The sequence below is a fragment of the Parus major genome, chromosome Z (genome assembly GCF_001522545.3).
Source record: "Parus major isolate Abel chromosome Z, Parus_major1.1, whole genome shotgun sequence".
Classification (NCBI taxonomy): domain Eukaryota; kingdom Metazoa; phylum Chordata; class Aves; order Passeriformes; family Paridae; genus Parus; species Parus major.
In genome coordinates, this window is record NC_031799.1 from 25,434,979 (window position 1) to 25,507,067 (window position 72,089).

Genomic DNA, 72,089 nt, shown 5'->3' on the forward strand with positions numbered 1-72,089 from the left:
CTGAATACTAAATCCTCTGGCTCAGGAAGTATTAAGAGCGTGGATTTATTAGTCTTCACACTTTGTATATTTTTCGTGCCAGCAGCTAGCCAAAAAACCAGGAGGGCCTGCAGTTTGTTTTAGCTGGTAGAGATAAATGACAGTTTTATTGCAAGCTACATTTGAAAGTTTGTTTCCACAAGCACGGGGTGACTGGGACAGGAAGGGACCTTTGTTGTTTTGCAGCCTGTAGTTGAGACTCCTGACCCCTCCAGAGACCGCACCCCCCACCTAGAAGGGAGCCCTACAACTCCTCAGCAACCCCAGCTGCCTCTCGGTCTTCTTGTGTTGTTCCCCTGTACCCCCTCCCATCCCTCTCTCCCAGGCAGCAAAGCCCCCTGGCCCCCACTCTGCATTGCTCACATTCCCGAGCTCTGTGTGCGCACAGTGGGATCAGGGAGGTGGCTAAGCTGGTCCTCTGCTCTGCTGAGGAAGCCACTGGTGTGAAAGCAGCCTGCCTGCTCCTCTCTTCCCTTTTTATCCATCAGAGCCCCCCTGCCCACATAGCTCACATTCCTGAGCCGGATTTCATTTGAGAGGATGATTTGCTTTGCAGGCTGTTCCTGCTTGGTAAAAAAAGTCTCCTTGTGGCTTCCATCTTCATGGAAGAGTAGCGGTTTATGTCCCCTGGTTTAACATGCTTGGTGGCTGTTCTGGGTGGTTCACGGGCTCTGTGGTGACTGCAAGTGGGTGAGATGGCAGGTGGATGCAGCAGTGAGGAGATTGTGTAGTCAGGAGCCAGAGGTTTGAGTGTGCATGGGCTGAAGGAGAGTGTTGGGGTCCTAGAGTAGACACCACTGGAGCTGGTGTCTGACTAATGTGTAGGGAGGAAGTTTCTTTGCAATTTCAGTTAAAAGACTGTTCCTCCCCACCTCTCCCTTCAAGCAACTTGCTAATTTGCATCAGAAAAGTGAGCCAGGGTTGTCTCCTTACTGTGTTTCAAAAAATAACAATTGTCTCCAACTCTGAGTGAAAATGAGACGATTTATGGGTTGCTTTATGCATACAACTGTTAATTCAACTACCTAATACTCTTTTACCACAATGTCCAGCTAGTCTTTCATCAGTGCTGAGAGTGTCTCATTGCAAGGAGGAGGACTGTCTGGTCTGTGATACTGGTGTTGCCCTGTGGAAGAACCAGCTGGATATGTAAGGCACTTTCCCACACAAATCCTGTCTTCACAAACAGTGGGCTGTTTCCCCTGTCTTACTACTGCTAAGCCAGAGATTCTTTGAGCAAATGAAAAATAGCGATAATGTATTTACACACAGCTAGGAGCACTAACAATTTTCCGTCGGCCAACAGCAATTTTGTATCTATATTAAAGTTTAGAAAAATTTGCCTGTTGGAGGTGGGGCATCATCACTTTGATTTGATGCAGAAGCCACAAGGCTGCCCTGACATTCCTGTATAAAGTTACTGTAAATAGATGTGTGACCAATGTATATGTACCATAGGTCAAAAACAGTAGTTATTCCGTATGTGCTTTTTCTCCCTCCTTTCTGGACCTTTGTCTAAAACCCAGAGTATTGCAGAGACTGCAGGAGAGGCCAGAGCAAGGGATAGAGTCTGTATTCTGTACTGCCTCAAGATTCATGTCTGTGCTGCTCGGTTGCAAAATCATCCTGTTTAATGCTCTTGCTCTGAATGGAAAAGCTTCTTGTGGCTGGCTGAACTCTGGAAAAGCATTAGGCCCAAGGAGGAAGGTTTACCTTCCTTTGTCAAGTAAAATCTTCCCTTGGACCGATGCTTGAACAGTTAGGTTGGGCTGTGTTTGGCCTGTCAGAATCCAGCTATCTTTTTGCCAAAACTGAGGAAAGCTCCAGATAGAACTTAACATGTGTTATCTCTCAATGAATTACATAAAAGCACTTGCTAAACCATGTCTAGACTGCAAAGACCTGGATTTGGCTGAATCTAATTAAAGCAGTGGTGGCTTTCAGGTACGGATTTAACTGCAGTATGTTATCCTGGCTTTTGCTAGAAAGAGGCTGACCATGGCTGAGGTGGTTTTGGCTTGAATACAGAGGTAAATTCAAGTCAGATAACTGAAATGGTACTTCTGGCTGTTTCGCCTGCCACACAGAGAACATCACGTGCCCAGAGCAGAATAGCCAAGCAGCTCATGGTGATACAGGTTTCAGCACAGTCTTCTCAGAAAAATTGAAATCAACTTCCTGCTGGTTTTGAAGAATTAGGTGAATAATTCTGAGAGTTACCAGAAAGTTTCTGACTGCATTGCAGAGATACGAAGAGGCTGAAAATATCTCTGCTAGAAATACTGGTTTTGATACCGGAGGTTAAACGTGTTCAATGCACAGCTCTAACTAGTCTGCGCTGGCCAGCCATCCTCATGACTAAGCTTGTGAGTTCATTGCCCATCTGTGCCCATTGCCTCATCTTAACTCAGGTTGATTACCAGCTGCTTATTGATTAAGAGGGATTAGGGGAGTCCTGGATGTCTTACACAGCTGGTTTCATCCATCTCTGAGTAAGTCAGAGTGGAAGTTGTGGTGTTGCCCATGGGTCTCTCTCTCTGGAGATGTTCAGGGTCGGTTTTGCTGGAGTACAAAGAAGCATAATGTAACTCCTGGCTTCTGGTAGTTTTACCTCGTGGCCTTGAACGTTTGCCCAGACATGTCTGTGAAGCATCTTGGCTGTTCTCATGCTTTTGCTATTCCTCTGTCTCAGCTCTCCGGACTCCTTTTATTTCCTGTAACTTTTCTTTCTAGTGCACACTTTGTTCAGTGCCCATCAAGTCATGCCTGCTCCTCCTCTTTCACCCTGCCCCTGAATGCTTGCTCTGTTCAATCAAAGTCTCTAAGACAATACAGAAAAGGGGAGGTCACCAAGAAGAAAATGGAAGAAATAAAAGGGAGAAGTGAAAGAGCTGTCTCTGACAGAATTCAGGCTCCTCTGTCTAATCTGACAAGTATAACTTTTTCTTGAGAAACTGTCCTTTGCTTCACATTTTCAGCCTGTCATCAAATTTCTGCTAGTTTTAAACTCTGTCTCATGGGGCTGTTGCAGGAATAGGGGTAATGAGCCAGTAGTGCACTTCCTTTTCTTGTCATTAGAAGTGGTGGGGAGGGAAAAAAAGGACACAGCTGCCTCTCACTGTAACACAGCAGTGGTGGGTGACTGCCATGACTTTTTAGGCTGTTTCAGTCTTACAAAATGTTCTAGTTTGGAAATGAAAAAAAGAAGATATACTGGGCTATTCTTGGTACCAAGTTCAAGGCTCAGCTTTGCAAAGAAAGTTTGTGTAGCTAATAAAAGGTATACATACTACTTCTTGGCAGAGAGAACTTTTTCTGGCAAGGAATGTTGGCATGACCTTGTCTTGTCCCTTAGTGTCTGAGAACTCATATTTTTCATGTCTTCTCAGCAGAATACAACCTGGGATAAACCACATAGTGGATAGAGGTCACAGCACAAATTATTAAAGCGCCACACTTGCTTAAGTGAGTACTCTTGTTTGCAGCTGGGTAGTGGGGGCTATGTATCAGCCCCCTCACTGGGGGCTCCTCTGGCCATGGGCTGTGACCAGCTGTGCCTGTGACACAAAGCATGTGCTTGCTCCTGTAAGCTCTTCTTGCTTGCTGCAGGAATCTGGTCTTTTCTTAGCTGTGAACACTCTTCTAGGCTGATATATGTTTGATTTTTTTAATATGTTTTTTTTAACATCTCTTGATTTCCTTTCACTGTTAACGTGTTAATTTACAGCTGGCTGTTACAGGACTGCATACATTCTGGAACAGGAATAGCCCCAGTCTGCATTGGAACTATTCCTGTATAAATTATATTTTCTGCTGTGGAAAGAAGGCTGTTGTGCTGCATGATGCATTTGCAATTCATCTTGGATGGCCCAGCCAGGACTCAAGTTGGATGGTGCTGATGGATGAGGTGATTAGTGCTGATCTTGAAGATGGAGTTACAGGCAAAGAGGTTCCCAGCTTCATGGCTTCTTACCATGAAAAAAGAGGAAATATTTGTCTTCCTATGCTAACATGCTGAGCTTCTCTCTGATCTAGGAATTCTCCATTAGATCCATCCATTTCCTGAATTCCTTCTTGAAAACTTCATTTTGGGAAATTTTTTCATTTTTATTTTTTTCTAATTTTTTTCAGAATGAAGGAAAACCCTCCTTACTTTAGTCTTGCTGTCTACTGGAAGCAGCAGAAGTTGCATCAGAGCCTGGACGGGTTTTCTTGTAGATGACTTTGTATTCTCTAAGGCAGTGGCATTTATCAGCCCTTGTTCACGATGGAAGTTGCAGGTCACTGGGATATTTTAACTCCTGACCTAATAGCATGTGAGCCCGGTTTGCTCAATTCCCTGTTTGGTCAGCAGCTGGGGAGCTGCTGGGAGCTTGGCTGGGCTCGGTGCCGGTCCCACCCAGAGCTGGCTGGCTGCTGGCATTAGCCTGGTCTGCCGGCCAGTGTGACCGGCGGGCAGGGACAGGAGGCTGCCAAGTGGAAATGCTGTCAGTGCTGTCGGCCCACGGGCAGGGCTGGGTGGCACAGTCTGCCCAGCTTATGGGAGGAGAAGGCAGATGTGAGTGAAAACCAAGCCGGCTGAGCCTGCGGTGGAAGCTGCTGGAGCTCGTACCTGTTTCCTTGTGTTCGCTGAAGTGTAATTGTAAACAGCTGTTTCCCACTCTCTTTGTAGGGCTTTCCTTGGTGTTCCTTTTAACCCAGATTTTTCCTTCAGCTTGCCAGTTACTTATAACTCCTAATTCCGGTTTAATGACTTTTTTGTGTCTGAGGATTGTACTTTATTTGCATCACAACAGAGCCCTGTGAAAGGCTTGCAGTAATGTCAGCCCTGGATCTAGTGTTAGGCAGTTCAGAGTGCCAGGAATGAGTTTTATCAAGTTGGTCCCTTTGTGCTGCAAGTTTGAAGATATTGATCTCGTTGGAAGTAGGCAGGTGGCAGGTCAAGCAGCACATCTGAGAGTTGCCTGCCCAGAAAACTTACTTTAATGAGAAAGAATAGAAAAGTAACAAGTCTGTCACAAGGACAGATTTCAGGAGTTCTGTTTTATGAGATCTCTGGTAAAAGTAAGTTAATAAGCACCAAGATACCAAGAGCATCTCAAGGGTCAGGCGGTCTCTTTTATTTTGTGTATTATGTCCTATTGATTAAATGAGGTTGTAGAACAAATTTCTCAAAACCTGGTAATAAAACACACCGGTTAAAATGAGGCTGAAGTTTGGAAGAAATGATTTTGTTTTGTGGACTGTTTCTTTCAACACCTTGGATTAATAATGTTTGGGTTTTGTTGTTTTTTTGTTTTTTTTTTTTCAATTAAGAGTTCATCATACCAGAACTATGTAGCAAAATATGCTTCTAATCTGCATCCCCCCAAGCTGCATTTCTTTTTAATTGCAAACTGTTCTATTTGCCAGTAGAAGCACAGGAAAATATTAATAACTGAGAGACTATCTGATAAAGAATGTTGAAAGAAATCTGCTAGTATCAGGACTTTTTTTTATGGTTACAAGAAACTGTGAACGCTTCATTTTAGTAAGAAAAAGAAGATGACTGCAAAACCTCAGCTCTGCCTTCACTTTTCCCAGCTGCTGTCTCAGATCTTTGTTAAGCTCTTTTTTTTGTCTTTCCTCTCACTCAGCTCAGGCCCAAAGGTTTTGAGTGGGTCATTGCATTTGGAAATTTTTCTAAACAACCTTTGGAGAACAAAATGAAAATAAAAAAAAAAAAAACCAAAACAAAAAACCTCCTCTAACACACAACACCCCCAGCTGTAGTACATCCAACAAGTTTTGCAATATGTCAGTACTGCCAAAGTGTCCTGCAGCCTCTTGCTTTCCTTTTGGTGAGTCTTGATGGATCCCTATTCTGTTAGCTTGCTTCAGATAGAGGTAGCATGAGAAGGAATCGCCATTCCAGAAGGAACTTGCATGCTGTGAATGCAAATAGTCCGTTTGCTCCCCTCCCACCACCTAAATCTTTCCTCCCAGGCTTTGTGGGATTTAGTGCCAGCTCACAACACAAGTGTGACAGCTGGTTGGTGTCCAAAGTCCTTTTTGTTGTTTCAGCTTTAATCAGGAAATGATTTGTCAGAGGATCAAAGCGCTCTTGGGTGAATTTACTTTTTTTTGCCAAACTGTGGGTTTGATGCATCTGTAAATATTGTCTGATATTTATTGGGACGGAGTGGTCCTGGCACAGGAATGATTTTTGGCTATTACCCAAATAGAACTGTGGTTGACACTGCTGATTTTACAGAGCAGCCTGCATGGACTGTTAGAGATCACATTTGGAAGTTAGATCAGGTATGCCGGAAAGTTGCAGGCACATGGCAGAAGATCTCTTAGCTCATCTCCTGACACAATTCTGAAAGCAGCAAGCAAGCTTCCGGTATTGACAGTGACTTCTGTCTTTGCCTCCTCTGTTTCTGAAAGGCAGTTGTATGTCATTTGGCACTGCATTGGCCTTTGGAGGCTTTGTGACACTGTGGAGATGAGACTTCACTGCTCTCAGGGCTTCTCAGGGTTTATGGGTGCTCATCGTGCCATGCAAAAATGCAGTGATGTAAGACCCCCTGGGCAGGAACTGTTCACAGCTTGTGTGTCTGTGTTTGCAAGTGTTTTATTGGAAATGCCATGCGGTGGGAGAAGAGTGAGATAAGGGGTGAGATCCTGTGCCTGGGATCCCTTTGTTCCCTGGAACACAGGTAGGGTGCTGCTCCTGGGACAGGTCCGTTCGGGTGGGAGAAGCATGAGCATCAGGCACAGGTGGAGGTGGTCTTCAGCTGGGGAATGTGTTCTGTGAGGAAATGAAGCTGAGTACGGCTGTGTTGATGCCTGAGAAGGTGGGAGGGGGGAAGTCAGGGTGCAAGGCAGTGAGGTAGTGGCTGGGTAGCATCACTTTTCAGAAGCTGTTAAACAAAGCTTCTTTTGCGTGGGGGTGCTGAGTCCTTTGTCCAGGAAAGCACACAACTCTACATGACTATTTGAGACAGCAGTCCCATTATGAAGGATGGACACGTCCTCTTCAATATTTAGGAACAGGTTGGGGTTTTTTTCTATAAAAATTGTATCTGGGTGAAACATACCCAAAACTGAAGTACATGGTTGTTCCCTGCTCTCTGATTTGAAGTGCCATGTTTCTCAGTCACCCTGAAGTAATTCCCCACCTGTTATATGCACACATACCCTCTCTGGGCAGAAAGGCCAGGCCCTGCACTCCAGAAACAAATGGATGATGCATTGCATAGTGGCTCAGCTGCCAGTGTCTCTCGTGTATCTGGAGATACCTGAACTGACACCCCTTCTTGACTCTGAATGGAAGGAAAGGAAGGTATGGAAATCTGGGGTGGCAAACCCTGTTCTGCTGCTGCAGTGCCTTTAGGGATGTGAAAGGCTTGTGCTGCAGCACTGTGTAGCTTGAAGGAAGTGGGGGTTGTGCTCTGGATGAGGGAGAGAAGAAAATTGGTGGTACATGGTGAACTCTGGGCTATTGGTTTTCTGTTTGTCTGGTACACCTGAGGGCAAAATGGGAAGAAATGCATGGTGTCAGAATACCTGATGGATGTGAGAAGAGTTGGACTGAGGCACACAGAAAAGACATAAAGTGAGATGTTAATCAGTAACAAGCTGAGTCATCTTGCAGCAGCTTGCAATGCCAAGTAGAGATGTACACAGCTTGAAAGGGAGGAATGTGCACAAGTGTGTTTATCCCAAGTACAGGACTCGCCCTCATTCTCACACACAAAAATGGGGTATTTTATTGCTTTTGAGAAGAAGTAACATTGTAATTGGAAATGTGTCCCTATGCTTTTGTTCTTTATAATGCTCTTCAGATGGAATAGCCTTGGTGTGAAATGCCTGGTACTCAGCCAGAGAGCAGCTGCTAACCCATCCTGCTTTCTGAACATCAGCATTCGTCATCCTGCTGCATCTTCAGGGTCTTTTAAATTACCTCTTGCTGATTTCGTGTTAAAAGAAAGACTTCAAGCCAGTCACTTTGTCGGAGAGGAGCTTGAAGAGAGGACTCATTAACCTAGAATGGTGTATCTTACAATGAAGGTCTCTGCTTTAAAGGGAAAAAAAACAAAACAAATAGTATTCCTATTGTTTGCCCAGCACAAAGTCTGGTTTGTTTCGAGGTACTCTCTGGTTCTTGACATTTTAATTTTCTTACTGTTGGCTCTGAATTGCGCACATGAGACTGAGCTACAGGCGTCTTCAGGTTCAAACGAAGTAGAACATTCTTGCTTCTCAGATTTCAATGAAATTTGTGTGCTGTAGGACCAGAAACTATAATTTTATTTTTTTTTTCCCCAGGGGAAAATAGATGGTTGAAAATTGCTGTGTGGGTGGGTAAAAAGAAAAGGATGGGGACAAAGGGATGAAAAATCTCTGTGAGAAAACACAGCTGGCTAGGCTGCACATCTCCAATGCATTGAGCTCTGTGTATCTAGAGGGTGATAACACACACACTAAAAAAGGATGGTTTCCATTGCCTGTGTTTGTCCAGTTGTACACATGCAGTTGTCTGGTCTTGGTGCTCCTGCTTCACTCTGGGTAAAGCAAGGATGAAGAGAAGTAGTTCTGGGAGTTACTAATGTAACTGGAAAAGGGCAGTAAGATTAGAGCTACTTTGGGTGTGGCACAAATTTATAGCTTGCCCTTCCTCATTAAAAAAAACCAAAACCAACCTAAAACCACAAAATATTAATTTAGATAACTCCATGGTTTTTGTCCTAGCTAAAATGAGGGACATCTCAATCAAATGGGAGGAAAAGGAGAAACGTATGTTGGATTATTGAGTCTTTGTTCAGGCAGGTGGATGTTTTCTTTACAGTTTTAATGATTGTGGTGTCCCTTACAGATGACTGCAGAGAATACTTGACATCCATATGTGTCTGCCTAATGACAGCCCGGAGTTTTGACTTTTGCTACTGGAACTTCTGTTGTTTGCACTGTGATAATGCTAACAGAGCAGTCTTCACAGAATGCCTAGGATTCATAGTGTGAAAAGTGTGCTGAACTCTTTTCTGTAGTGTTTTACCATTGTTTCTTCTGTGTGACTTATCTCTTGTTTTAGTGCTATATTCAAGCAGTTTTTTTTAGCCTTTGATTCAAGATAACTGACACTTAAAGAGTCTTACTTCCTTGATTTTAAAGTGTGTTACCTACCCATGTCTTAAACTGGCATGTCACTGGCAACTGCATCGTGGTCCTGCCCTTACAGCGAGGCATCTCTACCCTGTTGCAACTTGTTCAGAAATTGTTTATTTCAGGGAAAGTCCTTCATATCAAGAGATATGAGATCTCATTATACGTTTGGAAGCATCTATGCCTTTGGCATGCTGACCTCCCACCAGACTCGGCGTGCAGGGTAAGGTGGTGCCCTGGAAATTAGGCAGGAGCATGGTGCTTTACTGACACATTCCTCTTGCTGCTGATAGAGAAAATCTTGAATTATTGCATCTTTTTTAATTGCATTTTTCAAAACAAATGAAGTCCGTTCTTAAAATGCAATCAATTGCTTATTCCTAGATGAGCAGGTGCCTTGCAGCTAGAAGCTTTGTGATGCCTGGGTGAGGAGGAATTAATTAGCAGCCTTCTTGCTACGTGGTGGTGTCCTCTTTCGCTGCTCTCAGATTGCAAAGGGTAAGAATGAGAAAAAAAAACTGATTACCTCTTTTCATGATTTGATGCTGGTCCCCCCCAGACAGCTTATGCCAAGCATCCTGGCCAGAGTTCAGTTAAAGTTTCCAGCAGACAGGGCCTTTGCAGAGCTGGGTGTTGCCGTTCCCACCTCACACAGTGGGTTTTTTTTCTTTGCCTGTCTGCTGTCCCTTGGCTGGTGCGGTCCTTGGGTCACTGCTGGGAGGTGCTGGGGACAAGGGGCAGGACTGCTGCGGTATGAAGGGCGAGAATCAGCGTTGCCACTGCGGGCTGCAGCTTTCCTTGTGCCCATCAGGTTTCACCAGGGAGTTACTGTGGCTCAAGGGTTTAAAATTTTGGCTTTCTCCAAACCCTCCCTCTCTGTGTGGAACTTCACTGTTACAATAAGACGTCGCCTTTCCCTTGGCTTCATTTTGTTCACTAAACATTGCTCTAAGAAAGCAAGTCTTTAATTACTGTTTTGGTAAGCATGGATGTTTGTTGAGAATAAAACATTATAGTTGTGGTAGAAGCTGTTTCGTGGCAGTGTACCTTTGAGTGTATCTACATATTCCCCCCTTTCCAAACTCCCTGAAACTTGTTAGTACTATTGTTGCAGGAGGTTTTTTTGTTTATACTACAGCAATATTAGCACTGTAGTGGGTACAGGCTTGACCCCTGGAGTTTCTGTGGAGGTCACAATGGAGGAGCTGGAATTCCTGCCTTAATTACATTGCAGCAGAATATCCATGCTGGTTTTCCCAAAAGATTAACAGAATGATACTGCACTGCTTTGAAATGTGATCTCAGAGCATCTAGCTCTCAGGACAGCTTCTTTCATGTTTAACACATGCATGGATTTTGTGTATTTTTAAATGACTAATTACTATGCCTTGGAGTAAAATGTGAATGGTAGTTTATCACACTGGTTGTTTGCTATTGCTTTTGTCTTTCTTACCAGAAGCTTTCAGTGCTCTCCTGTGGAGCAGTAGTGAAGAGAAGAAAGCCTTTGTTTCCCTGGTAATATTTTGAGGTAGCTAAACTGCACCTATTATGCAGTTACTGTAATGTATGGTGAGGTACAGCTCTACAGATCTGAAAAATAAACACACAGAAAATTGTTCAGTGTTTAGGCTTGATAGACTGCAGAGATGCCTGCAGAATTGCAGTGAAACTGAGGGCACAGGTGTTGGTGTCCCAGGACTTTGGGGAAAGCATACTAGAAAGGAACTAGCATCTGTGCCTTTCCCTCCTTGTATACAGCGTGGCTCCCAGAGTAAGTGCCTTCTTGGCTCCAGTCCAGCTATGCTGTGAAATGTGGTATCGAAGTATCTGCTCTATTATGACCAACTGGTTTATTGGTCGTGGGCCCTGGAATGGTCTACAGGGCAGGGATGTTTTGTAGGTGCCCCTGTTCCATACAGTGTCTGTGGTTTTCTCTGTGCTCTTGGCCTGGGGTGGTGCCAGTGTACCTCAGGATGATTTGTCTTTGTCTTAACTTCTGTGTGCTAAGAGCACTGCCAAACCAGACTGCACCTCTGGGGAAAAATGTGAACATAATCTGTTTTCACTGCTGTTTCCCCCCAAAGCAGTTTAGTCTCCAGTCATTCGAGAAATAGTCTCTCTTTTAATAATGATACAAGGCTGTTTTTTTCCTTCTTTCTCTCAGAACTTAAGTACTGAGAAGGAAGACTGAAACACTTGTTTATGCACCTGAATTACCCCTCCTCCTTTTTACCCCAAATCCTCACGTGCATACCAACAGGCTATACATGACAACATTTTTTTGGATGGAAGCCCACAATAATACTGTTTTCTCTCTGTCACTGCTGATGAAAGTGTCAAGAAGACACTCGCTGCAGGGCAGAGCAGGGAGGTGTTCATGTTTCTAGTTCGTACTCCAGATGTTTATGCAATGTGCCTAAGCTTGCTGTGGAATACAAAATATTTGTGAAAGGCCCCCAGGTCTATCCATAGATAAGCTAATTGTCCAGGTTTTCTGAACAAAGCAGGAGAGAGCTTAACTGGCAAGCTCTAATTAGCTCTGTTCTCTAGCAGCTCTTTCCCAGGAGAATGACATGGGGAAGGTTGTTATCAAATGACTAAACTGGAATTTTAAAACTATCATGTTGACTTTTCCCTTTATTTGTGTTTACTGGAATAGCAAATACTGAAACGGACTGGAGAAATTCCTGCTCTGGCAATTAAATGATTGCAACCAACATTTGATACAAACTCAGAAGAGAGGAGACTTTTCTTTTTCCTCTCTTTACCACAAGCTACTTTTGTATGACTTAAAGCATTTTCATTGCATATCTCAGACCTTTTGAATAGATATTTTAGGTGAGGCTTAAGATGGTCTTTCTGTCATCTCTTTTTTAGTTTATATGGAAGAGGGAGACAATCTTCAAAATAAAGCTGTCCACATTTTTCACACATGTGTAAGAAAGTACACAGGTTTACACTCTGCATAAACCATTGTTTACAAAAACATATTTAGAACTTATCAAAAAAATCTCCAGCATGTTCTGGTTATATGGTCAAAATAACTTAACACTGACCAATTTTCATACACTGAGATTTCAAATACTTGTGGAAAATACTGCCCTGAAGTTTTATTTTATATGAGGATACTGTGTTAACTTTTGTTCCCTGACACACATGGTTTCCTGGCATAAAGGGAAAACACATTGTTGATACTACAAAATTTGACTTAAAATATCAAGAGGTGCTTCGCTGTGTGCATGGCTACAATTTCCAAAGTTTTGGAAGTATATTGTGATGAACTAGAGATGCAGGGAGCTGGACTACTTGAAAAACAAAACAGAAGAATGATTCCAGAATTACTGATGTATCTTTGCTGGAACAGTGTTCCAGATGCATGCGTTGTCCCTAATGCCTGTGGAATTAGCTGAAATGAATACCTGTATTCCACATGTATTTGTGTCAAGCACCAAGAGTGAAATGGCCTGAATCAAGAACGCTGGAAGTTCGATTGTAGCAAGGGGTTAGTGAGGTCAGTTGCCCAGAACAGCAATATGTAAATGTTGGTATCAAAAGAAGTTTGGGGGAAATTGGGTTCAGAACAGCTATAGATATTGCTGCATCTCACTCGGTCAGGAATGCAGCTAGGTCTTGATTTTGAGGAATATGAGAACTTAGCTAGAGCAGACTTTTATTTGACATGTGTGTGCAGTTCTTCTGTCTTGTAAGCAGCATTTTCTCCCTCTTCAGAAAAAACTGCGTTTTGTATTATTAGCCTTAAAAAGCACCAAAAGCCTCAAAAGTACTGAAAATACTGTGTATTTCACAGCTCCAGCTGTGAATAATGGCTTGTAGTATCTAATTTTTCTTGTGGTTCTGCCACCCAAAACTTGAAAGGTGAATGCTGCTTTATCCTTGAGGGGAAGGCAATGTTAAATGCAGAGGACACTCAGTGTGTTTGGTGTGAAGGGGGAACTGACATAAGCACAGGCAGCTGTGGTGTGAGCCACAGATGTCTTTGGAGTCAGGAGCAAGCATGGTCTCTTTTCTTCATGCTTCATCTGCCTGTTTACCTTCCAGTGGGTTTTTATCCCAACCAGCCCTGTGGATGGTCTAAATCTGCCAAAGGTCCCTGGGTTTGCTGAGGAGCAGGCAGGCACCACACAGCTGTGTGGGGCAGCATTCTGCAGGAATGGGTGGATGGTAAATGATGTGGTTGGTGCTACATCAGGCATCTTCAGAAGTGCCGTATGAATGGATGCAATGGGTTTGTGGGATTGACGGAAAACAAAATTACAATATTGTCAGCCGTGGGGCAGAAAGCTCAAAATTCATGGTTTAGCCTGCTGAAGTCTTGGCTTTGAGTTGGCAGCACTGACATTTTATCTTGGTAACATGTGCACAGTTAAATCCAGAGAAAATTTCTCTCAAAGAAATTTTGTTCTCCTGAGACCTCATGAAAAATCTTTGTAATTGATGGCTGGGATATGATCTTAGCCTGGAGTGTCAGTGTGACTTTTCCACTCATATTGGTTTACGGATGAAAGAATGTGTGGCGAATACCCAGAGTAATTATGCATGTTTCTAATGTTTCAGCTTGAATAATACCGCCCACCTTCCCAGAGAGGTCAAGTTACTGTTTCAGGCACTGCAGTTAAATAATGTACCGTGTGCCAGGGAGAAACGGTGGACTAACAGCCCTGTAAGTTTTTAATACTGTTTTTTTTTTTTTTTGTTTTGTTTTTTTTTCTCTTTCAGGAAATACTGAAATCAGATCAGGTTTGTGTCACTGGGTTGGTTTTGGATTTACAATCTAATGGGACTATTTAAAATATATCTAAATGGGAGTGTACTTGTGGCTTTAAGTGGTGATTTGTTTTTGAATAGCAGTACTTAATGTCGAAGGAGTATTAAAGTGTATGTGTGTGTGCCTGGTGGTGTCTCTTTATGGTACACAAACTGTTTGCAAACTGCTGTAACAACCCAGACAGCTGCACACAAGTCAAGTTCTGCTTGGCAGAAGCAGTGGTGGGATGACAATTAAATTGGTGATTTTTCATCCATGGTGACCTGGAGTACCTGCAAGCACGCTGAGATGATAAAGCAGTGTTGCAAAGCTTGTGCTGACCTTTTCATCTGCATTTCCATTCTGTGCTCTCCCTCCCCTGCCTTTTGCTGGCTGCCCTTGCAAGTGAGAGCCTACAACTTTTCAGGCAGAATTGGTTGAGGTTCACATTGCTTAGTGACCTTCATGTTTTATGCCCTGTGTGGGTAGACAGAACTTTTGCATGTACGTGACATTTTTTAGTGCTTCAAGGGAAACATACAGTGACAATCACACTGGGCACCCCTGTGTTTTCCCCCCAGTCTATTTTGAAAGATTGTTGTTTGACTACAGCCTTAATGTCTGTGAGCTGGATCATGAAAATCTAGTGTTTAAGGTTTTGGAGAGGAGTGGTAGTGTTCTGTAAGTGGGGAGAAGAGAGAGAGTGTATTAATATTGTAAGGAGAGTCTCACTACTAATTTTTGGCAGAAAGGACAGGAATATTGGTGGGCGAGAGGCTGGACATGACAGGCTGGACATAACCCAGCCATGGGCACTCCCAGCCCAGAGAGCCAAACGTGTCCTGGGCTGCATCCAGAGCAGCGTGGGCAGCAGGGCCAGGGAGGGGATTCTGCCCCTCTGCTCTGCTCTGGTGAGACCCCACTGCAGTGCTGCTCTGGGGTCCCAGCACAGGAAGGACATGGAAAATGTTGGAGTGAGTCCAGAGGAGGGACATGAAGCTGATTAGAGGGATGAAGCACCTTTTCTATCAGGAAAGGCTGAGACAATTGGATTTTTTTCAGCCTAGAAAGGAGAAGTTTTAGGGGTGATCTAATTTTGGCCTTCCAGTACTTGAAGGGAACCTATAGGAAAGATAAAGAGAGACTTTTTACAAGAGCATGTAGTGATAGGAATAGAGGCATGGATTCAAACTGAAAGAGAGTAGGTTTAGATTAGGTATTTCAAAGGGATTCTTTACTGTAAAGGTGGTGGAACAGATGCCCAGAAAAGCTGTGGATGCCCCATCCCTGGAAATGTTCAAGGCCAGGCTGGATGGAGATTGGAACAAGCTGGTCTAGTGGAAAGTGTCCCTGCTCATGGCAGGGGGTTTGGGACTAGATCTTTAATGTCCCTTCCAAGACAAACCATTTTATGACTCCAAAAATACTGCCATTTGTGTGTGCTGCCTTTAGTAGAGTTCCTGATCGACTCCGTTGCTGAATATGCAAGCCATAGATTAGTTTCAGAAGAGAACAACATCCTGACCAGTATTGCCTGTGCCCTGCTCATCTTCCCCTTATCTTCCTTACGTTAGGACAAACTGCTTTGTTTCTTATGGACACTGACAAATGTCTTACTGTGATTGGGTTTGAAGTTTAATTGGGAAAAGCTGTTGTGTTGAGAGCTGGTGGTGGAACTCTGAGGAATAATCTGTCCTTTTCCATGGAGGCCATATATTTGGTGATTTAATTTTCCTGGTCACTGAATTCTTGGAAATGCTTTTTTTGTCTACCATCTCTCATCTAAAATGTTTGGTTTATTATTTTGTCTAGAACATGGTGCTCTTGAAGGCATAGGAACATACAGTAGTTTTTCTGGATTAGGTTGCTTCACAGGAGGTAAATTCAAAAGGACCTTATTTTTAGCTCTTCAAGTAATTGTTCAAAACACCTGATGAGACAGCTGTCATATCTGCTTGTTTTTCTTTTTGCACAAGGGAAACAGTATTGCTGTGAGTGGTCCTCAGCAATATGTGACTTTTGAGGACCCTTCTTGCAGTTTGCTGCAGTGAGGACCATGCCACCCAGTAGCACTGTGCAGCTTGGGGCTCATAAATTCATTGTGTTTACAGAGCTGTAGGCTGAAAATATGATGGAGACTTTTTTCTCATCTTGGTTCAGTGCCATAATTTCCACAGAGCTATTACTAGGAGTGTGTGGAGGGTGTTGAGGATCATTCCCAAACAGAGCTGGATTTTGAACGCTAGTCTACCACAGCCCTTCCAAAATTCCCATCCTTTAGGAGTATAAACTTCAGGATATCACTAGGAAGATGGTTTTATGATCCACTTGAAAATCCCTAAAGACAGCTAGGTAACGTGCATATGGAAAGCCCAAGCTGCAAAGAAGTGGCCTGGTCCAGGGTTTGACTTGGTGCCAGAGGAAGATGGGAGCTCTGTTGCTGATTTTCATTCTGACTTGAAGTCTCAGGATGTTGCCTGTCCCTAAGTAAGGGGAGCTTCAGCCTTCAGATATGGAGCTGGATGTGTGAGGGACAGGAATTCCCTAAGACACAGGTTTGTGGCATGCTTCTAGAGCAGAGCAGCTGCCTATTGTTAGCTGTAGCTGTGTTACACCCATGAAGATATGTAGTGATGACTGACATCTGGGGAATGTTTTCATATTCTGTTAAGATGGGGAAAGAGCACAAAGAGGAGTTTTTACAGATATTTGCTTTTGTCACTTGAACTCTAGCAACTAAACATTTTTGGGGATCATATAGGTTATTAGTGTTTCAGATCAGCTGTTCCTAGAGATAATGTCTGTCAATTCTGTATCTTTAACTGAATTTTAAAGGCTAAGTTTTTAAGTGAAATATCTTCTGCTGTTTAAAAGTTTCCAGGCCCCTTTCCTTCCCTTCCTCTGCTTGTCCAGCTGAGATGGGACCAGAGGAGAAAGCAAGTGGCTCTCCTCAGGAGCATCGTGTGTGTCGTGGTTTTTGTGTCTCAGCCACAGGTGAGAGGCTGCCTCAGCTGGGAACAAGGCAAACAGGGTAATGTTTTTATGATCCCTCTGCAGTTCATTTTCATTGCAAGACAAAAAAAATACCTTCATGCCCTTTCCTAATCTATGCTTGCCTTAAGGAAGCAAGCACAGATTCATCGTGTCTGTTGTTGCTTATCAGCAGTATTTTATGATACGGTGATGTAAACAAGCAAAGGATATTACTGGATAAGATATGTAGTACAGGATATAATTGGTGTGTGGAGGAAAGTTAAAAGGAGAAGATAGGAAGCTTGAGGGTCTTTACAGTTTTCCTTCTTTCTTTTAACCACTTTTTTAGGTAACTTCACACTAGTGCTTCTGTTGTGATGCCCTCTTCTCCCTCCATTCCATACCTAGCATCAAGTATCCTATTTAAATTGGCCTTTTAAAATGCATCCTGCTTTGGAGCCATAGAAAGGACACTGTTTTTAAAGCTGGCCTAAGATTTTATAGCTTAGTTTTGCAGTCAGAGAACAAAGAATTGTATCTGCCTACATATGGGCATGTGTGGAAAAAATAGTCCTCATAAACAAAACCTGGGTGTATTAATGACTTTTTCTTCTCAGTCATACACTGGGTATGAAGACCTATATAGGTGAAGTCCAAGAGTAGCAGTCTCCCTGCAGATGGGAGAAAAGAAAGTTCTGGATCAATTTTAGCAGTCAGTGAGGCTTCATCTCTGGCAGCAGCCTTGGTTACTGGAGCGGATGTTTGTTCTGTTTCTTTTTAGAACTTTGCCCATTTCTGGTTAAGCCTCAGATCTCTGCCTGCCAGCTGAAGATGTCCACTGCAGCGGTGGTTGTGTCATTGTATTGTTTGTCCGACCAAGCAAAGGTCACCTCTGACAAAGCCCAGTGTCAGCTCCACAGTTTCTGTAGGGAAGGTTCTGGAGGAGGAAGTGGAACATGTATCTGACCTCTGAGTGTCCACTGAATACTGAGTTAACTTCACCTGACCTGGCAGCTAAGGCTATTAAGATTCAGTGCACGTTTGTATGGCTTGCTGGGTTTTGTCACCGTCTTGACTGGTTTTTGTTGTTTGGAGACTGAAGTGTTCACCTGTATTGTCACTTTTACTGTGTACAATTCACAGTCAGTTTTTTACCCACAGTGTGGGTTAAAAAAAAGTATTTTGAAGGAGAGAGCCTTTTGTTAGGCAGTGTTAAACTCATGTGCACCATATATTTTGACATTTGTGAATATTTTTGAAATGGGTTGGGTAGCAAATGTGCCTTTAATGGCACCTTTCTATTTTTCATGAGCTGAAGTATTTGTAAGTGTGAAAACTGCTACTTTAAGATCTATTTATCAAATGCAATTTAATTTCTCTTAAGTGAATTATTATCCTTTTTATGGGGTTTTATTCATCTGTGCTGCATCTGGTAGACTTATTTGAGTATTTGTCCCCTCTGCTGAGACCGTGAAAATCTCAAGGACTCCTGATACGGTTTAATCGATGTGCTCTCCCTGTCTCAAGGCAAAGCCCTCTGTTAGACAGTTGTCCCTGTGCTCTTTCTACAAGAAACAGCCTACGTGTTCAAGCCAGTCACCAGCTGCTGTGGTACAAGCCCAAGGTGAAGCTGCCCTTCCTTGTGCTGTGACCTCTGTGTGAAACTGACAGACACGTGAGAAGCCAGCCTTGCCAGCCAGCTTCCAGCTGAGCTGCTGTATCCCATTTACCTGCAACATGAGCTATCTCAAGTAAATCCTGAGTTCATGGGACTGTGTTTTGCAGAAGGTCTGTCTGTGGAGAGAGGCTCATTTTTAAGTATGTATTTGTGGGGAGGAGAAGGAGAGAACTGGATAGGGGCTCTTCAGAATCTGAAATTGTTCTGCATGGCAGTAAAACATTTCCCTGACTTTGTCTGGTTTGTGCCACAGGGAATGTCCCTCCTGTGTCTTTTCATTCTTTATCGTGAACAAGTGTGAGGCTGTGTTCTGCTGCAGGATGTGTGGTATATCAGGTGTTCCGTTCCCTATTGTTCTCTGGTTGCTCAGAAGCCAGTTCCTGTTGGGACTGGGTGATTTAAGCTACTGCTGAGTACATTATTCCTTACCATTTGTGTTTTAACAAGTCAAAAGAAGATCAAAGTCCATTTGCAGTATGTGAAGAGCATGTCTTGGTACCAAGAGGTGGCATCAGGTACAGTAGATAAAGTTTTCTGGCTTTAGCCCAGAACTTGTTTTATCTCCGGAAAGTTGAAAGCAAAGTTGCTTTGGCAACAATTTAACTGCCACCCTACTAACAATCCCACAGTTGCCTTCTACTTGGAGCTTGCTAAATGGAGAAGTTTACACTAGTGCTAGGGCGCTTCTCCTTGGTCTGTTTCAAATGTGTCTGTTAAAGTGTGGTACAAATTGCCACAGCTGACATCACCAGTGACAATAACCATTATCCTTACACATAGCTCCTCTTCGATGCTTTTCTTCTGGAGCCCAGCAGACCTCTCACATTCCTCCTCCTAGCAGCTGAGGATGCTCAGTAATTGCTTGTTGATTATTTTATTGTTTGGCAAGAATTGGTGCAGTGTTTGTGTGCTGTAGATGGTAGATTTCAATAAAACACAGAGGTTCTGAGAGGAAACACCCCTCTGTGGAGGGCTCATCTTTGGTGTATGGCTCTTCCATGTGAAAGAGACTGCTTGGGGTGGGAGGCGGGTATCTAAATGGCAATTGATCAACATTGGGAGATTGCCGAGGCAGAGCAGTCATGTTACTGTGGTGCCCTGCCCGGATTAATTAGTGTCTCTGAAGGGGTAATTAGCATGGTTCTTTGTGCCATCCAGACATTGCAGTAGTTATTTCCTTTAGTAATTACGGGAACTTATGTCAGTGAAATGCACCAAGGCTGAATAGTGCTTTTGACTACTTAAAGGCTTTCTGCCCCAAAATGTAGAACATATTCACGAGGAAATAGTGCCTTCACCACTGGAAATGTTACATCAAAACCCCTGTGCTGCACAGGACATCTCCTTGCTGCTGACTTAGCAGTGCTTGTTGGACACAATGTCTGAGGCACAGCTCAATAAGCTATCCAGGCATGTCCTTGCAGTTGAGGGGGCTGGTGTTTTTTCAGGCCAGCATAAATTCCTCTTCAGATAAGTGAATCAGGCTGCTGTCTGCTGGAGGGAAGTGTGTGTGTTGGAGGAGTGTGTGGGCAGAGGTGTTGAACAGTGTTAGAGTGGAAAAGGAGAGAAGATGGAATACATGTGTTACCCATCTGTAGGGAACTTGCCAGGCTAGTGAAGTGTGCTGTGAAACATGTGGACCTTTTGTTAAAAATTGTTGACACCATGTCTTTGGGGCTTTAAGGAGTGAGTATCTGTTACATAGCAAGTTTAGCTTAAATGGAAGATGTTATGAAGGTTAAAAGTTTATGTAAAAAGTACAACTTTATCAGTAAATACACTCCCGTTTTATATTCAATATCTCAGCTTAACTGTTTGACTATGTTTGTTTTCATTTCTGCTTTTCTCTCCTTGTGCTTAATACTCAGATATGCTAATCACTGAGTAAATTTTCTGGCTGGAAATGAAATGAGGTTGCCCTTTGTGAGGCAGTTTAGAACAACAATTATTTTTTTATGTGAGGTACATACATCCATTTTGTACAGATTAAAATTTTGCTTAGTGTTCCGTATTTTTTTTTTTAAATACCCATTGTAACAATGTTTTCTAATGTTTGGTGTTATTAATACCTGTTAGGTGTGGTTTGTTCTCCCCTTAAGGGAAAAAAGGGGTATACGGTGTACTGTTTTTCATTTTAGTCTTGCTTGCATGTGTAGGAGTCAGATGATTGTGTACACATGCATGATGTGATTTGTTTGGGGTAAAAAGTGAAACTGAAGCATTCTTTCCCTCTGGTGTGGAAAACAGTAAGATATGTGGTAAGTCTTAGCTTCCAAAGGAACTCTGACTTTTGTAATCTTTGATTAAAAGGAGTAATTCCTCCAACATTGTTACTAGTTCATCTTGGGGCTCAAGCCCTGTTCTGGTTGTACCCTTTGGTGTTGAACATTGTTTTCAGGCTGATTTGGAATAGCTGTGGGTATAAACGCTCTTCACTGAGTACCTGGTAGGGAGCTTATGTTAGGTATGGGACAATGAGCAGGATGTGAAATCTGATGGAAAAAAGATAATCCATGAGAAGCACCTGAATGATCTTGACTCCATTGATATAGGGACACATGGCAGGACGGGTTTGAAAGTCAGATTTTTGTGTCCTTGAACAGTGGCCCGGGGTGTATAACTATTGACTGCACATCTGGAAGGTGCTGTACTGCTTTATACAGAAGTGTAGTGGAGGAAGTTATAGAGAAAAGCAATGACTGTGGTACTTCTTATAATCTGTGAATATAGAGCTCCAAGGATATGATTGGTTTCCCATAATCTCAAGTTTCCTTCTGCGATTACAGTCTTCATTATTATGTAAATGGAGACGTTTGTAATCTGTTTAGCTAAAAGTAAATGTATTGAGAAAGTGTTAGAAAGAGGAGGGGGGAAGAAATTTACTGCCATTTCCTTGGAGTAACTTAAGAACACTGAATACTAATTTAAAGCTCATCTAAGCTTGGGGCTTCTGGATTTCTGATTTTTTAACAAATGTAGGTGCCCAACTTAGTTTCCCCTTCCACTCCTCCGAAAGACAGGGTCCCATGTAGTTTCCCTTCAAATGCTACTTTTTAGTTTAGTTTATAAAGATAATTAACCCTTATGAGGCTTTTTTAAGGATTTGTGAACAGTGTAGGATTAGAACAATATATTTGTCTATGTATGCACATTGGCCTGTGACATGCTTTCAGTGCTATGTTTTTTTTTATCACTTTATAATAAAAACTCTAATTTTTACCTGGTATGCTTTGTTTGCACTTCATTAGAGGCCCCTGTCTCTATAGTTTTACAAACTGGGACAGAGGTCACTTTGTATGCTTGCTCCAATGCTTTAGGGAAGTACTTGACAACTTGGATGATAAGAAGTGTCTTTTACCTGAAAATAATCTTTAAAACTCTCTTGAGTAACCATGCTAGATATAGGTAAGTTTTTCTGCTTGCCCATCATGCCATAGCTGTCAAATGTCAGAGTGGTGTTGTGCAGCTGTTACACATCAGCACCGCCTCAGGGCACACCTGGCTTGGACTGTACCTGTGAGTGGCTGTGAGGCAGGATATCTCAGTGCTAGGAACCCTGTCCTTTGTGTGTGTGTGGATGTGCCTCCAGTTCAGGGAAGTTTGCTCATTTGGGGCATTAAACACACCACATGGGTTGTAGCTGAAAAACAAGTATCTAAACCTTAGTGGTGGGGACATCTTTGTTGAATTTCTGCAGAGGAAGAGAACTGCCTATAGGAATAGGCATGAACACTGCTGCAGCTGGAATGTCTTTATTCCGTGTGGGTCGAGTGCTTGCAAGATGAGAATTCTGAGAAAAACCTATCCAGGGAAGTGAGCCAAGTCCATCTGTAAATATTTCTCCTTTTCCTGTACTTCATAAGCTACTTCCATGTCTCTTCCACATACATCAAGATCATAGCTTATAATGTGCTAATTCTTAGCTCACATGGGCTTCTGATGCATTTCCCAGTTTAATCTAATCTGGGTTACAAACTTTTACTGCTATGTTTCTGTAGCTGGTGTGGCTGGTGTATCCTGACATGCCTGGAGCTTTGTTTCTGTGCATTCACATGGACTGTTGTTTGAACAAAGATTTAAATTGGGAAGGCAGGATGACACAGCTATTGCAAGATTCATGCTTTCTCCCCACGGTGCTGTAGCCAAAATGTGCTTGAGCATTTCTCCTTGGAAACAAAAAATTATTTAGCCTTTCAATTTTGTGGTAATTTCTTTATTGTTCAGCAGCCTGGCTCTACCAGGCATCAGCAGTTTTAAGCGCAAGATATATTGCACAACATATGCAATGTCTAATTGGTGCTTTTAATTTCTCTTCTTGTAGGATGGCTCTCAGGTTCCTGAATGTGGTGTCAAATGCTGACACACTGAATTAGCTGAATCTGCTGCATTCTTTCAGGTATTTAAAAAGGCCTAAAGGAAATTAGAGACTGGCACTTCCGTTACAGTCTTTTAAGGTAAGATATTATTTCTTGTGCCAGGGCAGAGGGAAGAAGACAGATGTGGTTCCACGAGCTGTCCTACCCCCCCTCTTGGTCTCTAATCCACCTATTGTGGTTTAATCCAATACAGTCTCTTGATTTCTCACCAATGGGAGGAGGGAAAGAATCCGAAGAGTAAAAGTGAAAAACTTGTGCACTGAGACAAAGGCAGGTTAATATGGAAAGTAAAAGCCATGCATGGAAGCAAGGCAAAACAAGGAATTAATTCACCACATCCCATGAGCAGACAGGTGTTCAGCCATCTCAGGAAAGCCAGGCCCCAACACGCATAATGGTGACTTGGGAAGACAAACATCATCACTCCAAATGTTCCCTCTTCCTTCTTCCCTCTTCATATGCTAAGCATGATGCCATATGGTCTGCAATATCCCTTTGGTCAGCTGGGGTCATCTGTCTTGGCTGTGTTCCCTCCCAATTCCTTGTGCACCCCTACCCTCCTTGCTGTTGGAGTGGTATGAAGGGCAAAAAAGGCCTTGTCACTATGCATGAATTCAGCGGTAACTTAAATGTCCATGTGTTCTCAATCCTGTTACTAGCACAAATATAAAGCATAGCTTTTTATCAGCTATTGAGAACTCTAAAATGAACTCTAGTCAAAATCAGCACAAAATTACATGAACCTAAAGTCTTGTATTGGGCTGAGCTATCAGTATTTGTTGGTTATAAGCAAATACACTGACTTCAGTAAGACAAAATCCATGTAATTTGAAGAAACATTCATGAAGAAACAATTCATTTTCTTCTCCTTAATCGCTAATTCTGCACTGTGCTTGTACATCTTTCCATTCACATGCCTTAGTTCTTCTATGTATTGGAATTATTTAGTAGTAGTGGTCTTCAGTCCCTACAGAATGCCATGCTGAGATCAGTTCTCCATCAGGAAAAATAAGGCTATGAAGCTTAACATGACTGTAGCTAGAAAAATGACTGTTCTGCTTTGACTAGAGCTGCTGCTGGGATATTTCATTAATTACCCATGTTTTCTACATTTTCATTTTACCTGTGTTTTCAAATTCTTTTGGATTCATGGCTGCATTGTCAGCTGCACTGTAGTGCTGCTGCATTTTCTTTCTCAGTCACAGACCACTCTCTAACAGAGAGTCAGCCATCACCATGTTTGTGCTGTGCCCTGTGAGCAGCCTGGCCTCTGACTGCTGCAGAGTTGTTACAGTGACCAGTGTAAGCACCCCAGCAGGACAGGGCTATATAGATTTATTTTTCTCTTTTCTGTGCAAAGATCATTTTAAGAGCAGTATTAAAGTGATGGGCCTGAATGAAATCTGTAAAAAAGGAAACCCAGATAAGTAAAGGCTGTTTGCTATTGACTCCTGAATTGCCTCAGGTTTGACAGCCACTGTTTGAAGTGGAAGCTGAATCCTGTTTTTATTTACACTTAAGTGTGTCTGTCACCACCTGCCCACCTTATTACATGCACTGCAAGGTGTTGCAGAGTTGGATGAGAAGTAAGACACACCTAAAATTGAACTCCTCTTTTGAAGAGGAAGGATTTACTCTCTTGACACAATTGTGATTACCTAGGATGGCTAATTGCTTTTCTTGTGCTGTTTTGCAGCATTAATCAGAGCACGAACATGCAGTGGGGACAGATTGTTGTTTGGCTTTTGAGTGTGGAGTAAATCTGGTGCTTACAGATGTGGACTTGAATTGCTGCCAGCTTATAAGGCAGATAAAGGACTCCTGAATGTAGTGATTCCAAAGACATGGAGACATCAGCTGGTTTTCCTCAAATTTTGAAACTCAGTAAAAGTGGAAAAGCAGATCTCCTGCCATTTTTCATTAGTCCATTTAGGTGGGTAGGAGTGTGTGTGTAGCTGGAAACACTCAAACTCCACTGAGTCCCTCTTGCTCTGTTGTGTAAGAGCGGTTCAGAAAGGGGGCAGAGGGTTCTGCAGTAGATAATGATTGGGAAGCCTGTGTGCACTTCCTCTGCACATTTTGGATTGGCCCTGGGCTCTTGCTCACAGAGCAGTGTCTGTTCCTCCTTGCAGGATGCTGTCCTTCACCTGGGTGTACCTGGGCTCTTTCTTTTCACCAGGGAAAGCATTTGTATGTGGTATTTATCTTTTCTGGTGGCACAGGAGTGTTTTGATACAGACGGAAAACTGCTTAGAACAGGCAAAATAAGGAAACTTACTGTTGCTATGGCTAGGCTGGTTGCAGTTCCTGTGTGGCTGTGTGCTGCACCCATGTCCTGGCTGTAGAAGTGCCAAGCATGGGTTTCTAAGTGAGAGAAATGTGTGTGTATATGCCCAGAGGGGCTCTCAGGTTGCCTTTGCAGATCTCCAGACCTGCCAGTGTGCTGCAGCAGGCGCCAGTAAAGTAGAGCAGCCACAGCCTGCGGGTCCAGCGGGGTGCAGTGGGTGGCCCTGCGAGGCACAGGGTGGGAGGTGAGGGGAGGGTGCTGTAAGGAAAGACATGCAGAGAGAGAGAGGAAGAGTATGACTGCAGAAAGGCTGGAAAATCCAGAGCAAACTTGTATCTGCTCTCAGGGAGCTGACAATAGGGACGATGGCTGTCTGCCTCGGAAAGCACAGGAGCACCAGGTACAGTCACTGAGAAGTGGGCAGTGTCAGCTCTTGTCGCAAGGCTGTGGATATGGAGAGGAGCAGGATGAAGATATTTCCTTCTCAGGTGCTCAGGATGTAAGTACCCTCCAAGTTACAGGCAGACATACATTTATATGTACCTTTGCTTGTCACTACACGGAGTGGCATGAGCTGTCCTGTTGGGCACTGGTGCTGGGCAATTACAGAGGGCAGGGGAGTGCAGGTATTACTGGCAAGAGCCATCAGCATAGGGATGTGCTCCCAATTAAATCTCAGTACACAAGGTAGGGTTGCTAATTTAGCAAGTCTTGGGACAAGTGGGCTTAATTTCTCTCTGCATAACACAGTATTTGAAAACTGGGTGTGGTTTGATGGCACGTAACACAACATTTCATTGTGCTCAAGGCATTTTGCATTTGTACAGTTACTGATATCTTGAAATACTAATGTGAACACCTCAGTGCTTTTTTCCTCTGTTAAAAAGCCAGCTTGATATTGGTGTGATACACTCCATAGAGAGGGCCCAAGAGTATTTTGTCTGAACTTCATTGAATGTGATCTCTGTGCAGACTATTAAAGCACTGCACTTCTAATTGGATCACAGACTTTGGCAATGTGAGATGAGCAACAGACTTATTAAAAATAATTTCCATTTATAAAACCATGATTGCTTCATAGGGTTTGCCTGGGTTTTCTCAAAGCTGTAGCCTTGTTTTAGCTTCGATTTTAGTAAAAAGAAAGGGTTGATACTGCAATATCAACAAACTCAAAACAGCATTTTCACTTTTCACAGCAGAAACTCAGCCTATTTAAGAGGGAAAAAACTCAGATAACCAACTTCATGAAGAAAGTCTTGCACTTCTGACATATCAAAATACAGACTGGTTGAAATACAGATGCTCAACAATCACCTTGCTTAGGTGATCCTTAAGCTGTAGTTGTTTTACACTTCTGTTTATCTTGAAATCTGGCCTTACTGAGTTGTCTGTGCTTGCTGGAGCAGTTAAATTGGAGTTTTACACACTGATTAGCTGGCTTCACAGGGCCCTGATATACTTTCATGTGCAAGGAAGATCTGATTTTTGAGAAAATACGTGTATTGTCAGTGCAGTTAAGCTTTGCTCAGTTCTGAACCACTGGAAAGATTGATTTTTCTTCTCTCAACACCTGCACAATTAAATACAGTCACTTTTTTTATTTGACCAGGCATTTCCACTTGACTAACTTAAAACAGTTGTGGCTTAAGCTCTGGTTCTTTCATCTTTCCTCCCCTAATTTGTGGTTGTGCTTAAATATGCCACAAGGCCATCAAGCTGCCCAACCATGCTGAGTTACAGCTTCCACCTTCCCACATTGTACAGAAGGATTTTTTTCTGTGCCATCTCATTATGCCAGTTGCCAGAGACACCTGGAGGGTCCCACCCGGAGTGGTGCTCTGGGTATGAGAAGGTTGTCACAATGTCACCTCGTGCTTGCCAGTTTCTAGAGGGAGGCCAGCTGTGCAGCCTGACTCCTGCAGCAGGAGAAGCCTGCAGTGTGACCCAAACCCACCTCCTGGTGGTGCTGACATCCATCTTGTGGCTGGTTGCACCTGACTCCATGTCTGAAGCCAAGCTGAGGAGGGCCCAGGTGGACGTCCCACCTGCATATTGGTGACTGCTGGAGTCCAGGTAAAACTGTTGGATGTGCAGACCATGTGTCTGCAGCCTGTGCTGCTGGTGGCCAGCACATGTGCTCCAGGCTCCCTGGTGCTTTCCTGCATTTCAGGCATTCAGGTGGTGGGAGCACTATGGTTGGAAGTCGTGCTACTGACCCAGAGCAGCTAACTTGTGCCATACCATATTTTGGTGAATTTGGTCTGTGGAAGGGACCCCACCCCTCACTTTTTTACTGGCACAGTAAATGCTGCTGAGCTATTTCAATACAGTAACTAGTTCTTAATATTGCTGAAAGGCTTGTGTGCTTTTCTGATTTATATGACTTGTGAAGAATTAAAAAAAAAATAAGTCTATTAATCTTTGGAACAACCTAAATGTAAAAAAAAGAAAAAATCCCGCCAAAGCGGTTTGGGTTTTAGTTCTTTTGGTGTTAGAACCTGACACCAATTCAGCAACTGTCAGGATGTTCTGAGAATGACAATCAGTTTTTAGTATAGAAAGCACATTCTCTTGTTTCATGTTTTAATCTTAAATTCAGGGGTTTGAGTTGTTACTTACGTTTTGCTGTTTCCCCTCTTGCTGTTTCTCTGCATGTAAGGCACAAGGGTAACTCATCTTTCTTTCTGCTAAATGTACTTCTGCTTTTTCAAAGGGGATGCTTTGTCCACTAGGAGCCGTGTCTCAGCATGCTAATAAAACCCACTTTATGCCTTTAAAATGTTTATTCAAAGTGGCCTGGCTGACTCACTTTAGCTGTGTGGGTGGACTGTCCTTGAATTTTGTCAACTGAATTTAGTACTGCACAATACCTAGTGATGGAAAACAGCTATAAATTGTCTGTGCGCAGCCATGCATTATTGATAAAGGGTAGAATAAGCTCTACAATTTCTTTATTTGATGTTGTTAGTGCAACAACTGGCCGATTTGTTAAGACTTTTTCTCCTCCTATTGGCAGTAAAATATCTCTTCATTTTGAATTCTGAGGTTTTTTGAAATTTGATTTGTATGGGGTTGAAAACTTACTTTGTCTCCAGTGTTACTAAATGTAATGGAAATGTTTTCACAGATTAGAAACAAACTTAAGTTAAGGGGACCTAAGCAAATAGTAACTTTGACTCCATGCTGAAGACAGGACTTTCCTAATTATCTCAAATATTTAGAAATAGAAAATAGAGCATGAAGTCTCACAGTACATTTAGAAGAAAAAAATGCTTTAATATACTTCATTTGGCACAGGCTTAGAGAAAATGCTTTACAGTGAGTTCAGTGTGCTTTGTAATTTCAGTGTTCCTTCAAAGTTTATGAAAAAAATCTCAAGCCTTAAATCTGTTGTGCCTTTTTTCCTGTTGACACTTATGATGAGTAGAGACTCTACTGAATATAATTTGCATATAAAACTGTGCTGTAAACTAAGCAGTTCTTTCCCTGTAGTTGAATGAAGGTACAATGAACTGCTGAAAACTGGAAATTAATAAATACGTAAGTAAAAAAAAAATAACTTGCCAGAAAAACTACCAGGGGCTTAGTCTTCCCAACAGATGTCCGGCACTGAAACTTCTTTTTAAGCTATAATTTTTGGAATAGTAGCTTGCCAGAGGTTGTTATTGTGATACAGCTAAGGGAATGTACACTTTGTGCCAAGGAAATACTGTATTAGAATCATGAAATTTTATTTTCATCTTTTGTTTGTAGATACATATCCTTTGATAGAAGCATTCCAGGCCTCTAGATTTTTTTTTTGTCTTTGTAAAGGTGTCAGGATAGGGAATCCACAAATTATACTGATGTTTGTAATGGTTTCTTTTATTCCATGAGGAATTGGTGTACATTCGTTGAACTTTTCATATATTTGCAGTCTTTCAAGGTTAGAAATCATTAAGTAATGAAGTAATTAAACAGGTTATGTTGTTGCAATCAGGAAGGTGGGAAAACACATGAGTGAAAGGACTAACATGACTGACAGAGGCTTGCTAGAGATTTACATCAAGAATGATGCATTCTTCAAAACTTTTTTATTTTCTGATGGAAACTGGGGAGTAAATCAAATGCAGTGGCTATGAGTGATTAAAATGCAAAACTTATGAATTCTTACTGACTTTGTAAATCTGACTCCCTTACTGTTAATATAAAATAATTTATCTTAAAGCAGTCTTAAGGCTGTGAATATTTAAATGAAAGCTACAGCTCTTGAAGAAGGTTATTTTGATATTCAGCATCATTAATTTTGTGGCATGTAGGCTGTCATGGAAGAGGCACAGGAGATTTTTTTCCCATAGGTCATCTGATGGATCTGTGGTAATTCACTTGATAAGTCAAAACAGCAAATTTTGCTATAGTTTAAATACTTACACAATTCAGATGTTACGCAGTCATCTAAAATTTTTCTGCTGATTGCAGAGGATACTTTTGGTCTGATCCTACAAAAAATGCAAACAGTGGGCATTTTCTTGCCTGTGATTTTGGTTTTGGAGCAACTGTGCAGCTGTATTTTTTTAGAGAAGGGCAGACTTCAGCCATGTTACTACAGTTTTGTTTAGACAGTTTGGGAGTATGATTGTGTGTGTAATTTCTTCTGGAAACAAGTATACTTTGGTAGTGAAATACAATTTTGAAAATCCTTTGTTCCTGTTGTTTGTTTAAAAGAGCATCTTTCACTGTCATTTTTAGAAGCTAATGTAGTGAAGAACTGTAAGATAAGGAAATACTCCAGAGTACAGTGGGGTTGGATTCTCCTCCACTCTCTCTTCAGGCAGTGCATGGATGGTGTTATTCAGATCTCTTCATTTACACCCCTGGAAGTCAATCAGAAGTAGTGGACTACGTGAAGTAGTCTGACAAACACAAAAGACCTTTAATGCAATTTAACATTTATTTGTAACAAACTAACAAAATACGCCTTGATCCGGAAAGATTGAGTGACTTTTGGAAAGTTTCCTAGATAAGAATTATACTGTGCAAGTGACAGCTGTTGCTTGCTAACATTCAAAATTCTTGCCCTTTGGGAGGGGCGTTGTGGAGGAAGGTGGGATGGATGAGGGGGTAAAGAGACCAGCTTCACATGAGTGATCTCTGCAGGCCACGCTCAAAGTACAGGGATAGCTACAGATGTTGCAAGAACGGCATGATGTGAAAGGACCTGAAAGTAGTTGATTTAAAAACAAGTAAATAGAATATAAAAAGCTTAGTTTCTAAGGGAAACCAGAGTCAGTATAAATGAAAAAGTGGTAGGGGAAAAGTGAGGCAGGTCACCTCTGAGGAAAAGTTATCTGAAAATTTCGTGTTACTTTTAAGGTGGTATTTCCCATTCCTTTTCAAATGCATTGAAAGAGGATGTTAATTTTTTTTTTCTTTCTAGCATAGGAATTAATATGGTGGGAAATCCTTAAGTTATTTTTGAAAGGCACATTGTAAAATATTTGCTTTGTAAAAGCATAGGGCAGGAGAGTAAAGGACATGTTGCTGCATCCATCCCCATCCAGGAGTAACACCAAGTGCTTTGTCTCTGACAAAAGCTGCAGCATGCCCTACTCTAAGGGAAAGAAAATGTCTTTCCCCTCTCCTGATATTAAAAAGAAATGTGTTAAGCTTGTTTGGGTGGGACAAACTTCAGATGCCTCTTCCAGGTTTTATTAGTAGTATAAAACCTGTGTTGGTTCTAACACAGGTGCCTTGTGCTTCCATGACCTCAACCAGCCAGGCTGCAGGACACATTTGTTCAGTGAATCACAGAGACATCATCGTGCAGAAAATCTCTTTTCTCCTTTTTGTTGTTACACTGTATTGTCCTCCACTAATTTGAAAGAGATGGGGAGTACAGAGAATTACCCCCTGATTCTGTTAAATTACTGTGTCAACAGTGCAGTTATCTGCTCTGAGAGGCTCCGAACTGGCAGAAACTGGTCCGTAATGAATTTGCCGAGAACTTTCAGCTGTGAAAATAATGAATTCTCTGCAAAACATGCTTTAAGTAGAGCTGTGTCCTTGCCTAATGTCTGTAACCCCGATAACTAATCATGTTTTGTCCTTCTGTAAGACTGTTAATAGATCTTTCCACAGTGAACTTGATGAGACCCTCTTTGCAAAATGCAGAGCACCTTTTAACCCTTCTTCTCCCAACAACCATTTTGTCTGGTAATGCTCATACAGTTTCCATGCAGTGTGGTGGTCAAGGCAGGTCACTGTGTGTACAGAACACAGAGCCACAGGTTGCTCTTGTTTTCCTCCTGCTCCCCTTTTCCTTCTCCCTTTTGTGCTGCTCTTAATGAGGTGCTAGGGGATGCCAGCACGGATTTTCCCAGTATATATCAAAGCAAACACGTCTAAGATGGATGTAGTATGAATAACACATTGTTAGATATGCAGAATAATTGCTAGGTGGGGAAAAACTGAGTTATGTTGTATGGGAAAATGATTGCACGTCTGGCTAATTACAAAATAATTGAATGAGCAGCTATGTGTTGCCTCCCTGCAAGCTTTAAGTATCTGAAACATGATCTGTTTTTTTAGTGTTGAAATTTGCTATGAAATAGAAAATTGAATGAATAAGATTTGGATCCAGTCTGATCCTCAACTGTTCTTCATGGTTCCTCACCCTTCCCTGTTCTGGTTTAACCTGGGATAGTCTATATAAATGCAGTTTTGTTTCTGTTGTTTTATTTATTTTGTGCTAGAAAAATTGCATTCCTGAGAGATTTCTGTAGGGTGCCTATAGTAAAGGCAGTGCCGGCACGTTTCAAGATACAGAATAGGCTGAAGAATTCAGTTTTAAAGGTACACTATGAATGACCAGGCTTAATATGTCTTACACCCAAGGAATTTCCCCTCCAACAGTTTTGAGGAACATACAACTTTAAGGAGCCGGTGGTTTACTTTGGAGTGAAGTCACAAGTCATTTCAGGTTTTATTCCAGCTTTTTCTGTGTTCTTTACCTTGAATATTTTGGTGTCTTCTGTTGCCTTGCTTCCACAGTAGCCTCAGTAGAGTTGCAACAGCAATTATAAATTATCTTCCATGATAAAGGCTGCAAGGTAAAGATGCACAATGTTGCTTCCCAAAGATCAGAATGATATTTCATAACAATGTCATCAACATGCAAGACAGATCTGGGCACAGGAGTTATTTTAGCTGAATGTAGTTGACAGTCCCTGGGGTATGAAAGGAAAATTTGTCCTTGGGTTTTTTAAAGACTAATAGTTACCATGTTGAAATATTCGTCAAAAGCCTTGAAGTTAATTCTCTGATAAGTAAACCTGATAAGTAATGTTGCATTGTTGATTTGTCTGAACCAATTTTTAAACTTCAGCATACCTTAAAAAGGTTGGTGAAAAATATGTTTTCCATTCCATTGCTGGAATGTGTCCATGATTCCCAAAGGGTAAAAGAGTTTCTGTGCCAAATTCAACACAGTAGCAAGAGATCTTATTTTAAGTCTGTCCTCAGTGAAGGATGGATTATGGTTTATTCTGGACAAATGAGAAACTGTAGGAAAGAGGAAGGTATTTTTTGCGAGGTTACCCCTCATTTGTCGGAAATGCTGCTGCCCTAAACTTGTCTCTATGTCATATCACTTCAGGTTAATGGCTCCCTTCATTTTCCTTCAAATTCCAGCTCCCTCTGCTTCAATAATAATAATAATAAAAAATAAAGACATATTTCAGGAAGATTGACATTAAATGTTTTAAAACATTAAATGTTTTAAAGAGATACGGAGAATCTGGGTGACTGCCATTCAAAGGCAGTAATTGATGGCATTTCAATTCAGGGAGGAGTTTGGCTTGGTTAATGCAACTTTACAGCAGAAGTATACATCTCACTATTTTATGTATCTCTATTTATTTAACTTTTGGCTGTGCATTTTACTTGTAACATTCCTTTTAGTTGTGACTGAGAGCAGACCAAGCAGGTAATCACAGGTTTAAATGCACAGCAGTGTGCCTATGTTGAGAATTGTTAGCTGGACTTCTCTTAATTGAAAATGCATAGAAGTAAGAATCAGTAATGTATTTAAAATGGAAATCTCCTGTTGCACAACACAAAGCATTTTTTCTTTATGTTAAAAAGAAGGGGGCTACTAGGGCATTGTGTCCTTTGCTAGGTGTCTGAAACAATTTGTGGTCTATCAGTGGTCCATGAGTAATTGTTCAAACTGTATTGTAAAGAGGTTTTCTTTTAGACACCTAAGAAAAAAAAAAACCTCAGAAGTTCAAGAAATTTTGAAGGCAAAGGTGCCTTATAAGCACAGGAGAACTTAGGGATATACACTGGCAATGAACTGGTCTGAAGAAGTTGAGAGAAAATGATTCACTCTGCAGCCATGACCACCTCTTCTGTGTTGGGTTTGCTCCTCAGAAGAGGAGTCATTTACTTTAGCTCCTGCTAGGTCAGCATTAGTGGTGCTAACCTGCCTTTAAGGTGTTTTTTTATGTAAATTATGTAAATATTTCTGCATGTGCTTTAGAGATGGGCAGTTGTTTGGTTTTTTTTTAAATTTCAAGATTGTTAATGCATTGAGCAACAAAAGCTCTAATCCCAGATTTTGAAAGCAATTATTTCAGCTGTAAAGAGCTTTAAATGACTTTCATGCTTCCTCTTGTGTAGGTGATTAAGAGTTGCCTAACACAGTACTAGAGAATCTTCTGTTCTTGGGTAGGGCACTTCTGAAAAGACTGAGAGTGATGGACTGATGATTCACCTAAGTCAGATATGAGCTGACCACAGCAGTTGTCACCCAGAGAACTCTACTCTGAACCTTGGTCCCCAAATATCCTTCTTACAGAAGAAATTAATAACACAGGCAGGAGCACATAATGGGACAATATGAGGGTCTGGAAGAAGGGGATAGAAGGATGTGCAGGAGATAATAGGACTTAAGAGAGGACCACAAGCCCAAATACAGTTCTCCTTGTGAAATCTTTTGATGCAGTGTAAAGCTTGTAATGGTGTATGGATCATAGTGGAAAACCAGTCTTCTGGGCAACTTGAGAATATTTTCATTGCTTGAAATAGAAGACTGAAGACAGTATATCTCAGAATTAGTCTGTAAGGAGGATAAGAAGAAAGAGGATCTGAAAGTTAATATTCTTCATATTCTTAATACAGATTAACAGATTTAACCTTTATTTAGATCCAAGACTTATTTCATGTGTGCAGAAAATCACTGTGAAAAAGGCAGTGCCCATGAAGGAGTCTGCAGCTTTATTTGAATAAAGGGAGAGAGTCCAAAGGGGCATACCCCTATGGGGATTTCTCTCTCAGGGTTTTGGAGGGCGCAGCCTCCTTTTATCCTAAAATCCTGGTCTCACGTTTCCCTCTTCATTTCCCCATTGTCTGATGTACTGGGAAGGTACAGCCTTCCCAAACAGCATACCCCATATGTCCCCTTGAACCTGACATTTTACCCCAAGGTTCAGAAGTTCAGAGTGTCTGGGTCCTGGAATACAGTTTGTGTGGACCCATTAGTCTGTTACCCTGAGGTTCAGCAGCCAGATTCTCTGGGTTCTGTAACAGACTTGCAGCTTGGTACAGGCTGGTAGAGACATTTCAAAGATATTACCACCCATTCCTTCTGAAGACCCTCACCCACAGAATTGTTTGTAAAGACCTTAGCACACGTCTTTCTTGCTTATCTCCCGCTCTGCTATTTTTTTAACTGCTGAGAAATGTTGAAAAAACAAAGTCAGAAGTAGTTCCCAGAGGTAAAGTATCATTTTGTGTCTCAGAAGTGACTTCTAGCCTTCCTCCTAATTTCTGATAAAGATTCAGTTGACGGGGTTTTTCCCTGATATTTACTTGGTGGAACTATTTTCAGACAAACCTGGGGTAATAGATTGATATTCTACTCAGGTAGATGGAGTACATTGTAAGCTTTTGGGTTTTTTTAAGAAAAAGTATATCAAAACAGAGGTGATGGTGCCCTTTGTATGAATTTTTAGCAATCACCAAGACTCCTCCTCAAACAGGAACAACTGTCTCTCATCAGGTCAGGGAAGAATAGGGGGGAAAAAAAGAAAAAGAAAAAAGGTGTTTAAAGTTATGAAAGCTGTTCAGTTTGTCACTATAAATTCCAAATGTAAGTTGTGAGAATTTCTGTTTAGTAATGATGCGGTTAAAACTAATTTATAGTTTGAAATGTGTTGATATTCAGTTAATCTGTAGAGCCTACAGCTGTTTTTGTTTGTAAACCTCAATAAATACTATGGTGGCACTAGAGGAATGAATAACTGGAAAAGCAAAACAAGCTTCAGTAAGAGCACAAGAACTTTGAAGAAGATTTTACTTGCTGTTTTGCTGCATATGGGCTCTCCCTCATCACGAGAGAGAAAGTAAAAGAAAGTTCTTGTGTTCTGTAATTTTTTTCTTCTGTTGTCCCTGTATATTCTGTAATCTGTCTTCCTTGTGTTTTCTCCAGTGAGTGCTTTATAGGAGGATAGGAGAATTCTGATTCAGTAAGTGTATTTTATCATTAATATTGCTGCAGAATGTTATTTTGCCAGTGTTCCCATTGAGAAGCAGTGGCGTAAACTGGATTAAATAAGTCAAGGGAACTGTCACTTAAAGAGCTGTATTGATGTTCTCTCCCTCTTAGTACACTGTACCACAGAACACGTGCAGGAAAGGAGGAGATGCAGACTTCAAGCAATCTTCTAGCATTTAGTAGATTTTTTTTTCCCCAAAACTGTTAATGTGTGGAGGTGTCCCTCTGCATCATCATGCTGAGGTTTACTGAGCTCCCTCAGCCCTGTGTGCTGCAGAGACAGGGCAGCACTGACCTTGGAGAACAGCCTTGGCTGTGTGTTTTCAGTGAGTAGGGGGATGAGTGACCTCAGGTGGCAGTCCCTCAGCAGATGCCTGCTGGTCACATCACAAGTGATCACGGTTCTTGCAAGGCCGTGTGTGTTCTTGAGCTTATCAATGAGACCTAGCAGTTTTACATCCTACCCTAGTGACAACCTTATAGTTACTGAGGTTATAAAACATGCACCTTTCTTTAACACTGGACTTAAAAACCAGAGTGGCCTTGCTTCACCCTGCAAGTATTTAGCATGTGTTTTAGAGTAATATTTTTGGGCTGAGTAGGTATCAATCTTACTGAGTGCAGGAAGTACATTTTTGTACTGTACTGTGGTTTTGGGAGGCACAGATTGGGCTGGACAGATCTCACAGGAAGACAGGAATACTGGGAAAAGATTTTTCTTAACGGAAAATGGAAAAAGAAGTGATGTATGTGAATTCTGCAGACTGTCCTTTAGCTGGAGAAGTTTCCTAGTTTGAGTCAAGGTAGGACAGTTCTGCCCTGGAATACAGGGAGAGCAAGATAAATGCAGTTTGGAAAGTAAGCAATTCTATTTCAGCATGCTGCTCAGTAAACTAACCTGACAAAAGAGAGATTTCTTTACCATGTTAGTGAAATGGATCAATTGAGTAAGATTTGAAGGGAGAGCCTGGGTAATGAAAAAGACAGAACATCATGACAGTGCTAATTTACCTTAATTGTTTTCTGTTTTGATGTTCACTTAGTTTTTTTTTTTCTTCACACAGAGGAATTCAGGGAAATATTGAGTGCTGGGTTTAAGTGTGCAATTGCAGAAGTCCATTTGATTCTTAAGCAATGAAGAGTGAAATGTAAAATTACTCAGTTTTATTTCAGGAGACAGTTGCTGTTAATGCTTCAGTCCCTAAAAATGTCTTAGAGGAATGACCTTCAGGCACATCAAAGATCATGGGTACATTGTCTTGTTCATTTACAGTAACCAATAAAAACTGTTATTCATCAGACTACTGATAATCTTGGGCACCTGTGATCTTCTTTTCTCCTGTGTGGTCAGGAAAAGTTAGAATACCTGCACAGGCTTTTCAGGCATCTCTGAGATACTGATAGCCATGAACATATCTATATTCTGATTGTTTTCCCTCCTGTTTTGGGAAGCCAGAGGTTTTGTTCTTGGCTCTAACACACTGCATGTAAAAACGTGCATATTTAGGAAGAAAATCTGCTTCTTCAGAGGAAACTATTGGTGTGCTTATGTCACTTAATGTGTGTGAGTCTGTTTTTCTAAATGGTACATTGTTGTGGAATTCAGGAGATTTTGAGGTGTCACAGTTCCCAAAGTCATGAACCCTGTAAAAGCTCTGTAGGAACAGAGTGCTATCCTCTGTGTGCTCTGTAAGTTGATTTCAGGGCCTGGAATAGTGCTTGGGGCAGATGTGGCAGACAGTGTCCATTAGGTGGCTCTCGGTTTTGGAAAATACATTTTCAACTACATGCAGGCTAATTTTAAAAGGCATTAGCTGTGTTTATGTCCTGTGAGGCAATTAGAACAAACAAAGAGGCCATGAATTCAGACCTTCTCAAAAGCTGATGGGTTTTGCTATCCTGAATAGCTCTGCAAATACTGTCCTGTCTCTGTGTACTTCTGTTGTTGTGAAATCTTCTCTGTTGCAGGCTCCACAAGTGAGATAAGATGGAGGTGGCATTATTGTCTGTTACAAGGCACTGCAAAATGATTATGCCATTTCATTATGAAAAATATCCTTTTCATTAGAAACTGAAAAGGTAAGAAGGTAACAAAAGCTCTTTGACTGCCTCTTAAGTGGAGTGAGTTCTTGAAACTAAAATCTGGTATAAAAAAGCAGGTGACACTCACACCTTTGAATGTGAGTACATGCTGGCACAACCACTGAGCAGACTAATCTGTCCCATTTCATTTTTTGGGCAATTAATCCTGGAAGATAAGAAATGTTGGAATTACCGTAGGGACAGTTTATGCCTGATGGGTAGACTGATCTTTTGCACTGTCCTCTGTGCAAAGGGGACACTGCTGGAACTGCCTGTCACAGCACTGTGGGTACTGCCACAGGTACTGCTCTGGAGATTTGTGAGGGAAGGCAAGTAAGATAATGGCTGTATGTGATAGTCCTCTGCTTCCTGTGGCTGCAGCAATACAGCACAGCCACAGACTTTATTTCTTCATCCCTCTGCAGTTTGGATATCTGTGCAAGCCCAGGGAGAATCCTTGGAAGCATGGACTTGCCTTGACCCTGAAGTGCAAGGACAAACAGACCTTTGTGGGGGAACAGTGGAGGGAGGTAGGGCACAAATTTCCTGTTGGCTCCTTGCTGTCATCTTAAAGAGTAGGCAAAAAGCAAAGGAGGTGGCAGATCTGACTGTTGATCTGCCTGATTAGCCTGTAGAAAGGCACCCAGGGGGCCACCAGATTTAGGCAGAGTGGAGGGGCTGGAAAGACTACTTTCCATGGCCAGTGAGGTGAGCTGAGGTGTGTGCAGGACTCTGGAGTTAGACTGCTGCTGGCTGACTGTAAGGGGATGCCTTGCTGCCTGACTTGCTCTCTACCTGGACTAGGGAGCAGAGGTGGTGGTTTTCCTAGCAACTCGCACACCAGTGCACAGTGACCTCACTTTTTGAAGGAGAAGTTGTGGAGGAAATGGGGCCCTTTTTTCCTTTTGGTCCACTTGTATCAAATAGCTTTCTGAAGGAAAGTAGGGCTGCTGGCTTGTGTTTCTGTACGGGAGGAGATAAGATTAAAAAAAACTGAGATACTAAGAATCGCATATCAGCGGCAAAGTACAGACAAGCTACAAGGAATAATGTTATTTATTGTGTACTTTGGTGCCTTACCAAGAGACTGTATGCAGATAAGTTTAACTGGTGTTTTTATTTCAGCCAACATGCACAGTTTATATCAGATGTGGTATGCACGATTCCCCATGTGACTTCTGTGACAGTACACACATGAGGACATCCTAGGGAGCACTGTCAGAATGGTTTCATTTCTACAAGACTGCTTGGGTACTCTAGCCTTATTTGATGCTCTGCATAGGATATCTGGAAGTATAGTAAGTTCGCTGTACAACTTACTTAGCAATCAACAACTGTTCCACTGGTGGAATGTTCTTTTGTTAAGGGAGTTTTGTGTTAATGCCAGCAGTGTGGTACTTCATGCTTGAAAGCATTTTCATAAATCTCCACTACAAGCCAGTCGCCAGATGCATGTAACCTAGGAAGGAAACCAAAGACTTTAGGCACACATGGATTATGGGAAAATTAGTCTAAACAGTCTAAAGAGGAAAGCAGTTTGGCAGTTCTAATATGTTTGGGTGATTGAAATTCCTGGTTTCTTCTGTGTTTTCTACACTCTGTCCTTAATAAAAGAGAATTACTTTGGCTGAACTGTTGTAGGTTTTAGATGACAGCAACAACAGATATGAGGGAAATCTCCATGTTGGTTTGCTGGTTTGTTTTGTTTTTGTTTTTGTTTTTTTTTTTCTTTTATTAATTTTTGGCATATGTATTTGCGTGTCCAAGTTTTGAGTAATGAGATGTTAAAAGTTGCATTTAAGCACTGTCTCAATGTGTGTATATTGGCTTCTTGATGAATTCTGTCAGTCTTTCTACTGTCTCCTGGTATTTATGCATAAAAGCACAGCTTGCTTCCAAAATAATCACAAGTTTTTAAACTTGGCTTTAAGGTTTCCAAAGCATGGTTCACTTGACAGTGAAAGAAAGCATTAAAGGCAGTGATATATAGTAAGAGAGTTCCCAGGGGATTCTAAGTCATCCATATCAATGCTGCCAGAAATGTTCTTGCCAGGGGGAAGAGGGGTGTGGGTGGCATTATTTATGGGGCACTGAGACAGCCTTAAACTAGAAGGAAATCAGAGGTATGCTGTAGTATATGCCCTCAGTCCAGGTGCACCCGAGCAGCCTGGATCCCATCCTGGGAGTTAGACAAAGCCCTCTCTGGCACACCTGTGTGGCAGCAGTGCTGGGAACATCACAGCATTTCAATATTCCGGGTGCTCTGAACAACGGCATGTCTCCAGCAAGCATGGCAGCTGCTCGCTGGTGGGCACTTGGAATTGTGTGTCATCCTAGAATCCTCTTCTGTGCTTGCCTGCAGAAAAGGTCTGGGGGCCAGACAAGAGTTTTTATCACTGTGCAGTACTTGCTGTGTCTGAATGCAGCAGTTCCTGCTCTCCCCAAAGGCCTGCTGGCCTCCTTTGGCTGCAGTGGGGCGTTGCTTATGCTGTTACACTCGTCTCTACAAGATGTTAGCCACCCAGCACCTAGGGTGAGCCACATGCTTCCATCTGTCTCTTTAGGGTTTTCTGCAACTCATGGCTATGTCTGGTCTATAGGATTGGAGTGTCCTTGGTCAGTCTTTCCAAAATGTACTGCATGAGTCTTCAGATCCCCTAGAAAGATACTATACATGAATTGATCTATTAGCTGTCAAATGCTTTGCAGGACTGACAGTTTTGACTAATGTGAAAAAATAGGATTGTTCTTAATCTAGTCTGCACTGTATTGCTTAAAAAAAGTGTTAATACTGCAGTGTTAATACTATACAAATCATTCTGCGTTGGCTTCAATATCATATGCAAGAGTATTAGTCTAATTGTTTGGACGAGTCATGAATCAGTCTCCTGCTAGCCTCCTTGTCTCCTAGTACAGAAACCACAAGGGGTGAACTGGGCAGAAAGGTCAGCAGAGATGGAATTTATATGTCTGTACGGTAAGTGCAGTTACTGAAACCCACAAGTTCATCCATGGCATTGGTGATGAGGACACAGCGGATGCCTGAGTGAGAGCTGTGCACTTTGTGCTACAAGTATGCTGCCCCTCTGCCTGCAGCTGGCAGGTGATGCAGTTTGGGATTCATGCATGTTCATGGTAAAGCTGTGTGAACAGTTCTTAAAAAAAAATATGTTCAAGGCTTTGCTTTTTAAGTGTTACTATATTCTGGGCAGAAAACTGCTCTGGAGTCTTGACTTGCCATTAGGGCTCTGCCCTTCCCTTGCTGAAAATCCTGGTGCCATGCAGTAGGTAGCTCAGCAGAGAAGAAGGTGCTGCATGAAATAATCATCAAGATATAAAACTTAGAGTGAAGAAAAGCCAAGAATGAACAAAGAAACCTTCAGAAATTCCCAGGAGTCTATGTAACAGTCGTGAGGAGGCTGAGCAGCCTCAGCAGTTTGGCAGCCAGCACCTCTGTTTTTCTCAAGAGCCAGGCTGCTTTAGGACTCAGCTATCAGGTAATATCAGTGTAAATCTGCATGAGTATGCCCTGAAGGTTGTTCTCGCTCTCTGCTCAACAGGACGGCCTCCTTTGCAAACACTGTTTTTCATAACACAGTGTGTATATAAATAAATCATTATAATTAGAAAGGTGTGCAGATTTTCCTCTCCATCTCAGAAAAACAAATTTTCAGTACAGCTTGCTGTGGGAGTGAGAAGATCCTTTATTTCCTACTCTGTGATAATCTGTAGATTTGCCAGGTTTCTCTCAAATCTGTAGTTTAGGTTAGGCATTCCAAAATGCCCTATTAACACCCCCACAAACAAGATCTGTCTGTGGACACTTGCACAACCTGATGGAGAGCTAGTAAAATATTTCCATGCCTTTGAAATTTAGTTAGCAATTATGGATAAGTTTTGGCATGTGTCTGGAGATGGGATGCAGAGCTTGTGCCTTCTTTGAAATGTTGCTCCAAATTGTTTAGAAATGCTAAATGTTGATTAAAAAAAAAAAAAGGGAAACCAGGAGGCCAGCTGTCTGGAAAGCTTTCAGAGAAGTGCAGGTATACTACATTATCCTCTTTCTAGAGTTACAGAGTTCAGCATGCATTTGTCCATAAATGGATAAGGTTGAATACTTCAAAATTACAGAATCACTTTTGTTAAGTCTGCCACTAGTGGAAGAAATGATCTGAAGTGGAGCTTTCCCCCTGTCACTTTATTCTGTTTGGTTTATACAGGTGTATGTCTACTGGATCAGGTCAAGGTCCACAGGGTTCATCCTGTTTCTGACAGTGACCAGAGAAAAGTGCCCAGGGAATATAAGGGGTAGGCACATAGTACATTCCTAGAATACACCACTAATTACTAGTAATTTGTAGTCCAGCACTTCCTTAAGCCACAAGAAGGTATTTGTTTGTTTCAATAGCCTTTGGTGGATAAATATATCATATTTTTGTTCCATCTGGGGTTTTTAAGTGTGGGTAATTTTTAGCAAAGTCAATAACACACTCTATGGCAAGGAGTGTCATGAACTACTTGGGTTTTGTGGATGCACCTCATTTTATTTTTTCTTTTTATCCTGCCTGACACCCCTTAGTTTTTGCAAACTTGAAACATTTGATTCCTGTAAATCTGTTCATAGTTTTCAAACCACATATTTCATGTATTTTTTAAGTATGGAAGTTTTTTATTTTTCTGTCACATCAGTAAAAATTCATAGACTATCCTGAGTTGGAAGGTACCTACAAGGATCATCGAGTCCAACTCCTGGCCATGCACAGGACACCCCAAGAGTCACACCATGTGAGTGGTGACCTGAAAGTGTTGTCAGAAGGTCTCTAGGACTCTCAGGCTTGGTACTGTAACCCTGTCCCTGGGGAGTCTGTTCCAGTGACCAACCACCCTCTGGGGGAAGAACCTTTCTTCTAACACCCAGCCTAAACCTCCCCTGACACAACTCCAGGCCATTCCCTCAGGTGCTGTCACTGTCACCACAGAAGAAATCAGTGCCTGCCCCTGCTCTTCCCCTCACAAGGAGGCTGTAACAGCAATGAGGTCTTCCCTCAGTGTCCTCCGGGCTGAACTGACTATGTGACCTCAGCTGCTCCTCACACGGCTTCCCCTTGAGGCCCTTCACCATCCTTGTGGCCCTCCTTTGGACACTCCCCAATAGCTTTATATCTCTTTATATCTCTTTATATCTCTCTTTTACTGTGGCACCCAGAGCTGTCCCCAGCACTGGAGGTGAGGCTGCCCCAGAGCAGAGCAGAGCAGGACAATCCCCTCCCTTGCCTGGCTGATGCTGTGCCTGATGTCCCCAGGACATGGGTGACCCTCCTGGCTGCCAGGGCACTGCTGGCTCATGTTCAGCTTGCCTCAAATCAGGACCCAATGGTGCATTTCCAAGGGGCTTCTCTCCCAGCCTTTTCTGTCCTGGTCTGTCAGTACATCCAGGCTTGCCCTGTCCCAGGTGCTGGTGTGGCACCTGTCTTTATTATAAACTTCATGACTGGTGATTGCCCAGTCCTGCAATTTGCCTGGGTCTCTCTGCTGGGGCTTTCTGTCAACAGCTCTTCCCAATTTAGCATTGTCAGCAAACTTGCTTAGTATCCCTCTGAGTTCTGTCCCAAGTAATTTATGCAGATGTTGAAGAGCACTGCCCTAAGATGGAGCGCTGTGGAACCCCACAGATGACAGATCACCAGCCTGACGCTGCCCCATCCACTGTAGCCCTTTGTGGACGGCCACTAAGCCAGTGCTGACCCATCACATGATATATCCAGAAGGATCCTGTAAGACAGTTTAAAAAACTTTATTGGATTCCAAACATCCCTCATCTTCCCTTGATCAGCTATGTGGATTGCTCTGTAATAAAAAAAAATAAAGTTTGACAAGCAGGATTTTTGCCCTGTGAACATGTTTCAGCTGTGACCAATGACTGTGCTGTCCTTCAGGTGTTTTTCAATACCTCACAGAGTAATCTCCAAAATTTTGTCAGTCGCTGAAATGAGAGTGTGACAGGCCCGTAGTTTGCAGGCTCGTCCCTCTTAACCTTCTTGGAAACTGGGACAATGTTAGCAGCTTCCAGTCAATTGGGGCCTTTCCAGAGTCCCAAAACCATTCACAAATCGTTGAGAGAGGCCTTATAGTTGACATCAGCCAACTCATTAAATACTCTCTGAATCCCATTAGGCCCCACAGATTTACAGTGATCCAGCTGGAACAGCAGATCCCACGGAAGTTCATGTTCCTGTGATCATCTTCATACCACAGTAACTTCTGCACTACCTTTTGTTATTAATGTATTTTAAAAAACTTTCTGTTATCCCCCATAGTACTGGCCAGCTTCAACTCCAATTGAGCTTTGGCCACACAAATTTTCTCCCTACAGTGGCAAGCAGCATCTTTGTATTTCAAATAATAATTTTTAAAAAATTACTGAGAGAATACTTAAAATGTGGTGTAGGGGAGTATATTGGTAACATACATTATTTTTCGTTCCTGCCCAATCTTGTGGCTCAATATTAGGAGAAATACTTGGGTTTTCCTTTCTGCTGTTGAAGGCTTCTTGCTAAACTGTAAAGATATGATTGTGTAGCTTCTAGAATATTTTGAAGTATTTTGAGTATTTCTAGCACTGAATAAGAAGGAGGGGGACAGGAATCAAGGAGATCCTGTTCTGCTTCTGCATACAATAGCAGAGATTAAGGATTTTACATATTTAACAAAGACTTATTGCTTTATCATAGCTTTTGGTAGTCACTGTTTTAGTGTAAGAGTGAAGGAAACTGACAGTGAAATTCCTCTCCTTCCTTGCAGCTCTGGTTTGATTTCTTAATTGCCATATCATCAGCAGCATCACTCCTCATCAGCTCTGCCTGCACATGGTGAGACCTGGGTTGCCAATCTGGTGAGCTGGCCAAGGAGTTGCCAAATCCTTCTTCCCTCCCAAACCAAATGACTGTTTCCCTTCCCACCAGCTTTATGATCGGTTCTCGGTAGGACTTGTTTGGAGAATAAAATGTAACTGAGGAGTCTGCTTGGGACTAGGTGACCTGAGTACTGTCCCTCCAGATTGTGACCTGATGGGCTGTGGCTAGGCTGGTCCCAGAGATGCAGGTAGAGTCTCCTAAATTCATTGTACCAGCAGACCACTGTGACTTTGAGAGAGACTGTAACAGATAACCACCATGACCTCTGCAGCTGTCACAACTAGTGGTGACTGCCTTCAGGACAGCTGCTGTCATCTTAGTTACCATGGTGTCTTTGACCTGGTCATTAAGATACTTTTTGCTAAATTCACAAAGGTGAAGCTTGGTTGTTTTTTTGTTGTTGTTGTTGGGTTTTTTGGTTTTTTTGTGGTTTTTTTTTTTGTTTTTTTTGTTGGTTGGTTTGTTGGGTTTTTTTTGTTGGATAAAGGCTCAACTGTAGGTAATGGATCTAAGCAGTTTAAGACAAAGCTTTTCTGTTGCTAAAAGACAGTAGAAGTGTAGGTAGAAGTGACTGGTGCCTTATCCACACACAGCAAGTTGTAGTCTTTTGGTCACAAAGGTGACAGGATTTACCAGTCAGCTGTCTGTGCCATGGACTAGCTTACGAGCTACTATTTATTTACTAGCTTTTTCTCTGCAGTGCAATCCACGCCTCTGGGAGCAGACTCTGTCCTATTGCCAAGCAAAAAAGCCTTGTAATTCCACTTGAAAGAGAGGTGCCAGACTGGAGCATGTCCACTGACTGCTGATATTACCTTTCTGAGCTGTTTAGCGGTGCAAGTGAGCTAAGTGGCACAGACAGCAGCCGCGTTTCAGGGTATACAAATGCCTATGTGCCCCATGGGATCCTCTCCAATGATTTTTAAGGAACAACAGAGAAACTCTCTAATATTTGATAAAAGTAGAGTCTCCTTCAGACTGTGCCAGTAAGTTAGTAAACATTTTGTTCTTTTAAGAAGCTTAAGACTTCACACCTGTGATTTTTGCAAACTGGTGGAACATATTTCTTTATAACAAAATTGAAAAAACTTTCCATTGTTTTGTGGGATGCTGCTTAGAGAGAGAGTATCATTGGGTCACTGCTCTCAATGTCTTCAGTCCCAAGGTGGGAAGTAAACTCATGCAGAGGGCTTGCTCTAAAGGAAAACCATTCTTTCACAGCAGGAAAAGCACTCGCATCTCACAGGGTTACTGAGTAATGTAACTGTGTTATTGTCCTGCTTGAGAGCCATGCATAGAGAGGCTTATTTAGACATCAGATCTTCTGGTATAATTTTTTTGTGACTAATACAGTGCATAGAAAAATCACAAGTGAGCAGGCTGCTGACCGAAGAACTTTTTTTACTATTACAGGTAGTTTTTTTTCTGATGCCATACAGAGGAAAGCATTAATTTGTGCACAAACATTCCAACTTTTCATGTAGAAAACCTCAAAATACTGAAAGCCAGATGTATTCTGGGTCCTGCAAAGGCATTACTTCACCTGAAATGCAATGCAAGCATCATGGTTTATAAATGTCATGTAACTTGGGCATATCATCCAAGAGGCAGCTTTCATCATTTTCCTCATCAGCTTTATGAGCTGGTGGAGAAAGCTGGCAGGCTTCTGCAGTGAATAACTTGGAGCATTCCCTAAGTTTTGACTCCAGCTCTTGGGAGGAGATCCATCTCTTCCCCTCCTGGACAGAGGAAGACCTCCACACCTAATACTAAGGGGCGAGCTAAATGCTAAAGACACGAACCGACCCATACTAAAACCATGCATCTTTTTTGGGTGCTACACAGTGATTCCTGACTCAATGTCTAGTTGGCATTGATATATGATTATTAATATGGTTTATTTGCTCATCTTGCTGACCAGAAAGGTGGCTAAGCAGCTGGTGTGGAGCCCTCAGCATCCCTTGATGCTGCATTGGCAGGGTGTAGAACACCAAGGGATCAGGGCTGTGTCCCACATCCCTGCCTTGCTCCCAGCAGGCAGATGGGCAGAAATTGACCCAGGGCTCACTGCCTGACCCTGCTCATGCCTGTCCCTCTGTGCCCTCAGCAGCAGCGGCTCACAAGCCATTGCAGGAAGCGGAGAGCTGTGTAACCCTTGTCCTGTGCAGTTTGCTTTTGACAGCTATGACAGCCAGCAGAGCTTTGGCTTCAGATGTAGTGTAATGATTAGTGTAACACGCAAATAATAATTTTGTTGTAACATCTGCCATCCTCTCGGGGTGAGGCTGTGTGTTTTACCCGTGGGCTGACAGTTGCTGGATGGATTTCGTTAGGTTCCCAGACACACCCTGGTTTCTGTATAATTGATGTGCTTATTAAAAAGGGAACAGAAAAACCTCTTCTGTTCCCAATACCTGTTTGAACATTAAATTTTCATTTTGGTCTCTGAACAAGTGTTTTTTTGCAATGCTGATCTCACACATTTGGCTATTATTATGGTCTGTAGTTACAAAAGTAAAAGATAATTTTTGTTGGCCATTGAAAATACGGATGAAGTGTTTTGCAATTTTTTTGGCCTTTTGCTGCTTTGAATAGGAGAAACATGTTGAAAATCTGCTCCCTTAAAATCAGCAGTTTCATCTTTTTTTTAAAAAAACTCCAACAACCCAGCTTCTTGCACTAGATGGCAGTGTGGATAGTTTAATAGGAAACTTTTTTTATTTACAAAAATCCTAAGACTGATGATAGAAAGTATTCAACATTAACAACAACAACAAAAAAATAACTAAAAAAAAAAATCACTTTCTGGTGATGATAAAGTCACTTTTCATTGCTTGCCCACCACACATTTGTACTGGGGAAAAATGTGTATTCCGGGTCTGAAAAGTTTGTGTTGGGTGTGCCACTTTTCTGAGTTACAAATTATTGCATTATTCTCCTTTTCATTTCTCCTCTTACATCTCAGAAGAGCTGAGGTCCTGCAGGATGGAGTGTTCATCTACACTCTTCTAAATTCTAAAGATGTGTTGCTGCTGTCCTGCAGACACAAGCTTGAGGAGGATTCTGCTGAATGAAGAGGGACAATTACTAAATATTGAGAAGTATGCTAAAATGATTGGGTATGATTGCACATTATTGGGCAAGGGTCAGCAGTGGATGAATAGGTGTATCAAGTCACAGATATCTTGAAGAAACTTTATAAAATTATCAAAATTAGGTCATAATTAAGAGAAATACAGCATCCTTCTATGTATGTGAAATATTAAACGGAGTAGGTAAACTTAGTTAAATCAGGATGCTTGTCCCACACCTGAGTGCCAATTTGAGGGTAAAATCCTGCTGAGCACCAGAAACCTTTTATTGAAATCCAGTGGTGCTGCTTTTCATTGAAAGAGATTGAAGGGCAGACCTGAACAGAGACATGGTATCTGAAGTTCTTCTCTGACTAGATGGTCAAGAACCTGTTGGATGCTGGGAAAAAATAATAGTCCCTATTCTGATCCATTTATGCCAAGGCATGGGTCTCTGAGAGGGTAGGGTTTGTGGCCCCACATTTTCCCTTTAGTAAGGCCTGTTTACTAGAAAAGAGAAGGGATTTCTCCTGTTAAGAAAGTCAGATAATCAGTGGCAAATTCATTTGCATTCATCTTGAGTTAGGTAAAAAAATCGCTATCGCTATCTGGTTCTACTCAACTTGCACCTTAGGTTTAATTAGAAAATTAAATTAGAAAAAGTACCATCCAGGCATCTGTGCAAAAATTTGTTTAGGTGTGTAAAAGTACATTTTCACCAAGTGTTTTGGCTCTCATACCTAATACAAATAAGAAATTAATAAATTAAGATTAGTGATTTGAGACCGATTATCAGAAATGTTTTAAGGTAAAGCTAATTATGCTGTTAGGGGAGAGAATTATTAAACTTTTAATTGCAAAGAGGTATCCAATACCCAGATGCTCTTACACTAAAGTGGCAGCATCTTTCCATGGCTTGTGCTGTCTGTATGAGATAAAAGTATAAAAGATAAAATATTAATCACAAAAAACCCCCAGCCAATTAACAGTAGGAATAAATCTTGGCTTGCACATGTAATGCTATATGTGTCTATAAAAAAAAACCCTTTCAAATAAAAAATGCACCTTGTTTTTGCAAAAATACTGGGAAGCAAGCAAGTCTGGGAAAAATGAAATTATTTAATTGATATTCTTAATGTAGTAAATACAAAATACATTTTATTGTTTTAAATATATTACATATATTTAAATGTTTTAAATATTTCAAATATATTTAATATAAAAGTATTTTAATCTTTAATGTCAGTTAAATAGAAATAAAATTGTAAGAATGCTGAACTTAACAAGCTTAGTTTTGTATTTGCAGGATCCATACTCTTTCCTTGTCTTGTTCAGATATATGCTAGTTAACACACTGCATTATTCCTTAATATGAATACAACTCAGTTTGTCCACAAATGTATGCTATTGGAATGAGCAATTATTCTCTATAGCCCATTGCTCTTTGCCTATTGTTTAATAAGCTTTATAATATGAAATTTTGTAGGCAGAAATTGCTCTGTGAGATAGGCAATTAGATACTCAGATGTAGATTACATTTCTTTCAAGCAGAGAGAACAAATTGAGTGACATTTACTTGCCCTCTCTAAATGATTGTAAGGGCCACTGCTGAGGATTGCTCTGCATTTCAGTGCCTTGACTGAAAATTTTCAGAATGCTGGTGCTCTGTCACAGCTGTGTCCTCCTAGACAGTGATTTGAAGTGTGTCTGTGAGGAGACACGGCAGCCAAAGGAGCCCAGATGTTATAAAGGAATTTCTTATGCAATTGTTCTGCTTTGCCTGAGTAGCAAAGCTAGAGGACTGAGTAAAACAATTACTGCTTGGACATGAAACTCTCATCTTGCTGCTCCAGGGGATCTTTGTGGTTGAAAGGGGGCCATCTTCTAAGTACAAGATAACTGAAAACGTAGACAAAGATTAGGCTCTTGCTGAAGAAGCACGTTGCATTTAAGCAGCGCTTGTGACTGACTGCAGCCTCTGCTAACCTTTCTGATGGCTCTGCAGGATGCTGGGCAGAGAGCTGGTACTAGTCTGTGGTTCTGCTGGTACCTGCTTGATTTCTCACCCCTGCTTCAGCTTCCCTCTTAAATGTGTCTCTGCCACAATTCACAATCATGCTTGAACTTGCCATCCCTCATTCTACTAATAAAATTGGACTTCTAGCCCTTCAAATAATGTCACTTTTTGCTTAACTGTTGAACTAATTAATGTTGTGGTTTAAACAAGGGCACAGTTGATGCAGCTGTCATCATGAGGAGATACTGTGTTATTTATTTTAAATGTCTAGGATTTTGCTTAAATGCAGAATAAGACAATCTATAGCCTTATCTTGTTTTGAGATAGATAATGAGGTTAGTGCCACAACAAATTATGTGGTCAGATTAGTGTACCTATATCTATATGTCCAGCCATCCTTATAAATGAACAATCAGTGATAAGTTTCAGAGCAAAAGTTAGGAAAGATGTTCTGAGTAAAGAGAATGCAGCTGGTTTGGAACATGAAACTGCATAACATTTCCAAGTTTGGAAAAAAAAAAAAAGTGGAGAAAAGATGCTTCCATTTTCACCTCATACAAGGCATCTGTTTTCTCTGCCTGTCTTGTATTTGAAAAGGATAACAAAACTAGTATGCATCACGTGTTTTTTTTTCTCCTCTCCTTTTTTTAAGCAAAAATAAATAAATAAAAATACACATCCTTTATGTTTTGTTTCTCTTTCATGATATCCTCTACCAGGACATTATTGGTACTGTATGCAGTATAGGGGAATATTTCCAGATGACCATTTCCCCAAGGGTGCTTATTAAGAATTACTGCTTTTTATTTCACGCTGTGGTACTAAACAAACAAATAAATAGAAAACTCAACCCCTCCATCCAGCTGGGAGTTACAGATGACCATAAAAGTGAGCTAGCAGTGCCAGTGAAAAGACTGTGGTCTACCAAATACAAATGGAAATGCATACATGCTATAATAGAAAAGTTACAGAAAATTGAGTAATAACTGGTTTACATTATGCTGTAACCACTGGGCTGAATGTGCTTGAAGTCAAGTATATTTCTGTGAGTAAGAGAAGAGGAATTTGTTGACAGGAACAATTGTTAAATGTCTGTGCCTTCACTAGGGGCAAAAGGAAGCTTGATTTGTGCAGCTGCATCTCACTGGAAAAGATTGGGTTATTGCAGAGAAAACTCTGCCCAGTACTCTCAGCATGGTTTTTTAGAAAATTGTCTTGATTACATACTGGTTGAATTAGTTTGAACTGAGAGAGGAACTTACAGCTTCCTGAAGAAATGAGATTTGTAGTCCATTTATCTGTTGATTATTCATTATTTGTCACTAAATAAGATTGATGTTGCTGCCAGGTTTTACACTGGTTTTAGCCAGTTCTGTTCTCAATACTGCTGAAAAACTTGTATTTTCCAGGTACAACAAAAAATAGACATACCTTCTTCTTTTCTGTATTGAGTCTTGGACTACTTAATGGAAAGTGGTCACACCTTGCAAAATGCTAGAGGTATCTGCAGCTGAAAGGGTGCGTCAGTTCTTTGAATGCTGTGGCCAGAGAGGCTGACCAAACTTAGGAAGTGAGTAGCAAAGTTAGAATTTACAACTTTGAATTCTTTGTGTGGGAGAAATTTTGTCTGAAAATTCTGGTTTTGCTTAATGAGGGTCAGTGATGCAGTCAACTTTTGGGCAATTAAACCCCATATATGTGGGTCTGTTTCTTGGTGGGTTACACACCAAGAAACAGACCCACATATATGAGGTCAGCCATGGTGTTCTCGTGGGAGCTCTCAGCAACTGCTCTGAACCTGGGCTCAACTCTACCGTGAATTTACTGAAACAGCTGCTTATCAGTTGGCATGGGTCACTGCTTTCACATTTTTACTGCTGTTGCCTGGGAAAGTTGGGCGTTCGTGCATCCTGTGCTTGCCTATTGTTAATATTCCCCCTGACAATCTGCAAAATAGGGGGGAATAACAATACCTTGTGCTTGCTGTTAGCTTTCAGTTTATCAGCTCCCCGTATCCCCTGGAATAAAGCTAAAGGAAATGGCTGGGCTGCAGAACTGGTCTGGAGGGCAGAATGGGGCAGCCCAGGCTTTGGTGTGGGGCATATGGACACTGCCTTTAGCAGGTCCCAGTGCTGCAGGCTGCTCTGGGCAATAAATTGCTCAATTACTAAATTGGCAGTGTCTCCTTGTGGGTGTTTTTGCTGCTGTTTTCACTCTCTTAATGGGCCTGTGGTGAGATCTTAACCATCTTGCAGGAGCAAAGGCAAGGCACTGCAAACTAGCAGCAGTGCAGACCACAAGCTGTGTGGGAGCAGCCGCCACCACCTGTGAAACTTGTTCCCTATGTCTTAGGAGGCTTACAAATCATGGTATTTGTGTCAAAATTCAGAGGCTTTTAGGACTGTTAAAGTGTAGCAGGCTCACCTAGCACATTACTAGCCTAGCAGCTTTAGTAGATTCCTGCCTTTTGAAATCCAAACGGGGTCCTCGCTGTTCCATTAAATCTTGCTGTTAGCTGACTAGTCTCCATATTCGGATAGAAGATGTTCCTGGCAAAAATAGCATATCTCTTGGCTTGCAACATATCTCCCTATCCTGTTCTCCTTTGAATTGCGTTGGTTGCAAATATTAGGTGGTCTGCTGCAGCACCTGTGATGTGGGGGCAGGAGCTACAGTACTGCCAAGAGCAGAGGTTTTTCCCTGTTTGCACCCATATAAAGACAGAAATTTTCTGACAAAAGTTTGCTAAAAGCAGCACTAGGATGCCACAAGTCACTGTGATGCATTTTGATTTTGTAATATACATAAGTAACAGCTATTTTATCAACAGATGTGGGAAGATCAAGAACAGGACTGATTAGGACATGAAGAATAGACGGCGAATAAATACAATGAATAAATAATCTCATCTGGGATTAGAGGTTGGTGTGAGAGAGTTGGCAGGAAATAATTAAAACACATTCGCTGGGAAATTTGTTTATCTTTTATTCCTGTTATTTATTCCTCCTACTTTTCACTAATGCAAATTTCCGCCCATGCTGTAAATATGAGCTGGTGCAAAACACAGCTGGCCCTGAGGGATAGTAAGAAGCACGATGTTTATTCCCCCCACTACTCCCTTTAGTGGTTGCTCTGCAGAGGTACGCACAGCTATGCCCACGATGATTTTGGCAAATTTGGGAATGAGCTGTATAGGTTCCACCTGATTGGGAGCAGAAACCAAATGCCTTGATACGAAAGCTGGAAAAAAAAAAAAAGTAATTGCTTTATAGTGTCCCACAAATAGGTTTTAAGTGTGGTTTGAATGTTAGAAGTGAATTTTTACTGTCATTAATCACTGTTTGGATGCTGAAGAGGGCGACATGGTAAGCTTTTTAATGAAGTAACTTTTTGGAACTGTGAAACTTTGTTTAAAAAGAAAAAAAAGCTAATTTTTGTTGAAAATGTGATCACCCCAATGGTGATCACATTGGAGTAACTTCTGTTCTTGTGTTCTGAAATTATCTGAATCTGAATCATTCTGAAATCTCGCTCTGAGGTGCTACTTTTCTTTGGGTTCAGGTTTTTCTACGTTCCTTTATACACAGAATAAAGGTTGTGCAGCTGCCACTCGGTGATACCACGCAGGACTGCAGTTGCACTGTGGAGAGTGTGTCCCATTTTTGGAGAGAGGATGGTGTTCAGTAGCCCAGCTGGATTTTGTTAAGATGAGCTCTGTTCAGTAGCAGCAGTTCGTACTGACAAGACCAGTGCTTCTCAGTGCTGCAGAGGAAAGAGCTCAGGAATCTGTCATGCACACCGTGAGTGATAATGTGCATGAGCCACAGTGGCTCATTGAACATGCTTTCCTACAGTACTTTGCTCTGCTCTTGATGAATGGATGCAACTAATAACGTTTCTGAAGGACTGCCCAAGTATCTTCGAGCTGCTTCTTGTCTCTGATTTTATTCTGTCCTCCCTTCAGAAACAGGCAAATGGAGTCATGTGGACTTTCTAAGTAACTACAAAGCTCAGTCTGCAACAGTTATTTTTCTGGAACTTATGCCTTTACAGTTGTTCACAGGAGGTAGAAATTAATTATGTTTTTAGACAGCAGTTGTCTCCATCATGAGTCAACTCTATCTTGCACGATTTATCAACACTTTTTAATAAGATGAAATTTATATTTACAGATAACATTCATATGCACAGAGCAGCACTGGTTCCTAAAGGGTTTTTTTAAAAGGTGTTATCATCATTGTTGCTTTGAATGCTATTTTGTTCTTGCAGCAATGTAAATACACATTCATCTCATGGGAGGGGCTGGCTGGTGTCTTCACAGGCCTAGAGAGTGTAGGGAGTGATTTCTGCTGTTCTGTCCCACCTTGCCTCAAAAACCTAGGTGCTGCTGAGAACGAACAAAATGTTCTCTCCACAGTTGCATTCCTTCTGCCACTGTTCACTGCTGCCAAGTCAAAAAAATGAAAGTGGAATTTTTTTTAAGCTGTCTTTTTTCTTTTTTTTTTTTTTCTTTTTTTCTTTTTTTTCTCACCTTTAATGCTTTTTGATTTCTGAGCAAAGAGCTGCCGGCGCCAAATGCCAAACGTTATACCTGTTCAGGTTTTGCCTTCCCACATTGCCTTGCTAATTGGCACTTTTGGGAATGCTTGTTCCTGCAGCTTTTTTTTTGGGCATAGCAGCTGCTTGTAAAATCTTTCACGGGGGGAGGAGATGGAGTAGTGTTGACACACAGAGCTGTGTTTATTTCTGTATGAGCTAAAATCTGCCCAGCTCCAAAATGCTGTCCAGCCACAATGGGAGCACCACCAGAGCAGCTGTAGGTCACCTTATGTATGGAGTCAGGGTTTATGTGCCTGTCCTGTGACAAGGCCAGCTGCCTCAAGGTCTCAGCAGAGAGGTGAGCACCATGAAGAGCAGTGCATTTGTGGGTGTCGCTGAGCTGATAGGGAGATGATGGTGGGAGGCACCCTGAAAACCTTGATTCATCTCTATAGCTCTTGTGTGAGAGGCCAACTCCTACTTGAGACAAAAATCTCATTAGTTATGGACCAAGAAATATTGCTGTTGAACAGCGATGCTAAGAAATTTGTTTCAACTGTTTTTTATGCTACTCCTTTCCCTGCAGCTGGGAGCAGACTAGATCACAGAGGGATGTTCACATACCTTGCAGCTCTGGTAGTTTGTGCTGTAATTTGATCATCAGCAGTTCTCCAAGTAAGCTTTGAAAGTCCTTTTCTGCTTCTGCAAGTCCTGCAGTGAGCTCCCTGAGGAAAATGAAGGATGAATACCGTTGAAAATCTGCAGTCTACTTTTTCTGCTGCAGTGTCTGCCACTAAGTTAACCCCCTTCCTATTTCTATCACACTTTTTCAAGAACGTATTCTGGTATCTGAGTTATAACACAATAAAATAATCTTGATTTTGTTATGTTACTTTGCAGTATGTTAAGCTCGCATGTATTTACAACAACTACAACAAAAAAAGAGCCACCCAGCACAAATTTTGGTAACAGTCATAGCTGCCTGATTATTATGCTACAGCGACTGTTGATGTGTGATTTATGCACCAAAAAACTAACACCACAATTCTCTTAAAATCAGCTGAGAGCTGGTTCTAGTAAAGCAGAGATATACATGCAAAGGTTTGAGGTCTTATGCTGCAGCTACAAGACTTCAGTTAAGGATAAAATTTGCAGCCATCCACTTCTTTATTCACTCTGAGCAGGAAGCATAGTTCACAGTGTATAAGTTGGTGTGACTTGGCACATCAATTTGTGAGGTGCACGTTGCCCAGTAAGGCTTGACCAAATTTTAGACATGTCCACGTTTAGCATTTGCTTTCCTAATTTTGGTGGGCGTGGAGACAATGTAAAGTTGACAAGGTAGAAATGAGTAAGCTTCCATAGTTTTGTTGCTTAAATACCATTTAGCTTTCTTAAAGTTGGCCCTTAAAGCACATGCCTTACTTGACACTTGCTGTTGAAAATAGTGCTCATCTATGTGTCCTTGAAGGCTCATGTGCCTGAGCTATCGTATGATGAATTTATGTTTAGAAGGAAACTAATGCTACGTTTACAAGGAAACTAATGCTGATTTTCAGGCTTTAAGAATTTCATGGTGATGAGCGACCTAGCTGGTATTTTCCTTCTTTGAAAGGTCCTATTTTCATACAATTGTCTTTCAGGGTCGTGGCATTAGGTAAGAAGCGTACCAATGTCCTCAGATAACTCAAAATAATTTTCATTTGGGTTTGTATTTCTTCCCCCAGTTATGAATGTGCTATGAAATAATTAATCTATAGCAAAAATAAAGCATTTGAATTGTAATACTCCATTGCATACATAAATGCAGTCAGCTTTTTAAATCATATTTTTGAAATAATAATTCACATAGTGTTCATTTCACTTCTTAAGGTTTGTCTTCCTCAAACTTAGCATAATTTGCCTATTTCTTCTCTTTTCACTTTACATTTTTCTGGTGAAGCAGACATACTGTGTTGGAAATACCGTTGTCTGGTTTACAAGCAAGTATTTTGTGCTGCCAGTTCTGTTCTGGTAGAGGTAAACTGAAGCAGTTTTTGTGCCTGTACTTGTGTAGTCTTTGAAAATCAGATTCTTCTCAACAAGGTGTTTCCCTAGTTTAAATGATTGCCGAGAGCTTCCCACCTTGATGGCAACCTTCCACCCCGAAAGAGGAAATGCTTTTATGAATAGGGAAATACAGAATATTTCTAAATACTGTGCAATTTAATATCTTATATCTATTACTGTCCCTATTGCTTAATGGAAAAGGAGTATGCCCTTTGTATAAGCATGTATATACAAGATATGTGATGACATTTAGATGTAGGAAATGGAAAATTAACTGTTTACCTAAAGAAAATTTTGCCTGCTTATATGTTTTCAGCTTTTGAAACTTCACTGCAGGCTAACATCAGCATCAGCCTTCATTCTGTTCATTTTCTTGGCAACATTTTGATACTGGATATACATTATCAGAAACAAAGGGCAAAACATGGATTAATAATTAGCAACATGTATGTCCACAGTGATTCTTGTTGTAACCTGTGTGCTTGCTTTTGCTATTGTATTGAGGAGAGGGGGAAAGAAAAACTGTATCGTTCAATACAGCAGAGAAGAGCAAAAAGTAAACACTAGTATTTCCTCATATGGTGATTAAATAGCTTTAGAAACGTAAGAAATTAAAAGGAGGAGGAGGAGGAGGACTTGCAAAAGTCTTTAGTCCTGTCGTGCAGTGATGCTTTGTAATGATTTTGGTTGTCTGGTGTCTTCCCTTGCAGTAAAAATATAGAGAAGTGTACGATTCCCATTGCTCACTCTTAGGCAGTGGCTCTGTTACTCCAAGAAATGGAAGCAGACAAAATTAGGGCTGATTAGCCCCAAATGAGGTACATAGATCCTTGGTGACAGAACAGTAAGCAGCTCCTCCAAGTAAGTAAGGTAGGAAAAAAGGAAATTCAGGATATTTTAAGAAAGAAATTAGTCCTCTCCTATAAGAACTTTTCTCAAGATTTTAGATCAGTAAAAGATTAGCTGTATCGCTAAAAAGGATTATTTTTAGGTTTTGTGAGGAAATTACAGTGGCTCCAGATGGAATCCTTAAGTTCTGCTCAGACTGAAAAAAACAGAACCTAAATCTTAAAAAAATTTTCCTTTTAATCTGACTGAGACAGCCCTTATTCAAATTCAGCTGCTGTCTTCTGGATTATGCATGGAATGAGGGAAAAAGGGGACAGGTATAAATAAATTGTGCGTTTTCTGTTTTGCCGCTCTTGCAAGAAGATAGATGGATGTGCTTTTAAGCTCTGTATTGATTTGTTCGCTGTGGCTGTGTGTTTATCAGAAATCTGTGGGTACTGGGGCTAGGGAGAGCTCAGAGTATGGCTCAGCTTTCTGGGGAAGCACCATGTGGATGAGAATAATGCGAACAAAGAAAGTGCCCCTCTGCTAGGACCTTTGTGGTATGGTTTCAGGAGGGCATTGATAGTTGTACAGCAGCTTATTCTGCTCTTGAGATAATAATACAAGTGAATATGAAAGCCATTCTTTTGTTACTAAGAACATCTGAATTAGTGTCAGTTTTATTTACACCACATAGTTTCCTGCTTAGGACTTGCTTTCTGTGAAGAAACACATGAATCACATTGATGATGCATTGTTTCAATGACAGGCCTGTTGCTCTTCAGAAGCTTAAGTTCTTTCTTTTTCTACCAGGATTTGGTTTGTTGTGCAAGATGCACTGCCATCCGTTTATCTGTTTGCTCATATGGTGACAAACAAAAACATTCCTTATTTTGCTATTTCTTTATTAACAGTCTGCTATCTAACAAGAGATCCACTAAAAATACTAAAGGTAATATATTTATGGATCTCCATAGAAATTTATATTTTTTGCGAATTATGGTGGACTCAGTCCACTGTCTTGCAGTTACAACAGGGCGTGTGTTTCAGATCCATACGCCATTTGGGGAATTACGGATTGGATTCTAACTTGAATTATATCTTGTTGTAAGATATAGATGGCCCCTTGTTTGTTATTGTTTCAGCTCATGTCAGTGCTGAGATACAGTTTTGGCTGACAGACAATGTGAGTGAAGGCTGAGTTTATTTGGATGTGACTGGCAGAAATGAGAGTCAGCACTGCCAGCCACGATGCTGCACATGGCAGTTGTACCCCACACGTCCCAGCAGCCTGTCAGCACCTCTGCTTCCTGGCACCCTGTGGCACAGCAGCGGTGTGCCTCATGCCAGTTGCCAGATGCAGGGCTTTAGATTAGAACTTTCAGGGGAGAGACATAATTCATTGAGTCCTGGCATCCTAAGGTGAAAAGTTCTTGTGCAGTAAATTGATCACCACACTTTTGTCTGCACTGGACTCTCTTGCTACTGTACATCTGTTTGAAAAAGATGGGAAGAATGAGCATGAGAAGATGCTGTGAATAATTAATGCAAGTGCTAGTTCACTCTCTCACTGAGAAGGAGGAAGACAGGTTATGTGAACTCTATGCTTCAATTGAAGCTCTATGAGTTTCAATTACCCTGATTAAATTACAAAGTCTCAGAGCACTAGGAACAGATTGTTTTAATGTTGGTTTGACTAGGCTGCAAAGGGGAACATCCATTGTGAGGGACAAGTGCATTGCCCCAACTTGTGGTCCCCTCCTTTGGGTGGGTAAGTTTCCTGCAGGTGTCCACATGCAGCAAAATGCTTTTGGCTGTATGCAATACAGAGGCTGAGTGACACTTGTCTGACAAGCTGACAAGTCTTTCTCTATGAGCTGTTGAGCAGGAAGAGTATGGAGATTCCCAGCTAGACTGGCTCCATCATGCTCTGCTGCAGCTGCTGCCAGATGGTCTCCAGCTGATTCATGCCAGCTCCAAATCAAAGTGTTAGCATGGTTTGGTGACTCTGCATGCTCAGTAACAAGAGGCCATATGGCATCTGGTGGGGTGACTGGCAGGTTTTGCTGCTGTGATATCTTGCCTCCCTCCTGCCAGTGTATGCAGGCTTGCAGTCCATAGGCTGTGGTGTGGACAAATGGTGGCTTTGGAGGCAGGACCAGAGAAACGTCCTCACCCCTGGAATGAACATTAGAAACCTCACAAGAGATGGTTTGTGGCTTAGGGAGGAGGTAAAAATAATTGTGCACACATGCTAGCTGTTTCTGAGGGATGCTGTGTGAGGGAGTGGGAAGGGACAGCAGCCTGGAGCATGTCTGGAGTGTGTTCCCTGGTGATGCTGAAGCTGTGGGGTTGTGGTCTCAATAGAAAACTTGTGGTAAGTAGGGTCCCCTTGTATTCCTGAAGGGTCACTTCAAGCAGCTTGAAGAGAAATGGGCCCATTATATTGTGGATATAGTCTAGCACTTAGGGATAGATGTTGGCAGTGTGGGCTATAGACAGATCTAATGGAGAGTGAGACTTTTAAGTCCTCTCTTGTAAATTGGTAGATGAAAAGCAAGAGCCTGGCCCTTGCAATATTGTCTCCTTGCCCCTGCAACTTTCCACTTTCATTGTGGAAAAAGCCTATAATTTCTCTGTTCATGTAAGATTGACATCACAGTCCACAGTACCTATATTAGTAGTAAAAAAAATGAAGAGATACCAGGATTTGGACATTATTATGGGGGGGGGGAAGCAGTACTTAGGGCACAAAAGTGATCTGCTGGAACTTTCTCAGGTAAAGATACACCTTCAGCTGAGGTCACAGTTACATGAGCAAATGCTGCTAGACAAAAGTATTTGTCTTTGAACTTGCCAACTGTCCCATATCATTGCCCTTTTGTCATTAGATTTATGGTTGGTCTAGTTATGTATAATATCTCAGACCTAAAATCAGAGGAGCAGACAGTCTGAGATTTGACTGTCTGCCTCTAAATATGTTTCATGCTTGTGCCACTATATATGCAATGTCACTGAAGACTAAATACTTGGGTATTTTATAGAAGAGTTAGATTTTTCTGTTTATCAGAGTTTGTGCCTTAAAACACTTGCAGTTTATCTTAGATGCAAAGTCAAAACAAGATCACAGTCCATTTCATAAACTGTTTGTAAACATCCTTTTTTGGTTTGTTCATCTTAGCCTTCAAGTTTACCTCCCTGTAAATTCTCTTTGAATAAGTGAATTAAATTTAAATTATTGTAATCTGCATATGTGGTTTTCCAACTGTTGTTCAACTTTTAGTGCTTAAAGATAGAGTGGAAAGGATGCTGTGTTTTGTCCTGCCCCACTGAGTGAACAGATATGATGGACAGTTTATGCACATGCTGTGGAGAGGAAGCTAGAACTGTTTCTTGTCCCAGGCAGAGGAGTTCCAGGGTTTTCAGCTCTGGGAGGCCACAGGTATGCTACAGCTGGATGCATGCATCATCCCAAACATGCAGTCATTCCTCTCCAACTTTTTGGAAACCTTTTCTTTTGGTATTTGTGCTGGATTTCAGTCTTTGTCAGCAGATGAAAATGCTGCTCAGCACATGTTTCATCTCCTTCTTGGAGACTGAACTATTTCAAGCCATGGAAGTCTCATCTCTCCTGCTTTTCCATAAGAAAAATGTGGGTAACCCAGTTGCATCCTTTGGGCTCCCTGTCACAGCAAGCATTATGACCCATAGCAATATCATACTGACTTGAATTTGTGTATTTTTATGTGACTCATTATTCACTGGCATAAATAAAAGGGAGTGTCTTCTACATCACCCATTAGGAATTTCAGGTATAAAAAAGAACTTGTTTTTTTCTACTGTGGATTGCCTTTCTTTTTCTAGTTGATTTTTTTTTCTCTAATATAAACAGAAGTGGGCTTCTGAGCTGCAGCACTATGCTGTCTTCTGAAGGTGTGTTTTTTTCTTCTGTAATGTAACGTGATGACAATGATGTTGTCAGGAACGATTTCCAAAAGAGATGGGTGGTCTGAGAATGCTTGTGGGGTGTGGGGGGCCTTGCAGCACTGTGTGATGGGTGTCATCCAAACATACCTGTCTGTTTAGGCTCACATCACATGAGTGAAGAACATGTTCTTGCACATCAGACAAGGGGCCACCAAGTCATCAGACTGTAGCCCAGTTCTGTATGGACGGGATATCCTCCTTATTACAAGTGACAAAAGCATGGCAACTATGATTTACAGAATCCATACAAAGGTTTGCTTTTACTAATAAATGGTGATTTTACTAATGAATGTTCTTACTATCTCCTGATAGTAAGAACCTAGCAAGAGCTGCCACTTGTGGCTGACAGTGAGTCTGCTGGATCTCTGAGAACTGGCGTGGTTACCAAAAGTCCACTAGGCTGACCTGATGTCTTTTGGGATACTTGGGAGGGCTGTGTCCAACCCCTGGGCTATGCTAGAGAAAGCTGCTTGTGCTTGCAAGTAAGTTCTGTTTTGTCTTAACTGCTTCACAAGAATTACTGGAACTGAGGTTTACTTCCCAAATCAGCTAGTTGTGAGAGCCAAGCTTGGTTACATAAAAAAAATTGAATGTACCTTACCCCAATTTTTATGATTGTTCTTGCAAACAACTTTTTAGTAAGATGCTGTTCATGACCAGGATCTTCCACATGGTGACTATACATGAAAGGGTACAAAAAGGGCAAAGTAAAATGAGCTGGGGATAGTATTGCCTATGAGCTGGGAGAGAAGATTATAGTTCAAAGGGTATGGTTTGAATCTGAATCTGAAAAAGCTGAATCTGCACTGATTTTGACCAAAACCGGCAATGCAAGAATTTGGTGGCAGCAAATTTTCTGAATCATCAGTTTAAAACAAGAAAAAAAGTAGGTGGTAGGTATTGACAGCCTGGGACTTCATGCCCCACAGCAGAAGCAGGTGGCATCAGCAGGATCAGAAAGAGGGTAGTAAAATTCACAGGCAATTTGTGTGAATATTAAAACTGCATAGTAAGAACATACCCTTAAATATTCCAAATCCAATAATTGTTGATGCTAGGAGAATACAGAAGCATGGAGTCATCATAAGACATTTTTACTCTCCTTAAATAATATCTGCTGTTGCTACTATTGAAAACAAGGCAGTCTGGATAGATCATTTGTCTGCCTCTACAGAATGCTTGTTGTGTTTGTTTCTGCTGGGTACTATTTTGAAATCCTTTTGCTGTTTCTTTTTCCTTTCCCAGCAAGTCAGTGAGTGGCTTGTGTGGAACGGCTGATTTCTCTTCCGAATCCTCCAGAAAAAACTGTGATAACTCCTTGTGGAATGGAAACTAAAACTCAGCAGCTGATGGTAGACTATTTCTGTTATTGCTAGCAAATGTAGAAACTCATAAAATTTGTGTGATATTTCGAGTGGCCATAAGGTCCCAGTACCTTTGAAATATTTTCACATATATCCATTTTCCGTACTGAAAGCTGCCCAGTAAAGCCCCGCTCCTATACAGTAGGTAGGTGGCTTGGGAGAGTGAAGCAGGTTTGTAGAAGCTCAGCTCAGGAGGTAAGAAGACCATTTTCAAGTATGTAGAAGAAAATCCCTCAGACCCCTAGATTACTGAAGGTTGTACCTTTATTCTCTCCCTGCAGCAATAACAAGGTGGGCAGACAAGCTTAATGCAAGTGTGCTTAAGATAGCAGCTGGGGGGAGAAGACAATTGAGAAAATCCTCATGAAACTGGTTGTTTATTTCCAACACAGCTTGAGAATTGGAGCCTGGAACTGCATTAGCTCAGACTTTGGGGTTCAAAAGAAACAAAGCTTAGAGTTAGGTCTGATTTTTTGCTGCTGTTTTTGTCAGGAGGGAAGCATTTGCTCTGGGTAGGAGCACTCTGACTGTTCTTTTCTTCAGCTTGCTGACTCAGGTCCCAGAGTTTCTGAGCCATCACTCTCTTCTTAACAGAGCTTAGCTCAGCTTTTGCCGGGAGCTCTGCTGTAAAGAAAGACCTTTTTACAGACCAGTGCCATAAGTGGAGGGAGTGAGGAAGCCAGGCAGGTAAATTCATGCTGACCCTAGCCATATCTTGTTAATTAACTTGCTTGTTGAAAGGATTTACAAGGCTTCTTTTGTTCTCATCACACTGCAGATTCTGCAGAAAAAACCCAAAAACCTAGTGAGAGGTGACTTCTTTTGATTGACTTCTTAAATACTGTCCAAAATAAATCACCTGTCATACTGCATATAGTAAAAATAGTCTCTGGCTTGTGATGGAGAGACTGAACCACAACTAACTGCTGCCTGAGAGATGCTGCAGGAAACACTGGTCCCTGGGATTTTTAGTTCTGCATTTTAGGGTGGCCTAGCTAGTGATTTATTTTGTTCAGTTAGTGAGACTTGAACTGCAACTTGCATAATTTTGCTTGTGATTTGGATGCAACGTTAGAAAGACATTTGATCTAGAAATTATATGAATGGGTGAATTGTTGCATGATTAAATAATTAATTGAAATCTAAAATCACTCACAATTTACCTTTATCTCCAAGTTGATTACTCCACGTCTGACCTGAAAAAAAAAATCCTTATATGCCTGCATTCTTACTTGGTTTTTGCCTTTAATTCTAAAATATCATATATAAAGAAAAGATATTTCTTTCTCCCTTACAAATGTTGCCTTTCAGTTTATTTGCCACTCATTTTGATAAACACAAAGATAAGAAGAACACAGCCAAAGTAGGGCTAAGATTGAAAAGAAAGTATCAGTGAGATACAGTCATTATCCCAGCACAGATACCAACCACAGAGCAACTCCCCACATACTTTCTCTTTTGCTGTTGTTGGCTTCAGACCTTGCTTCATTTAAATTGCACCTGGCATACCTGGTACATATAGATTGCAGACATTCCTGTTTCCTGTAGAGAAGCACAAATTTGAAAAGTGCTTGCCACTCTACCTGAGCAGGAGACATTCCTAGTGCCAGTTTCTTCTCGCAGCTAGAGAAATTACCATCTGTGTTTTCAGATGGGTTTTGCATGTGTCTTGTCTCTTGTTTCCAAATGTTATCACTGTCTTGCAGAATGAAACTGGGCAAGTTCTACTGCCAGGACAACCCACATGTGAGCGGGAAGTCTCAGACAGAAGTCTTGTTGCACTGATGTATAGCAGGAATGGAGCAGTACCAGTTCTTCTTGAGTATTGCAGCTTGTGGGTCGACTTGCTCTGTCAAACCCTTCTACCCCAGACCTATTTAATCACCACTTTGCACTTGCTGGATAGGATTGCAGAGCTGGTTTTTCTCCTGGAACCATTCCCTGACTACATCCATATGAACAATTGGGAGCCAGTACATTTGAATCCTTCACAGTTCTGACATACAGTCCTCCCACTTTGAATCCAGATCTTAAAAAAATAAATTGTATTGTCTGAGCCACGTTCACCCTGTGAGTGGTTCAAAATATGGTGGTGATCTGGAGCTTGTTTGGAGTGATTGATATGCCTGTTTGCTCTTAAGTGTCTGTGTGTACCATGAAAAAAAAAGAAGTTACGTACACATCTCTTTAGCCTAAAGCCTCCTTGCCTGGGAAGCCAGAATCTGTTTTCTTGAATCCCACAAACATTGCACATGTGACCTCAGCCCTGGACAGGAGGACTTTCAGGATGCTTTTCTGGGTTAAGAGCTGAGTTATATTTCTCTTCTAATTACTGTGTGGCCAACATGCTGTTCTACAACTGCTCTTAGACCAAACCTCCACTGTTTTTTGTCTTAAGTGTCTCCTGCAAACATCAGACTGAAGTGCAAGTCTGGATTTTCTACAAGGTCTGTGACTCTTGAGGCTTCTGCATTTCTGTATATCTGCTGTGTGGATGCCAGAAGTGATCTATATGTACTCAGATACTTCTGGTGCTGAAACACCAGAATAGGTGTCAGTGACCTAGCAAGACATGGCACAAAAGAGGAGCAAGGTTCTTTTCCCTTGTGACTACGACAGCATTAGGACATAGGCTTTATGTTCAGCCTAAAACACAGTCATTCCAGAAAAACCTGTAAAAGCTGGGGTGTCATGAATGCCTGTAGAAACTGAGGATCACGTGTGTTTAAGGTTTCTGCTATTGAACCTCAGGGTGGAAGAGAGTTTGAATATCTGATGCAAAATGCTTTAAACAACGACTTCATTGAGCAATAACTCTTCATATAGCTAGTCCCTGCTTGTTTTGCATTCATTTGCCCTAGGATCTGTAAATCACAGTATTCACAGGCAAGCATGGGTTGAGCATGTAAAAACACATAGGCAAAGAGCTGAAGAGTTGGGAATGGAATATACAAGCTCCTCTACTAATTTTCTTGTGTAAGATGTCTCTACCAGAGAATGTGCTTTGCTGTAGAGGAGGTGTGTTTTCCTCCTCTCTGTATTCTAGCTGGCCTCTGGTATTTTGCTGTGCCTTGCCCACATGAGAGACTTGTGTCCAAAGTCAGCTTCTGGGGTGTGTGCAGCTGGGGAATCACATGTGGCACATTCTAAAAATGATCCAGGTATGTGTTGGTGCAATTTCAGGAATTCAGTTTCTGATGTATGGCTCAAAGCACGTTTCAACAAAATTCTCTTCTTCCATGAGTTTGCTGAGCTAGGTCAGATTTTTTCTGTACTTGAAGAGCTGTTTAATAGGCAGATTTTCAATTCCTTCTACATTTGATCTAAACAAAAAACAAGCAAACAAACAATAACACAGGAATTAGTTCTTTCACTTAGCAAACAAATTATTTGATCCTGTAGTTTTCTCTCTTTTTTTCCTTCTGTTTTTGCTGATTTTGCTGAATCCAAATTTGTTTCCTGAATTATTTTATTAATCCTTACTTAAATTTTGAATCAGCAAGTGAGTTTGCATAGCTTTGAAACTAATAGAAGCATACCCACAAGGCAGTTAGTACCAGGTCAACTGCATCTCTTCAAGCCACAACAAAATGTAGATCTTAGTCCTTGTTTAGATTTTCAGCACTGTTTGTATTAACTTTATGTCAATTGTCACCTCAGTTACACTTGTTTCTTGCTATTGGGAAGCTCTCCTCATTTGTGCCTGTGAATGGTGACTAGTGGTTTTAACAGATTTTACTTTTAAACCCATGATCAGGCACGCCACGGTCGGGCCTCATTTTTGTGGTTGCCCACTTGTATTCATGACTGCACTGCACCTAAAAGAGATGTGTTACCCCAGGATCCCCTCCCATCCACCTGTCCATATCCATCCCTGGGTGCAGGCTCCCAGGTCTTCCCTTGTACAGTGTATGTAATGAAAGCAGGGGATCATACCTGTTTTTACAGTGTTACTGAGAAAGCACAGATCTGTGCTGAACAAATTGGAAGTGGGTAAATAAATTCAGTTTTCTTTACCCTTAGTTACACTGATAGAGATTGATGCCCTGCTAAGTGCAGCCTGCCCTGACACAGTGGCTGTCCTGAGCTTCTGGACATGTCCTGAACTTCACATAGAAGCTGCTGATAATTTTTCAGTAAGCATTCACTGTGACTCAGTAAAAATTGCCTGTCTTCAGCTTAAAGCATAACTATACCTTTATAGCAAGCAGAGGTGGGAGTGATGCTTTAAAAACTCTCTGTTTGAAAGGAAGTAGTTAATATTTTCTTAAAAGCTCCCAGATTTAAAACTTCTGTTCTGGCTGCAAACTTTGCCAGCACCATGGGGGGGTTTTTTGGGTTTGTTTTTTGTTGGTTTTGGTTTTTTTGTTTGTTTGTTTGGTTTTTTATGGGCCATGCTCGATTGTTTCAGAAATTTGATAATTATGGTTAGGCCTGGAATCTTGTGATGGGCCTCTATGCATCATGGCCTGTGTTGGATTCATGCCTTATATTGCTGTTCTTAGCCTTTTATACAATCTTTGTAGCAGCTTCATGCTCTGCCCTTCACTGAACAAGAGATGGTAAATGTCAGTGTATATGGCAGGGCTAGGGGAGGAGGAATTGCAATGAAGCTTTCTGCATTTTTGGAAAACTGATATCAGGACTGTACTAAAAATGAAGGCATTTGTGTTCTTGAAGGAGAAAGCAAAGCTGTATTAGCTTGTGTGATGGAGCTCTGTCAGCTTTTAAAAACAGCCAGCTTCTCTATCAGTCAGTGTATGTCTGACTCAAATTCACATGGTGCCTGTGCTCATTAATTTCTTGATTTTCTTTTACTTTGCTAATCTGCTTAGCTTTTAAATACTTTCCTGCACGTACTGTGAGAGCTAAATCAAATATAATTGGAAAAATGTGACTGGTTTCTTGAGTTGTCAGCCCAAGTCAGATGGGGGTCAGCAAAGCAGGGTGTTCTTCATACACCTAAGCTCCACCTATCTGAGTCAACAAAATGAAATGCTTTTGAACTGTAGAAAACTCGAAGCAGAATCAGGAAGAGGTATCTCTGTAGCCCCAGATGGGTCAGGTCTTCTGCTGAAGATGAGTCGTGATCAGGCTGCTCACTGCACTGAAGGTGGGCAGGGAAGGAGGGGCAGGAGCCCTGCTGCAGAGCCAGCTAGGTAGCCACAGAACTGCTGCTGCTTTGGCCTCTGCCTCTCATTTGGCTTCATCCCAGCAGCCACCCACCCAGGGGGACAGTGCCTTTTTTCTGTACCTGCAGCCTGAGCTTCAGACAAGTGCTTCTTATTGGTTCAACCTGCCATGTGTGGGCTGGGAGAACATTTAACACCCAGAGAACCCATTGCTGCTGGAACTTGCAGTGGAGAGGTCTTGTAGTCAGATGAGCACGGATGAAGTCAGATAGCATTCGTGGTCCCCCCACCCTGCCAGCTTCCACACTGCAGCTGTTGGTGTCTAGGTTTGTCAGGCAGAGATGCCTGCTCTGGCTGCACCTCTGCCCTCACCTCCCCAGGGAGACATCTGAGCTCAGAAACTGCTATTGGTCCCCCACTTACTGGTACAGTGCTTCTGTAGGTGCTCTCCACCTAAAAAATCCTGCCTTCGTAAGATGTTGAGTAATCTAGAACTTTATACACATGCCAGAAAATGTGAGGAATCTGCGGTGGTACAGGAATGTTTAGAGAACATCTGCAAAAAAGTTGAGGGCAGGCCAGAAAAACAAAGGCCAATTGCAGATTCAGCTAGTTACATCCTCAGTGACGACAGATCTGGAGGTTGCCAGAGAACCACAGCTCAGCTTCGGTCACTTGGACACCTTTGGGGTTTGTGATAGCTAGGATGCTGATTTAAGAGGAGCATGCTACTGCTGTGCTAAAGTTTGCATTGAAGATGAGACTTTAAATACTCAGAAATACCTACTGCTTAATGTACCTAACTTCTTAAAACTACATGTGTTTTTTTAACTGCTTTTTACTTGTTTGTTCCAGGTTGCATGTCTGGTTGGACTTGATGCATGGCATTTGCATGACACCAAGCAGCCTAGCTGTGGATGTGTCACTGAGCAAACATGGCCTACCCAGCAAATACTAACGGCAGTGCTACAGGTAACTAAACGGGAACACCTTCCCCCTTTGGATTATTAATTAAAAAAATTCTTACATTGTGCGAGCAGGAAAAGGAAGTAATGGCAGTTTAAATACTGAAAAACAGTTTCCTGGTAGATCAGAGCCTGTCTGTTCTCTCCCCCTCCCCCATCCCCCACCCCAGTAATCTTTTAAATATTTATAGTGTGCAAAGTAGTTTGGGAAGACTTAAGGGCTGACACTCAGTCATTCAGCATGCAGTGTGCTCTGCTCTCAAGGGGCTCACTCTAGACTCTGGGAGGCCTAGGGCTTTGCTGCACGATCATGTGGCTGTTAAACTGAGTCTGCAATCATTTGTGAGATTAACCAGCCCCTAATGCATCAAATGCCCAGCCCTTCCTGGTCACCCTTACTGCTCAGTCTAATTTTTGTTGCTTGCTTAAAAGCATAAAAACATTCCTCAAACAATGTCCTGAAGAGGTGTTCACTTTTTTGTTATTTTTAAGAAGTTCCCAAACTGTGTCTTTTGGTTGCCTGATACTCTGTGAAATGGATTGCTTGGCATGTTCAAAGGTTGCTGAGGAGGGCTGGCAGGTTGTTGGGGGGCAGAAATTGCAGAACAACTGATAACAAACAGCACAGCAGCAGTGTTCCTCCTGCGCTTGTGTCAATATTTTCCTCTTCTGATCACTGCACAAACATAGTTTTAGCCAGCTAAAGCTGAGGCTGCTACAGTAGGATTACATGGAAAATTTCAAGTGCATGGCTTGTAGGTTGCTCACTGTGTTCACTGTAAAATTATTCTAATTAGAGCATGGGATTAAAACATTTTATGTGCAGAATATTAGAAATATGGAGTGCCATTATGTGAAATTTATGCAAAGCAAGAAGTCTTTTTTAAAGGTTAGTGAAAGTTGAATTAAGTCTTTGGAATTACTATTATCTGTTGATGATTCAAGGTTAAATTTACCAATATTGTTAAATCTTGAGACTGCTGAAGTAAGATATTTCTATTCCTCTCCCCCACCCCCTTTTTTATATAATTAGAAGTATATTCTTTAAGATAAAAACCATATCTTTTTGTAACCTTCAGTAGTCCTTTTGAGAATGTGGACTGCAAAACCTCTGCTGCATGCGTGACTTAACTGTAGCTGCCTAAACACCCCCCCATATAACCTGACTTTTATTTTTAATATGTCTTTAACTTAAGTCATGCAGAAAAATTTCCTCTGCTTACAAGGAAAGAAAAATTGTGCATGGAGTGTTACTGATTGGTTTACTAATTTTTTTTTTTTCTCCCTGCAGTAGAATCAGTATACTGAAAAAGTTGGTGGGCTGATGTGTAAGTCTGAAAGAAGCTAAATGCTTATACTGGGGGATGTGTTAATGCAAGACAAAGTTTTAGTTCCAGGATTGCTATGCAAACAAGGCTTCTTGCAGGATAAAGCTGTTTGTTCCCTTATTGGTAGAAAGACGCTGTAATAAATTACAAGTATTTAATTCAGAGCTAAATTGGACAACATTTTGCAGATACTGTCAGGACTTGTTGGCTTTGCAAACCCTTGAGGCCGGTGTTCTAACATGCAGCTATGTACGCCCGTGTCTCCAAATCCTCAGCAGTTCATAGCAGACAGAATATTGGGTGGCAGATAGCTGTGATTTGTTGTGCTGCTGTGCTGCCTGGGAGAGAATGCCTTTGGATGAGCAGGAACTGATCTGGGCGTTGGAGGTATTGAAGCAAGTTTAATTGCATGGAGCTCTAAGAGTGGAAAGACAAACTTCAGGGGTGGTGTTTTCTGTGCCCTCTGAATCAATCAGCAGCAGGAAAAAGAACTAGAAAGACTTGTTAGGGACTACTAAGCCTCATTTATGTTACTTGAATATTTTGGCAAGTCTGACCACATGTTCAGCTTCATTCAAGTATGAAGTGACTAAGAAGCAGTGGTTTGCTTTGGTTAACTCGAGAATGTGAGTACTTGCACTATCAAAAAATTATGCCTATGTGCCATTTCGGTAATTTTTTTTCAGTGTACAAGCCTATATGGACTACTGCTGCTGCAGATGAAATCTGTAGAGGAATGCTTGAATTTGGAACTTGTTTCGAGGAAAGGCTGTTTTGCAGTTGTATAGAGGTTGTTTTTTAAGGGATATTTATGGGAAATACGTTTGTTATAAATATTTTAGTGAGTGTGTATAGGAGATAAACTACAAAGCAAGTGATGACTTTATCATGAAAGCAACTATCTAAGTTTCTCTGTCTCTTGCCTATCTCAAAAAGACATGAACCTTAAATGTGAATAAATGACAGAGACTGTGATTTGTACTTCCGTACTGTCGATAGTTCCGTTTGCTGCTGACTTAAAAATTTTATCACTCTATTCACAGTTTTGTTGCACAGAGGTCTTGTAGTGAACTGTATTTCTTTGGGCTGCAAGCTTATTTGTTGTTTTTTATCCATTTTGGAAGTTGCTTTTGTGCCTTAATCCTGATTTTGGACTAGCCTGTCAAAGCTGTCCTGTCTCCTCAGGAAAGAGCTGAATAAATTGGTGCTTGCAGAAAAATTTGCCCTTTTAAAATTTTTTTATTTTATTTTATCTGGTGTTGGTTATAGGTGCTGGATAACTGTTTAGAGTCTTCCCTGGTGGCATGTGAGCTCACTGCTCAGTCCAGTAAACTCACCAGGGTTAAGGAGTGTAGTGCAAGTCCAGAGCATGCTGTGCAGTCAGTCATCCAAGAAGCTGCCTCAGGAGCTGGGAAATGCCCTCAGTCTGTGGGGAGCTATTGGGAGTCTGCAGTTGGTTTGGTGCATGATACAAATTAACTTCTCTTTGCATTGTACAAGAAAAAAATAAATGAGGTGATTGTTTCTCTAAATAGTATTAGTGTCTCCATTAACTGCTGGGTGAAACTTCCAGTAATTGTTAGCTTCTGTGCTTGCTAGGACTGATGCATAATTCATCTATTTAATGAGGCTCTGCTAGTTTTTGTACTGATATCTGTAGAAATGTCTTCTAGTCAGCTACAAAAAGCACAATGCACAAGGAGAAAACTTACAGGGCAGTTTTAGCCCTGGATGGATTTTCATTCTGTTCACTAACAACCTGTTTGTGAAAACTTTCTTTTCAAAACACGTGTTCTGAAAGGCACTGCATGGAATAAGGTTCCAGTCTAATTCTGTTTATTCTGATGTGGAAAACAAGGAAGCAGCGCAACAAACATAGAAGACTGATTTTAAAAAAGATAAAGGATTAAAAACTGTATTTGTCACTAACCATAATAAAAACATGCTTTATTTGACTTCCCTAAGCGCCTCATTCTCTATATCCAGGCACTGCAGAATTGTTAGTTATTTC

The 72,089-nt window shown here is 41.5% G+C and overlaps 1 protein-coding gene and 1 long non-coding RNA gene across 2 annotated transcripts in view; both read left to right on the forward strand.

Moving 5' to 3' along the window:
* Positions 1 to 9,577: 9,577 nt before the first annotated feature.
* LOC117245596 lies at positions 9,578 to 45,007 on the forward strand. Its single transcript, XR_004500429.1, has 4 exons — positions 9,578 to 9,684; positions 13,762 to 13,867; positions 22,924 to 23,056; positions 44,683 to 45,007. It is a non-coding gene; the product is annotated as an uncharacterized LOC117245596 (long non-coding RNA).
* A 23,445-nt stretch (positions 45,008 to 68,452) lies between these two features.
* The window catches only part of KANK1 (KN motif and ankyrin repeat domains 1), a 49,735-nt gene continuing 46,098 nt past the window's right edge, over positions 68,453 to 72,089 (forward strand). Inside the window, exon 1 of the mRNA XM_033520354.1 lies at positions 68,453 to 68,757. Coding sequence (XP_033376245.1) covers positions 68,721 to 68,757 — 37 coding nt within the window. The 5' untranslated portion in view covers positions 68,453 to 68,720. The remainder of the gene's footprint in view (positions 68,758 to 72,089) is intronic.